At 45.3% G+C, this 71563-nt stretch overlaps 3 protein-coding genes across 3 annotated transcripts; 2 read left to right on the top strand and 1 right to left on the bottom strand.

The window, feature by feature from the left end:
• Positions 1-16006: 16006 nt before the first annotated feature.
• On the top strand, positions 16007-55442 carry btbd8 (BTB domain containing 8). Its single transcript, XM_030083470.1, is given in 21 exon segments — positions 16007-16072; positions 19233-19344; positions 23011-23193; positions 25904-26019; positions 28078-28116; positions 28220-28337; positions 28967-29056; positions 29191-29271; positions 29351-29447; positions 29739-29827; positions 32006-32108; positions 34289-34471; positions 35889-36044; positions 36831-36960; positions 37795-37856; positions 39383-39908; positions 41094-41178; positions 49526-49605; positions 49694-50332; positions 50335-51447; positions 54637-55442. Coding segments are annotated over 21 exon segments (4539 nt in total). The 5' UTR covers positions 16007-16035; the 3' UTR covers positions 55137-55442.
• A 2436-nt stretch (positions 55443-57878) lies between these two features.
• Positions 57879-59708, top strand: c23h1orf146 (chromosome 23 C1orf146 homolog). Its single transcript, XM_030083615.1, has 5 exons — positions 57879-57944; positions 58030-58126; positions 59093-59258; positions 59433-59511; positions 59601-59708. Exons 1-5 carry the CDS (start codon positions 57879-57881, stop codon positions 59706-59708), a joined length of 516 nt encoding a protein of 171 aa, XP_029939475.1.
• Positions 59709-59835: 127 nt separating this feature from the next.
• LOC115381862 (glomulin-like) lies at positions 59836-66429 on the bottom strand. Its single transcript, XM_030083489.1, has 18 exons — positions 66391-66429; positions 65683-65808; positions 64526-64639; positions 64339-64447; positions 62757-63006; positions 62590-62680; positions 62338-62504; positions 62157-62210; positions 62041-62071; positions 61862-61951; positions 61677-61718; positions 61526-61599; positions 61249-61333; positions 60684-60793; positions 60409-60472; positions 60184-60319; positions 60004-60098; positions 59836-59928 (listed from the first exon to the last, which is right to left on the bottom strand). Exons 1-18 carry the CDS (start codon positions 66427-66429, stop codon positions 59836-59838), a joined length of 1770 nt encoding a protein of 589 aa, XP_029939349.1.
• Positions 66430-71563: the final 5134 nt, after the last annotated feature.

The following is a 71563-nucleotide window of genomic DNA, read 5'->3' as shown; positions in this document are numbered from 1 at the left end:
CAGTCATGTCATATAGGTCTCTGAAGGCCTAAAACATAGTATTCAAGCTTCTTTACAACAAATTCATCCTTCTTTCAGAGTTTCAGCGATGTAAAAAGTCACTCTCGGAGTCCTTCAGAAGTTATTTAGATCCAACCGATTCAGCGGGGGCCACGGCAATGGAGCTGCAGTGCGGGAAGCTCCATTGCCGTGGCCCCTGCTGAATCGGTTGGATCTAAATAACTTCTGAAGGACTCCGAGCTGCACGATGTCTGTCTGAGTGAATAAATGAGCATGTACACACCTATAAATAATGTCCAGGTCTCAAAAAACCGGAGTTGCATGTACTACCTTTCCAAAATAAAAGCAAAAAAAATCCTTGATAAAAAAATCCCGTTTACAACAGAAAATGATGTAGAGTCATGAAAATGTATGTTTATGGAGTATCAAGGGGTCAGTCATGATTATAACAGCGTGTACTGCCTTTCCAAAATAAAAGCCCAAAATTCCTTCAAATTAAAAGACCAATTACAGCAGAAAATGAGGTCAAGTCATGAAAATGACTGTTTATGTACTGGCAAGGTTCCCAATGACCTGGACTTCAGTGCTAACAGCTAAATGTTAGTGTTTGAGAGATGCTAACAGCTATATGTCAGCGGATGAGAGATGCTAACACCTTCATGTTAGTGTATGATAGATGCTAATATCTACATGTTAATGGATGGGAGATGCTAATAACTCCATGTTAGTGGGTGACAGATGCTAACAGCAACATGTTAGCGGATGACAGATGCTAACAGCTACATGTTAGTGGATGGGAGATGCTAACAACTCCACGTTCGGTGACAGGGTGCTGGAAGTCTATGGAGGAGCAAGGTTCCCAGTGACCTGGACTTCGGTCATCAATGTACAAGGACGACCTCAGTCGGGCCACCTTGCCAGAGGGCGAGGTCCCGTCCAATGCCGCTTGCGGCTTTAATTAGGGACCGAGCCCGAGGGCGAGGTGGCCTCAACTGAGGCCACCTTGCCTGAGGGCAAGGCCTCTATTGTTCTTCGTTCGTTTCTTCTTATTATTATTATACTCCTGGCGTCTTTAAACGCTAATTTGACCCCCTAAACATGCACGAAAACTCACCAAATTTGGCAGCCAGATGCAGACTGCCAAAAAATTTTATAAAGTGGAAAAATTAACCCTGTAACCCAATTGGCTCTCTAGCGCCACCTAGAAATGTGAAAAAAGCCCACCGTAACTCGCAGGAATGTCGCAGAGAGATCAAACCAACTCTCATGCGTTCGTCTCCTTGAGATCTACAAAAAAGGATCTGATATTTTTATGCTAAAACCAACAGGAAATCCGCTATTTTGAGTTATATGTCAAATTTTGATGAAAATCAGCCGAAAATGACTCCTCCTTTAAAAATTATCTGTGCCGAGACCGCTTGTCGTGGAGACGTCAGAGCAGTGCCAAATAAAAGAGGACAAGTTTCTCTCACAAAGTTGTTAAAAACTTTTTCAAAAGTCTCAGGGTGTGGATTTTATTAACCCTTAAATTTTGAAGTCTGAAAACGCACTTGCAACACTACAATGGACAGTGCGACCCGCACGAATGTTGCAGAGAAATAAAATTGACATGGATGAATTCGTCTCATCGAGATCTACAATTTACCAAGAGACATACCTATACCTAAATCCAACAGGAAGTCCGCTATTTCCTGTCAAATCAAATGTGCCTGAAAATACTCCTTCACCCAAAACCAAGACATATGTACTTGTTTGTCCTTTCAGAATGTCGTACAGAGAAAAGAAACATATGCACGCGTTCGTCTCATCGAGATCTACAACTTTCTCACTCGTGCCTATGACCTAAATGCAACAGGAAGTCCGTCATTCACACTTTCTGCTCAAAATTTGCTCAAATTTTGCTCAAAAATCTCACCTTCTTCATCAATTAAGCCTCCCGTTTCAAAACTATAAGTCTGACTGCTCTGAAAAGCTCTACAGTGAAAGACAACTAAATTTCCTGTCACTTTCTGACATTGTTTGCTCACTTTGGTCCACGGAAATGCATTTCCCCAGCTGTTTTGACCAAAGAGAAACTGTGTGTCTGCCGAGTCACACTCTAACATCATGTGACCTACTTAAGCCATATATGGGCATAGCAGCTGCTCTGGGCTGATCTGAGAGCTGCTGTAAAACATTCTGCATGTTGTACCGGCTTTCCACAGTAGATGGCGCACCGTGACCACAAATCACACATGACTGAAGCAACAGTGCCCCTGCAGCAGCAAGCCACTGAGGAAGCAACACTTGAAACGCATTGGAATGATCTAAACAGATGTCACCCTGCAGAAATATCACCTGACACACACCATACACCTGAAATCAGTCTTTAAGTTGGTGGATAAATGATGGATGGCTGGATACGTGGATGCACAGACAGACAATGGGATGTATGGAATAACGCTACTCTGACACTCAAATGGATATATTGGTGTTTGACATAGTGGAGCAGACATGACTATCAAAATAAGAGCCTCACACCCCATATTTTTGCTAAATATGACATTTTTAACAAAGCACAGGGATAATTTCAAATGCAACAGTGTTAAAGGGCAACTCCGGTTTTTTTGATACCTGGACCTTATTTATAGGTGTGTGCCTGCTCATATACTCACTCAGACAAACATGGTGCAGCTTGGATTCCTTCAGAAGTAATTAAATCCAACCGATTCAGCGGGGGCCACGGCAATGGAGCTTCCCGCACTGCAATCCATTGCCGTGGCCCCTGCTGAATCAGATGATAGATGCTAACAGCTACATGTTAGTGGATGGGAGATGCTAACAGCTACATGTTAGCGGATGGGAGATGCTAACAGCTACATGTTAGCGGATGGGAGATGCTAACAGCTACATGTTAGCGGATGACAGATGCTAACAGCTACATGTTAGCGGGTGGGAGATGCTGACAGCTACATGTTAGCGGATGGGAGATGCTAACAACTACATGTTAGCACATGGAAGATGCTAACAGCTACATGCTAGCGGATGGGAGATGCTAACAACTACATGTTAGCGGATGGGAGATGCTAACAGCTACATGTTAGCAGATGGGAGATGCTAACACCTACATGCTAGCGGATGAGAGATGCTAACAGCTACATGTTAGCGGATGGAAGATGCTAACAGCTACATGCTAGCGGATGGGAGATGCTAACAGCTACATGCTAGCGGGTGAGAGATGCTAACAGCTACTTGCTAGCGGGTGAGAGATACGAGATGCTAACAGCTATATGCTAGCGGATGGAAGATGCTAACAGCTACATGCTAGCGAATGAGAGATGCTAACAGCTACATGTTAGCGGATGGAAGACGCTAACAGCTACATGCTAGCAGATGGGAGATGCTAACAGCTACATGTTAGCGGATGGGAGATGCTGACAGCTACATGTTAGCGGATGGGAGATGCTAACAGCTACATGTTAGCGGATGACAGATGCTAACAGCTACATGTTAGTGGGTGGGACATGCTAACAGCTACATGTTAGTGGACGGGAGATGCTAACAGCTACATGTTAGCGGATGGGAGATGCTAACAGCTACATGTTAGCGGATGACATATGCTAACAGCTACATGATAGCGGATGGGAGATGCTAACAGCTACATGATAGCGGATGGGAGATACTAACAGCTACATGTGAGCGGATGGGAGATGCTAACAGCTACATGTGAGTGGATGGGAGATGCTAACAGCTTCTTGCTAGCGGATGAGAGATGCTAACAGCTACTTGCTAGCGGATGAGAGATGCTAACAGCTACCTGTTAGCAGATGGGGGATGCTAACAGCTACATGTTAGCGGATGACAGATGCTAAAAGCTCCACGTCAGTGGATGGGGGATGCTAACAACTCCATGTTAGTGGGTGAGAAGGTGCTGGAAGTCTATGGAGGAGCAAGGTTCCCAGTGACTTGGACTTCGGTCATCAAGGTACGAGGACGACCTCAGTCGGGCCACCTTGCCAGAGGGCGAGGTCCCGTCCAATGCCGCTTGCGGCTTTAATTAGGGACCGAGCCCGAGGGCGAGGTGGCCTCAACTGAGGCCACCTTGCCTGAGGGCAAGGCCTCTATTGTTCTTCGTCCGTTTGTTTCTTATTATTTTACTGTCGCACTCGAGCACTAATTTGACCCCCTAAACATGCACGAAAACTCACCAAATTTGGCACGGACATCCGGACCGGTGGGCACTTGATATAATGAAAAAATTAACCCTATAACCTCATCTGCTCTCTAGCGCCACCTAGAAACAGTAAAATAGCCACAGCAACCATTAGGAATGTCGCAGAGAGACCAAATCGATGTGGATGCGTTCGTCTCCTCGAGATCTAAAAGTCTCTCATTGACAAAAATGTCCTAAACCCAACAGGAAGTCCACTATTTCCCTTTCAGTGTAAAATTTGGCAAAAAATGACTCCTCCTTTAAAAATTATCTGCTCCGAGACCGCTTGTCGTGGAGACGTCAGGTTGGTGCCAAATAAAAGAGGACAAGTGTCTCTCCCAAAGTTGTTAAAAACTTTTTCAAAAGTCTCAGGGTGTGGATTTTATTAACCCTTAAAGTTTGAAGTCTGAAAACGCACTTGCAACACTACAATGGACAGTGCGACCCGCACGAATGTCGCAGAGAAATAAAATTAACATGGATGAGTTCGTCTCATCGAGCTCTACAATTTACCAAGAGACATACCTATACCTAAATCCAACAGGAAGTCCGCTATTTCCTGTCAAATCAAATGTGCCTCAAAACACTTTTCACTCAAAAACCACTAATATGGACTGTTTCACCCTTCACAGTGTGGTACAGAGAAAAGAAACATATGCACGCGTTCGTCTCATCGAGATCTACAACTTTCTCACTCGTGCCTATGACCTAAATGCAACAGGAAGTCCGTCATTCACACTTTCTGCTCAAAATTTTGCTCAAATTTTGCTCAAAAACTCTCTCCTTCTTCATCAATTAAGCCTCCCGTTTCAAAACTATAAGTCTGACTGCTCTGAAAAGCTCTACAGTGAAAGACAACTAAATTTCCTATCACTTTCTGACATTGTTTGCTCACTTTGGTCCACGGAAATGCATTTCCCCAGCTGTTTTGACCAAAGAGAAACTGTGTGTCTGCCGAGTCACACTCTAACATCATGTGACCTACTTATGCCATATATGGGCATTGAGCCTCAGGGCTGATCTGAGAGCTGCTGTAAAACATTCTGCATGTTGTCCCTGCTTTCCACAGTAGATGGCGCTCCGTGACCATAAATCACACGAGTGATGGATTGCTGCTCAAACAGGCAAATGAATGTATGGAATCACACTCACATGGATATATTGGTGTTTGACATAGTGGAGCAGACATGACTATCAAAATCAGAGCCTCACACCCCATATTTTTGCAAAATATGACATTTTTAACAAAGCACAGGGATAATTTCAAATTCAACAGTGTTAAAGGGCAACTCCGGTTTTTTTGATACCTGGACCTTATTTATAGGTGTGTGCCTGCTCATATACTCACTCAGACAAACATGGTGCAGCTTGGATTCCTTCAGAAGTTATTTAAATCCAACCGATTCAGCGGGGGCCACGGCAATGGAGCTTCCCGCACTGCAATCCATTGCCGTGGCCCCTGCTGAATCAGATGACAGATGCTAACAGCTACATGTTAGCGGATGGGAGATGCTAACAGCTACATGTTAGCGGATGGGAGATGCTAACAGCTACATGTTAGCGGATGACAGATGCTAACAGCTACATGTTAGTGGGTGGGACATGCTAACAACTCCATGTTAGCGGATAGGAGATGCTGACAGCTACATGTTAGCGGATGGAAGATGCTAACAGCTACATGCTAGCAGATGGGAGATGCTAACAGCTACATGTTAGCGGATGGAAGATGCTAACAGCTACATGCTAGCGGATGGGAGATGCTAACAGCTACATGTTAGCGGATGGAAGATGCTAACAGCTACATGCTAGCACGTGAGAGATGCTAACAGCTACATGCTAGCGGGTGAGAGATGCTAACAGCTACATGCTAGCGGGTGAGAGATACGAGATGCTAACAGCTACATGCTAGCGGATGGAAGATGCTAACAGCTACATGCTAGCGGATGAGAGATGCTAACAGCTACATGTTAGCGGATGGAAGACGCTAACAGTTACATGCTAGCAGATGGGAGATGCTAACAGCTACATGTTAGCGGATGACAGATGCTAACAGCTACATGTTAGTGGGTGGGACATGCTAACAACTCCATGTCAGTGGATAGGAGATGCTAACAGCTACATGTTAGCGGATGGGAGATGCTAACAGCTACCTGTTAGCGGATGGGAAATGCTAACAGCTACATGTTAGCGGACGGGAGATGCTAACAGCTACATGTTAGCGGATGGGAGATGCTAACAGCTACATGTTAGCGGATGACATATGCTAACAGCTACATGATAGCGGATGGGAGATGCTAACAGCTACATGATAGTGGAAGGGAGATGCTAACAGCTGCATGTGAGCGGATGGGAGATGCTAACAGCTACATGTGAGTGGATGGGAGATGCTAACAGCTACTTGCTCACGGATGAGAGATGCTAACAGCTACTTGCTAGCGGATGAGAGATGCTAACAGCTACCTGTTAGCAGATGGGGGATGCTAACAGCTACATGTTAGCGGATGACAGATGCTAAAAGCTCCACGTCAGTGGATTGGGGATGCTAACAACTCCATGTTAGTGGGTGAGAAAGTGCTGGAAGTCTATGGAGGAGCAAGGTTCCCAGTGACCTGGACTTCGGTCATCAAGGTACGAGGACGACCTCAGTCGGGCCACCTTGCCAGAGGGCGAGGTCCCGTCCAATGCCGCTTGCGGCTTTAATTATTATTATTATCGTCACCACCTGTTTGACGGCAAATTTGACCCCCTAAACATGCATGAAAACTCACTAAATTTGACAGGCACATGCAGACTGGTGAAAAATTTGATAAAATGGAAAAATTAACCCCATATCTCCATCCGCTCTCTAGCGCCACCTAGAAATGTGAAAAAAGCCCACCGTAACTCGCAGGAATGTCGCAGAGAGATCAAACCAACTCTCATGCGTTCGTCTCCTTGAGATCTACAAAAAAGGATCTGATATTTTTATGCTAAAACCAACAGGAAATCCGCTATTTTGAGTTATATGTCAAATTTTGATGAAAATCAGCCGAAAATGACTCCTCCTTTAAAAATTATCTGTGCCGAGACCGCTTGTCGTGGAGACGTCAGAGCAGTGCCAAATAAAAGAGGACAAGTTTCTCTCACAAAGTTGTTAAAAACTTTTTCAAAAGTCTCAGGGTGTGGATTTTATTAACCCTTAAATTTTGAAGTCTGAAAACGCACTTGCAACACTACAATGGACAGTGCGACCCGCACGAATGTCGCAGAGAAATAAAATTGACATGGATGAATTCGTCTCATCGAGATCTACAATTTACCAAGAGACATACCTATACCTAAATCCAACAGGAAGTCCGCTATTTCCTGTCAAATCAAATGTGCCTGAAAATACTCCTCACCCCAAAACCAAGACAATGTATTGTTTGTCTTTCAGAATGTCGTACAGAGAAAAGAAACATATGCACGCGTTCGTCTCATCGAGATCTACAACTTTCTCACTCGTGCCTATGACCTAAATGCAACAGGAAGTCCGTCATTCACACTTTCTGCTCAAAATTTTGCTCAAATTTTGCTCAAAAATCTCACCTTCTTCATCAATTAAGCCTCCCGTTTCAAAACTATAAGTCTGACTGCTCTGAAAAGCTCTACAGTGAAAGACAACTAAATTGCCTATCACTTTCTGACATTGTTTGCTCACTTTGGTCCACGGAAATGCATTTCCCCAGCTGTTTTGACCAAAGAGAAACTGTGTGTCTGCCGAGTCACACTCTAACATCATGTGACCTACTTAAGCCATATATGGGCATAGGCTGATCTGGGACCAGCTGTAAAACATTCTGCATGTTGTACCTGCTTTTCACAGTAGATGGCGCTCCGTGACCACAAATCACACATGACTGAAGCAACAGTGCCCCTGCAGCAGCAAGCCACTGAGGAAGCAACACTTGAAACACATTGGAATGGTCTAAACAGCTGTCACCCTGCAGAAATATCACCTGACACACACCATACACCTGAAATCAGTCTTTAATAGGTGGATAAATGATGGATGGATGGATGAATGCATGGATAGATTGATGCACAGACAGACAATGGTATGGAATGATACTATCCTGACACTCAAATTGATATATTGGTGGAGCACACATGACTATCAAAATAAAAGCCTCAGACCCCCACAAACTAAAAGTCACATTTTTGCAGAAAATGACATTTTTAACAAAACAGCTTCATAATTTCGGGGTAAACAGTGTTAGTGGAAGCATGTACTATGTTTCCAAAATATTAGGTCAAAATTCCTTCAAAATAAAAGCCCATTTACAGCACAATGAGGTCAAGTCATGTAAATGGATGGTTGTGAAGGAGCAAGATGGATATATTGGTGTTTGCTAAAGTGGAGCACACACGATCAAAATAAAAGCCTCACACCCCTTCAAAATAAAAGTCACTTTTTTTAAAAAATGACATTTTTAACAAAACAGCTTCCTAATTTCAGGTTAAACAGTATTAGTGGAAGCATGTACTACGTTTCCAAAATACAAGGTCAAAATTCCTTCAAAATAAAAGCCCATTTACAACAGAAAATTAGGTCAAGTCTTGAAAATGGATGTTTGTTGAGGAGCAAGATGGATATATTGGTGTTTGTTAAAGTGGAGCACACATGACTATCAAAATAAAAGCCTCACACCCCTTCAAAATAAAAGTCACTTTTTAAAAAAAATGACATTTTTAACAAAGCAGCTTCATGATATCGATTTACACAGTGTTAGTGGAAGCATGTACTACGTTTCCAAAATATAAGGTCAAAATTCCTTCAAAATAAAAGCCCATTTACAACCAAATGAGATCAAGTCATGAAAATCGATGTTATTGAGGAGCAAGATGGATATATTGGTGTTTGCTAAACTGGAGCACACATGACTATCAAAATAAAAGCCTCACACCCCTTCAAAATAAAAGTCACATTTTTGCAAAAAATGACATTTTTAACAAAGCAGCTTCATAATTTCGGTTTACACATTGTTAGTGGAAGCATGTACTACGTTTCCAAAATGAAAGGCCAAAATCCCTTCAAAATAAAAGGCCATTTACAACAGGAAATGAGGTCAAGTCATGAAAATGGTTGTTTATGGAGGAGCAAGGTTCCCAGTGGCCTGGACTTCAGTCATCAAGGTACAAGGACGACCTCAGTCGGGCCACCTTGCCAGAGGGCGAGGTCCCGTCCAACGCCGCTTGCGGCTTTAATTAGGGACCGAGCCCGAGGGCGAGGTGGCCTCAACTGAGGCCACCTTGCCCGAGGGCAAGGACTCTATTGTTCTTCGTCCGTTTGTTTCTTATTATTATTATTTTACTGTCGCACTCGAGCACTAATTTGACCCCCTAAACATGCACAAAAACTCACCAAATTTGGCACGGACATCCGGACCGGTGGCCACTTGATATAATGAAAAAATTAACCCTATAACCTCATCTGCTCTCTAGCGCCACCTAGAAACAGTAAAATAGCCATCACGGCCCACAGGAATGTCGTAGAGAGATCAAATCACCGCTCACGCGTTCGTCTCCTTGAGATCTATAAATAACGACCTAGACCATTTTCACGTAAATGCAACAGGAAGTCCGCTATTTCCCTTTCAGTGTAAAATTTGGCAAAAAATGACTCCTCCTTTAAAAATTATCTGCTCCGAGACTACTTGTCGTAGAGACGTCAGAGTGGTGCCAAATAAAAGAGGACAAGCTTCTCTTCCGACGATGTTCAAAACTTTTTCAAAAGTCTCAGGGTGTGGATTTTATTAACCCTTAAATTTTGAAGTCTGAAAACGCACTTGCAACACTACAATGGACAGTGCGACCCGCACGAATGTCGCAGAGAAATAAAATCAACATGGATGAGTTCGTCTCATCGAGCTCTACAATTTACCAAGAGACATACCTATACCTAAAGTGAACAGGAAGTCCGCTATTTCCCTTTCAGTGTAAAATTTCAGAAAAAAAAAACTCCTGCGCTGCGGCCTGTGGGAATGTCTTAGAGATATCAAACCAATTCCTCAAGTGTTTGTATCATCAAGATCTAAAAATCATCCATTGACATGCATTACCTAAATCAAACAGGAAGTCCGCTATTTCCCTTTCAAAGTAAAAAACACTTCTCATGAAAACGTTATACCACTCAAGACCATTTGTTGTACAGATGTCAGAGTAGCGTGGCCTGATAGAGGACAAGTTTCTCTACAAACGATGTGCACAACTTTTTCAAAAGTCACACGGTGTGGATTTTATCAGCCCTTCAAAATAAAAGTCATATTTTTGAAAAAATGGCCGCTGTGGCCCGTAGGAATGTCGTAGAAAGATAAAACCAAAGGCTCACATATTCATCTCATTGAGATCTAAAAATCTCTCATTAACAACAACAACCTAATTCCAACAGGAAGTCCGCTATTTCCCTTTCAAAGTAAAAATCATTCTTCATTTAAAAATTATCTTGTCCGAGACCTTTTGTCATAGAGACATCAAAGTAATACGGCCTGAAAGAGGAGAAGCTTCTCTACAAACGATGTTTCAAACTTTGTCAAAAGTCACACGGTGTGGATTTTATATGCCCTTCAAAATAAAAGTCACATTTTTGGAAAAAATGGCCGCTGCAGCCCGTAGGAATGTCGTAGAGAGATAAAACCAATTGCTCATGTGTTCATCTCATCGAGATCTAAAAATCACCCATTGACACCAATAACCTAAATCCAACAGGAAGTCCACTACTGACCATATATGGGCATGCAGTGCAGTCGACAGCAGCTGTCATTAAAGGGTACATATGATGCTATTTTTCAGTCATGTCATATAGGTCTCTGAAGGCCAAAAACATAGTATTCAACCTTCTTTACAACAAATTCATCCTTCTTTCAGAGTTTCAGTGATGTAAGAAGTCACTCTCGGAGCTTCAGTGCGGGAAGCTCCATTGCCGTGGCCCCCACTGAATCGGTTGGATCTAAATAACTTCTGAAGGACTCCAAGCTGCATGATGTTTGTCTGAGTGAATAAATGAGCAGGCACACACCTATAAATAATGTCCAGGTGTCAAAAAACCAAATAAAAGCAAACAATTCATTCCAAAGAAAAGCCCAATTACAACAAAAAATGAGGTCAAGTCATGAAAATGAATGTTTATGTAGTGGCAAGGTTCCCAATGACTGAGACTTCAGTGCTAACAGCTACATGTTAGCGGATGAGACATGCTAACAGCTACATGTCAGCGGATGAGAGATGCTAACACCTTCAGGTTAGTGGAAGACAGATGCTAATATCTACATGTTAATGGATTGGAGATGCTAATAACTCCATGTTAGTGGGTGACAGATGCTAACAGCTACATGTTAGTGGATGGGAGATGCTAACAACTCCATGTTCGGTGACAGGGTGCTGGAAGTCTATGGAGGAGCAAGGTTCCCAGTGACCTGGGCTTCGGTCATCAATGTACAAGGACGACCTCAGTGGGGCCACCTTGCCAGAGGGCGAGGTCCCGTCCAATGCCGCTTGCGGCTTTAATTATTATTATTATTTTACTGTCGCGCTCGAGCATTAATTTGACCCCCTAAACATGCATGAAAACTCATCAAATTTGACACGCACATCTGGAACGGTGGTACCTTTGATAAAATGAAAAAATTAACCCCATAACCCCATTCGCTCTCTAGCGCCACCTAGAAACAGTAAAATAGCCATCACGGCCCACAGGAATGTCGTAGAGAGATCAAATCACCACTCACGCGTTCGTCTCCTCGAGATCTATAAATAACGACCTTGCTAATTTTCACGTAAATACAACAGGAAGTCCGCTATTTCTCTTTCAGTGTAAAATTTGGCGAAAAATGACTCCTCCTTTAAAAATTATCTGCTCCGAGACTGCTTGTCGTAGAGACGTCAGGTTGGTGCCAAATAAAAGAGGACAAGCTTCTCTTCCGACGATGTTCAAAACTTTTTCAAAAGTCTCAGGGTGTGGATTTTATTAACCCTTAAAGTTTGAAGTCTGAAAACGCACTTGCAACACTACAATGGACAGTGCGACCCGCACGAATGTCGCAGAGAAATAAAATCAACATGGATGAGTTCGTCTCATCGCGCTCTACAATTTACCAAGAGACATACCTATACCTAAATCCAACAGGAAGTCCGTTATTTCCTGTCAAATCAAATGTGCCTCAAAACACTTTTCACTCAAAAACCACTAATATGGACTGTTTCACCCTTCACAGTGTGGTACAGAGAAAAGAAACATATGCACGCGTTCGTCTCATCGAGATCTACAACTTTCTCACTCGTGCCTATGACCTAAATGCAACAGGAAGTCCGTCATTCACACTTTCTGCTCAAAATTTTGCTCAAATTTTGCTCAAAAATCTCACTTTCTTCATCAATTAAGCCTCCCGTTTCAAAACTATAAGTCTGACTGCTCTGAAAAGCTCTACAGTGAAAGACAACTAAATTTCCTATCACTTTCTGACATTGTTTGCTCACTTTGGTCCACGGAAATGCATTTCCCCAGCTGTTTTGACCAAAGAGAAACTGTGTGTCTGCTGAGTCACACTCAAACATCATGTGACCTACTTAAGCCATATATGGGCATAGCAGCTGGCCCGACTGATCTGGGACCAGCTGTAAAACATTCTGCATGTTGTACCTGCTTTCCACAGTAGATGGCGCACCGTGACCACAAATCACACATGACTGAAGCAACAGTGCCCCTGCAGCAGCAAGCCACTGAGGAAGCAACACTTGAAACGCATTGGAATGATCTAAACAGATGTCACCCTGCAGAAATATCACCTGACACACACCATACACCTGAAATCAGTCTTTAAGTTGGTGGATAAATGATGGATGGCTGGATACGTGGATGCACAGACAGACAATGGGATGTATGGAATAACGCTACTCTGACACTCAAATGGATATATTGGTGTTTGACATAGTGGAGCAGACATGACTATCAAAATAAGAGCCTCACACCCCATATTTTTGCAAAATATGACATTTTTAACAAAGCACAGGGATAATTTCAAATTCAACAGTGTTAAAGGGCAACTCCAGTTTTTTTGATACCTGGACCTTATTTATAGGTGTGTGCCTGCTCATATACTCACTCAGACAAACATGGTGCATCTTGGATTCCTTCAGAAGTTATTTAAATCCAACCGATTCAGCGGGGGCCACGGCAATGGAGCTTCCCGCACTGCAATCCATTGTCGTGGCCCCTGCTGAATCAGATGACAGATGCTAACAGCTACATGTTAGTGGATGGGAGATGCTAACAACTCCATGTTAGCGGATGGGAGATGCTAACAGCTACATGCTAGCGGATGAGAGATGCTAACAGCTACATGTTAGCGGATGCAAGATGCTAACAGCTACATGCTAGCGGATGGGAGGTGCTAACAGCTACATGTTAGCGGATGGGAGATGCTAACAGCTACATGTTAGCGGATGGAAGATGCTAACAGCTACATGCTAGCGGGTGAGAGATGCTAACAGCTATATGCTAGCGGATGGAAGATGCTAACAGCTACATGTGAGCGGATGAGAGATGCTAGCAGCTACATGTCAGCGGATGGAAGATGCTAACAGCTACATGCTAGCAGATGGGAGATGCTAACAGCTACATGTTAGCGGATGGGAGATGCTAACAGCTACATGCTAGCGGATGAGAGATGCTAACAGCTACATGTTAGCAAATGGAAGATGCTAACAGCTACATGCTAGCGGGTGAGAGATGCTAACAGCTACATGCTAGCGGATGGAAGATGCTAACAGCTACATGTTAGCGGATGGGAGATGCTAACAGCTACATGTTAGCGGATGACAGATGCTAACAGCTACATGTTAGTGGGTGGGACATGCTAACAACTCCATGTCAGTGGATAGGAGATGCCAACAGCTACCTGTTAGCGGATGGGAGATGCTAACAGCTACCTGTTAGCGATTGGGAGATGCTAACAGCTACATGTTAGCGGATGACAGATGCTAACAGCTACATGTGAGCGGACGGGAGATGCTAACAGCTACATGCTAGCGGATGAGATATGCTAACAGCTACATGTTAGCGGATGGGAGATGCTAACAGCTACTTGCTAGCGGATGAGAGATGCTAACAGCTACCTGTTAGCAGATGGGGGATGCTAACAGCTACATGTTAGCGGATGACAGATGCTAAAAGCTCCACGTCAGTGGATGGGGGATGCTAACAACTCCATGTTAGTGGTTGAGAGGGTGCTGGAAGTCTATGGAGGAGCAAGGTTCCCAGTGACCTGGACTTCGGTCATCAAGGTACGAGGACGACCTCAGTCGGGCCACCTTGCCAGAGGGCGAGGTCCCGTCCAATGCCGCTTGCGGCTTTAATTTTTATTTGCAGTCGTGATATGCAGGTCCTCTACGATCCAGCAGGGGGAGCTGCGCCCCTACTGCTTCCCGTGGCCTCCACCATCTCCATCTCACAGAATGAACTAATCTCGCACCCCTGCTGCACACTTTGTTTTCCTCAAGTCGATCAGTGTGCTTGAACATTACAGGGGAAAGTGAAAATAACGGTCGATAGACTGAAAATGAAAAATACAGCCCTTTATAATCATGAGGTTACACCTGGGCAGGTAATCAGTCCATCACAGGAAACATGTAGCAGACAGACAGATCAGTCATAATTAATTGGCTCAGAGCATGTTTTAAAATATAACGGAAAATGGCCCACGCCTGAAATTTTCAATTGACTTTATAGGTACAACACTGGTCAGGACTCATGAAACTTACCTTTTCAACAAAACAAAGCTAATCATAGAAAACTGAATGGGGGATCAGTGTAAAAAGGTGGGCTACCCCTTATTTAAAGAGGTTACTTTGCCTGAAATACTTTTTTTTTAATTATTATGATTGCCATCGTCATCGTTTTTGCTGTGAGAGGAAACAGCAGCAGAGCAAAACCATGCAGACAACCTCCAGACTGCCCCACTGCATCACTATGCAGCAATATCACTGCATCTTTGTGTATTCATGAAATGAACAGCAGGTACACTCTTCCCTGCTGTGCAGGAGCACTCTTCCCATGCCGACACGTAAACTGTCTTTACATTACAATACTGCTCAAAGCCACCAAAAGTGGAACTTTTTGACCCCATTTACAAGACATTTCAAGTGAAAATGCATAATCCTTGCATTTAGTTTCAAAAGATTTTCACTTTACTACAGTAATATTTTGAAAATGATGTGCATTTCCACGTCTCTGTGTGTGGACTGGGAGTGTCCAACAAACGGAATCCTAAAAGGCCGGCACCCTGCGTGTTTTTGCTCTCCCCCTGCTGCAGCGGCCTCAACCTCATGTGGATGTCAACCTCAGGCCTGTAGAAAAGCTCAACCAGGAGCCCCTCTTTGCAATCAGCTGAGGAGAGATGCAAAACATGATGAAGGGTCACAGCCCCCCTAGGACTGGAGTTTGATTCGTTCAGGTCTCTCTGCTTCAGCACACCTCAAATCTGACATCGGTGTCTTATCAAACTTGCAAAAAGAAAATTAAAAAAGAATCTGCCCATTAATGAGCACTCATTGCAACTAGATGTGCTACAACTTTCAGAGAACTTACTCACAGTATCTATGGCCCTCGCGGCCACTCCTGAACGGAGCAGCAGAAACACAAATTTAGAAGGTGTTTGTAAATTCCGAGCACATTGGCAGGTCCCTGAAAGCATCGCGGGTCGGTCTTCGCGGTCACGCCCCTCCTGTCGCACTGCGCACGCGCAGTGTCTTCCGCGTTGTGCGCACGCCCCCGCCTCCGCCTGCCTGCAAAGCGTCCCACCGGCAGGTCAGACGCGCTGTGCGTCGACATGTCAACAACAGTCGTGGACAGTGGACCAGCTCAACGTAAGTTCACTCCGCAGGGCCGCGTTGTTCACCCTCTGACGACAGCAGAGTGATGTATGGCTTTCACTCCGACCCGGGGAGGTGAAAAGCGCCGGACGATAACTTAGTTTGGAGCGTTAGCGGGAGCATGTTGAGAAGCAAGTGAGAGATGGGAGGGACTGCTTGTTATCTTAGCTCGTGCAGACACACTGTAATTATCCACGGGGGTGGGTATGCTCCCCCCTACAACCCTCTGCTTACTTCTTATTTTATATTCTTTCACCTAATCGAGTCATTTGGTTCTAGTGTGGCTTCTTCTTTCCTAATTTTCATTTAATTCACTGAACAACCGTGAAACAGCGCCTCTCTGCATTATAATGGTGTCGGAACGCAAATCAACGAGTGTGGCGGTAAGTGGTACTGCAGACGAAAGGTTCTTTTTTTTTATCCTAAACCTGGATTCCAACTAAAATCCCCTGAACTTCATGAAAGCGCAGTATTATTGGTGGAGAAGCTTTGACCAGCCTTATAAGAAAAAGTCATACCCAAAAATGCAACACAACACTTGCACGTTCACAAATTCTTCATTGCAGGTGCACTGCAGGTGAATATAAGACGATATTTTTTCCAGAAATGGTATTCTCAAAAATGGGGTCGTGCCTGTGAGCTGTACTGCCTCTGCTTCATGCAGTGGCTCCGCCCCCCGTTAGGGGGAGCTAGTGAGCTGGACAGCGTGTCAGCCTGCAGCAGTGTGAGAAGAGGACTGAGCAGTGTGGCTGCTGTTGGTTTTTCTAAGGTTAATTTCAGACAGCGCATCGAAAATATCTGCCTGTAAGTACTCAAATATATTTAGTTGCCGTTCAGGATGGAGGTGAAACTGATACTTGAGAGTTTGTCAGTTTGTTTTGAAGTTTCAACGCAGATGCTAATTCCGTTAGCATGTTAATGGCGTTTCCATTAATGGTTAGCATTGAGCTAGCGGCTTTGATTTTAAATACTGACTGGTTTAGTTGTCATGCAGTGATGTATGTTGTGATCCATCTTGTGTATTTGTTCACTTCTATGTTTGTCTGGTTTGTTTCAGTTTTACAGTGCCTCAGAAGAAAGTAATAAAAGCTCAGACCAGCTGAAATCTGCTGCTTTCTCTCTGAAGAACTGTTCTCTACAGGCCAAACTGAACCCAACATTCAGGAGGCTGAATTATTAATGTTCATGAACTGAATAGAACTTGAATTTGATGGTCATAAAGTTATTTACATCATTAATGCAGTTATTGAACCTTTGAGGCTACTTAATTGTTGCTTATTTTGAGAAAGAGAATATATTTTTTTTATTTAAGACTGCAGTAATATGTTTGTTTGTTTGTTTATTTTGTTTCGAGCTGAATTTCATTCAGTGCTCAGCAGTAAGCAAAAATTACATTACAATAAACAAAAATCATTACAATCAATACAACACAATACAATAACAAAACACATTTATATTAGCTCGAAAAGGAGTGGGATGAAGTAACACTTATCTCCCACCCCTCTTTACTTTAGCTCTTTAACTCAAGATATTACAACCTTCATTATTACACAATTGTGATCACAGTACAGTTAATAACACTTCCTTTTTTATAAACAAAAATCATTCTCCTTAATATATTTTTCTAAAAGTAATTTCTTTAAGTTTCTTTTTAAAGGTGCATTAAGGAGTTTTACAACCTTAAAAATACTTATTTTCCACCATAAATATGTTACACATTTTTAATGCTGTGTACAATGTGCCCTGACATATTCATTACCAGTACCTCTAACAGCGCTAAACTGTCTCTTGAAAGTCACAGTGCCGGTCCGGCACCAGAGTTTTTTTGGGGAGAATTTGAGAGGAATGACGTAATGCGCGCTCCGGCTGGTTAGGTTTCATTTTGTCCGCCATTACTCCGCCAGATGCTTAGTGAGCAACAACTGAGCAGGATCTTCCAGGAAGTCAGAACAGACTGGCTTCTAGCACTGCCACAGCTCCACACAGACTCCACCAGGGAAAAGACACTTGAATCTTACTTGAGCGCTACTAAACGAGCGAAGACGGAGTCCCCCTCTTCCGTGCACGCGAGCCACAGGCACGAGTTTTTCACTAAGCTGTGTTATGCCCAAGGCCTGCAGGGGGCGCTGTTTCGCATAAAACGTGCAAACTCCTTAAGGCACCTTTAAATAACTTCATATTTGGACATTCCTTGAGCTGCCTTGCCAGGTTGTTCCACAATTTTACCCCTTGAACTGAAGGACAAAGTCTTTTCCGTTTATTATTCGCCCATCTAACTTTAAAATTCTGTGTATGACGTAAATTATACCCTACTCCTACTCTTTTAGAAAATAAACGTTGAATGTTATGTATGTAAATATGTTTTTAATCCTAAAGGCATAATGGACAATGTTTTAGCCAATGAATGGCGTGATGATAGTGTCAACTATTGGTCCTCCGACATGTCAATCACGCTGAAGAAATGCTTGCGTCACGCCGTCAAGCGCGCTCGTAGGATGGTCTGGCGTGCGTTTTCAAAAAGCGAGTAACAGACATTTGGCTTCGACTTTTTCGAGAAAATCGTCCACTATACCTTTAAATCACGCGAAATGTTATCACTGTTTTGAGTTTTTCAGTTTAGAATAATTGTACAATAAAAAGTTCTTTTATGAGTAACCTTATTGTCTTCAACATATTTTTATTTTCACAAAATGATAATTGAAAAATAGGGGTTCTCTTATAATCAGAGTCGTCTCATATTCAGGCCAATATGGTACTACTTCAAATCGCAGAGTAAAAAATGTGAACTGGTGCCTCCCATCTATAAATCTTCCAGTACCCTAATGCATTAATTTAGAGTGGAATTAACTTTTATTTGGATTTAAAGACAAATTAAAAAGTCCCATTTAAATGCTCTGAATGGTTCACCAGGTAGTGGCTTGTTCTGGATGTGGGAGACATGACGGTGTGTGTGTGTGTGTGTGTGTGTGTGTGTGTGTGTGTGTGTGTGTGTGTGTGTGTGTGTGTGTGTGTGTGTGTGTGTGTGTGTGTGTGTGTGTGTGTGTGTGTGTGTGTGTGTGTGTGTGTGTGTGTGTGTGTGTGTGTGTGTGTGTGTGTGTGTGTGTGTATATATATATACTGTATATTATATAGTGTGTGTGTGTGTGTGTTTCAGAGACAGAGAAGGAGATGTCATATGATGACTTCCGACGGTATTCCCAAGAGTGCCATCACAAAGAGCAGCTCCATAGAAGCTTGTCGTCTGCTCTGGCTGCAGATCTCTCCAGGTAAAATGCTCCAAATTTCACGTTCTGTCTAAAGTGGCCAAGTTGAAAAGTTGAACCGTGACCCTCATGGGTCACGAGTAGGCGCGAAACTCACCTCACTTTTGTCCGTGTGAGGCTTCCATAACGCACGATACGAACTGTTATTCTGAGCGCGCACATCGCACATGCTTCCTTCTGAAAGGCGGCGATTTGTACGGCCTGCAGAAAAATCATGAACAACAGAACAACCGTTCTGTCTGCGTTCCGTCTACAGAACGGAGTCACCGCAGCGTCTGCCTCTGCAGACCAGTGGAGGAGGTTGCCAGATCTGTCGATCTAGTCCGCAAAAAAATCTGAAACTCGTAGAAAGCTGCCCAAACCTCCATCTTGGTTGAAAATGCACGTTAAAACCGTATTTGTATGATTAAAAAAAACGTCATAAACACATAATCATTTAATCAACCCATCCAACGTGTTCAGAAAACAAGCTTGCTTTGGCGGAAACCCCACCCAACCTGGCAACACAAAGCTGCTCCGGTCAGAGCTGTTTTGTTTTGAGAACAGCATGACGTGCGCCGTGGTTTGGAAAGGGAGATCCCGCCTAAATGCGCTGACTTGTAAACGGGGGAACTCTCTGTCTGTTACAGCATGTAAACGGGGTTTTCCTGATGTTTCAGAAACCAGATATTGACCTGAACCCGAATTTTAGCTGCATGCATACGAGGGGGTACCCAAAAGTTCCCGGAATTTGGTCATAAAATACTAATAATAATGAGTTTGGACTTCTGGCCGTCAGATGTGCTGCAGGTAAGCCTCGTGCATATCTGTGAGAAATCTGAGCTCCCAGAGTGACCCTGACGCCTGTCAGGTGCTATTTATAGTAACAGAGTGCAGCGGCAGTCTGCGCTTTTTCCAAAATGGCGACATTGACTGGGAAGCCAGAGCAGCGCGCAAACATTAAATTCTGCTTCTTGCTGGAAAAACAGCAGCAGAAACACTCAGCTTGTTGCAGCAAGCCTACAAGGATGCTGCTCTGGGGAAGACTCAGGTCCATGAGTGGTCCGGGGGTTTGAGAAGGGCCAGATGTCGGCGCGTCAGGTCCGCTCAGCCGTGAAAACAATGCTGAGCTGCTTCTTGGCTGTCCAGGGTCTCGTGCACAGCGAGTCCGTCCCTCCAGGTCAGACTGTAAACCAGGACTACTACAGGAAGTCCTCAGACGGCTCCGTGAGGATGTGAGGAGGAAGCAGAGCGTCGTGGCGGAGTGGAGCCGGTTGATCCACCACCACAGAGCGCCAGCGGACACGGCGCTGCGCCTCACGCAGTTTCTGGAGAAGAATGAGATGAATCTCCTCTCCCATCCGCCTGATTCTCCAGATGAAGCCTCCAGTGACTTTTTCTTGTTCCCCAAGTTGAAGAAGGAGCTGAAGGGACAGCGGTTTGCAGATGTGGAGGAGGGGACAGAAAAAACCGTAGCCGGTCCCAAATGACACAATTACGCACGGGTCTGACGACGCATTGGTGAAGTGGGAGACACGGCTGGAGCGCTGCATTAATGCAGATGGAGATTATTTTGAAGGCGACGGTGATGTTTTATTTTGAAATGTCAGAAATAAAAAGTTACAGTCAAATTCCGGGAACTTTTGGGTACCCCCTCGTACGTAGTCACTGAGTGCTGTTAACAGACCGTTTTATTCTTCACACTTCCTGTGAGGGCAGCACCTTCTAAAGGAGCCTGTTGGCAAGACACAGGACATAGGACACATAAAGCACAATGTGTATGTTTGCCTTGATTTTGGCTCCTGAAGATGTTGATACTGTTGAAAAATAAAGAATGATCGACCCCTGGACCTGCGAATAAAAAGAACTGAGAAACTGTGAGCAGGCTGGCGTCCTTCAAGCTGCTGTCAGTGAGCTGCGAACCGTGGGATTTTTTGTTACTGCACTTGGAGACACATTCAAAGTTTTGTAATTTTGTGTAGCGACTGATCTTCAGTTCTTCATGTAATGATGAGCTGTCATTTCTCTTTCCTTGGCTCATTGGTTCCAGCTATATTATGAATTCTAAACATTGTCAAATAGTTCTGTCAGCTGTGCACCAACCTGACTTCTGAACAGCCCAGCCCCTTTAAAGGAATACTCCGAAGATTTTGGACCCACGCCCTATCCCCATCATTTACACTGTGAGATAAGCTCATAATTACCTTTTTTGTGTCCGTTCATCCAGTGCCTGGCTAACAGCTGTTAGCATTGTAGTTAGCTTAGCTCAACTACGGCAGGTGAAGAGGAGACAGAGCCAGACTGAGAAAGTGGACAAAATCCTCCTTCCAGTGGTCCAGGGGACGGCGTATTAGCACGTGAAGTAAATCTGAATGGTTATAAAACATTTTCAAAAGCTTTTTTTTCTTTTCAATCCCTTAAAATAATGTTTTGATACACAGACCTGCGCATGCGCAGTGCTCTGCGGAAGGATATACCGGAGCACAGCAGTAGAAGCGTAGACTCAGCCGCTGTGCGCCGGTATATCCTTCCGTGGAGCGCTATGCTTGTGCAGGTCTGTGTGTATCAGAACGCTATTTTAAGGGATTGAAAAGAAAACACATCTTTTAAAAAGTTTTATAACCATTCGGATTTACTTTGCGTGCTAATACGCCGTCCCCTGGACCGCTGGAAGGAGGATTTTGTCCACTTTCTCAGTCTGGTTCTGTTTCCTCTTCACCTGCTGTAGTTGAGCTAAGCTAACTACGATGCTAACAGCTGTTAGCCAGGCACTGGACGAACAGACACAAAAAAGGTATTTATGAGCTTATCTCACTCTGTAACTGATCGGGATAGGGCGTGGGTCCAAAATCTTCGGAGTATTCTTTTAAAGGGGCTGTATCATGCATTTTTAGCTCGTCCAAACCCCAGCTTTGGCATTAACATGGTAATAGTTTATTTTTGGAGCTAAGGAAAAGTCATTTTGTGTGAATTAAAAGACTTTCTGGGGCTAATTCTGAAACCCGGAGGAGAAAACGCTCTGTTTCACTGAAAGTCCCGCCTCTCCCCCTGTGGACTTTGACTGACAGCGAACTTCAACCAATCAGAGCTTCAAAACAAATACGTCATTCGTTAGCGTCTGTAAGGGTTAGCTTTAGTTCTTTAGCTCTAGCTTCTCTACACGCAGAGACACACGAAAACGTCTTTTCCTGTGAGAAACTCACCAAGAGCAGACTCTTCAGACTCTTCAGACCCTTCAGACTCTTCAGACCGTTCAGACTCTTCAGACCGTTCAGACTCTTCAGACCCTTCAGACCCTTCAGACTCTTCAGACCCTTCAGACTCCTCAGACCCTTCAGACCCTTCAGACTCCTCAGACCCTTCAGACTCCTCAGACCCTTCAGACTCCTCAGACCCTTCAGACTCCTCAGACCCTTCAGACTCCTCAGACCCTTCAGACCCTCCACAGACCCTTCAGACCCTCCAGACTCTTCAGACCCTCCAGACTCTTCAGACCCTTCAGACTCTTGCTCTTGCTTGATTGTTGCTTTCAGACGATGGTTAAAGTTTATCTCCGTAATCAGAGATACAAAAAGCAGCAACGCTGACTTGATGGATCAGTGATGTCCGGCGTCCTTGCACATCTCCCAAACAAATGTCGAAAGTCAGATGAAGCCGTTTTTTGGATGAGTTGCTGCTGTGTCTCCTCAGGCTGCTGCAGGAGGGGCTGATGGGGGATGCTCTTCTGCATGCTGAAGAGGGAACAGCTGGAGCGCATGTGGCTGTGCTGCTCGCCAGAGTCCCTCACATCGTTCCCAAACCGAGAACCGACGATCCCGTCGTCATGATCAGGATGACGGAGTTCAAGCTGCCTGAACTCAGGGATTACCTCAGGTCTGTGCCCACTCTGACACAAACTGGGAATCACTGTCTGAAGTGTGAAACATTTAAATACTTATCCACATTTTCTTTTTCTTTCTTTTAAGCCAATATTTTTATCTTTAAATTATCCCAAATAAAGCAAGAATGAGTGTCTCCTCTTTCACTTATGTCTTAAAAACTACCACAACAAAAAGGAATGTTTCCGTTCCTTGTAAGATTTAGAGGCCTTATTTGTGTTTTTTGCACAGGAGAAATATATTTTTGAGAGAGGCTACCATGTTGTGAGGTGTTATTTGTTTTAACATCAAATGCTTAACTTTCAGCAGAAAAATATTTTAAAGAACTGTATGCTTTATAAAACTTTTTTGTTATGGAGTATCTTTGGGTGTTTTTTTTTTAATTATTATTTCAGTGTTAAAATGAAGAAGACACCTGCACATATGTTTATAGTTCACTGTAATCACAGCGATGAGCTGTGCTTTTTTTGTTTTGTTTTTTGTTTTTTAAGACGCCTCAAATAATCTCTAACGGGAGGGGAAAAATCCAGTGTGGCCGCCGGGGGGCAGTATTGTCACGTGTCCCAATTCGCTGCAGTTACATTGCTGTAGATATAAAGTGATGGAGGAGAGTCAGTGTGACAGGAAGTGGTGTCACGCTGGAACACACAAAGGCTGCATTGGTGCAATATTCTGCACATCACTCATGTTTACTATAAAGACTTTTTTTTTTAACGAAAAATCATGTCTGCCAATGTATCTACAATATAGGCTGTAGCATAGGCTGTTTTTAATATGATGGCACAGTATAATTGAAAATATAATTATATGTGCACTCAATTTTTACAATGTTTAGTGTTATATTGTGTTTATTCAGCCTGCAAAGGTTGCTTCAGCAGCATTAAAGGAGAAACCAGTGAATTTGAAACAGAAAGGAGGAGAATATAAACAAATCCCGTAAAATTAGTCATTAAAAGGAAACATAGCAGTATTTGGATGCAGTTTTCTGAGAGCGACAAAAATATCTTTTTTGAGTTCGGCCATATGAAAGCTCCTGACTCCCAGCTGTGCCAGGAAATAGTGGAGCGACTTCGCCACTGATGGGCTCGACTTCTCCGTCGGCCCCTCTTCTAGAGATCACCTGGCTTGGATGGATGCAGCGGAAGTGAAGCGCCTACCGGTTGATGGGAAAATGTTAATGTGTGCATGCTGCTTGTATTCGTGTGTGTGAGTGGTAGCTCTAAATAGTGCCCTGAACGACCCCCATAGTTCATTGCAGATCAGTGATCATAACGGAGAGCTGTGTTTCTCCCTTTTGAACACGGACAGCTGCAGTTGTTTTGAACTGAAGCAAAAGGAAAAGTAGATGATATTCCAGTCAGCCGATGCAGACGAAGCGATGCTCCGGTCACCATCTCTTACGATGTGCAGGACCTTGATTTTTCACCGGTGGAAAGCATTTGAACGTTAGTCGGTCTTGGCGATGCGTTTCCATGTCTTGCAGGATGTAGGTGGCTGAAGGGAACATGGTGCTCGTGCATAAGAGCAGTTTGATGTGTGAGTTGACGGGGATGGCTGTGAGGGTAATTGGTGTGAAACAATAAGAATCCATGAAGAATCGGCTCAAACGGTTAAATCTTGGAACTGGAAATGTCTTTAGACTGTACCCACCCTTTGTTTTCACAATGTGAATCTCTCCCTTCAGGACTTAAAATCATTTATTCCAGCCTCCATTAAGCTGTTGATCAGTGCTTTAAAAAAACAAAAACAGACCCAGTGAACTAGAAAGGAGTGTCATGTACACTCATGCACTTGGTACGAAGCGCTCTTTCAATGGCTCGTTGTCTCTGTGATAGGTATGTGATGTTTTTGATTTCCCACATTGCTGGTTTTAGTACTGTAATTGTCTTTATCTTATTCTTTGAAGCAACGAGAACTTGTGCTGATGACAGTCTTTATTCACTCTGTCTTTTAATAAGTCACTGTGTATAAAGTACATCAAACATTTACAAATCTAGAACAGACATTCATATGGACAGAACACAGAGTTGCACTGTTGTTACAGTGACTGTCAACTCTAAAGCCACCAAGTCCAGGAGAATTTGGACTGGAACCAGAACCAGGAGAATCTGGACAGTCACAAAGATGGAACCCGCGACAACTGAGTCTGAGCATTTTCAAAAAGTTCTTCCTATGTAGTTGTATAAATGGAGTCTGAGTGGAACCAGTGTGTGGTGTGTGTGTGTGTGTGTGTGTGTTAACGGTTCGTACAGGGACTGCACCATCAGATCATGTTGAATAGCTCCTTATGTTCCAGCAATGTTTTGATGTGTTTGAGGTCTGTCCATATAACAGTTCTCTCTCTCTCTCTCTCTCTCTCTCTCTCTCTCTCTCTCTCTCTCTCCCCCCCCCCCCCCCCCCCGCCGTGTGTTTCTGTGGTTTTCATACACTTTGTGAGCTCGGCTGACTTCTACAGAACAGGCATACATCTAGGGCATTTAGGATTGTGAAATTAAATACGCTGTCCAGGAGAGCATGACTGGAACTCCAGTCCGTACTGTATGGTCTTTAGTCCTCCTTCAGTCCTCAGGCCTCACTGGGTTACTTGACGCTACAGAGACTTCGCCAGGCAGAAACGGTTAAAACTGTGTCACACAAGTCACAGTGAGACTTCCCTTTAAATGAAAAGACTGACTTCTAATTAACTTCATGTCTTCCTTCCGTAGGCACGTGTACACAGCGTATCCGAGCCTGCACGGCGTCAAGTTCTCTCCAGGAGAGGGCGCTCCTCGCCACAGCGGACTGCCCCATCCCGGGCCATCGCGCTTCTCCGGTGGCTCAGGTGAACCCGCCCGTCTCCCTCCTCCTGTGAAGGGTTTATTCCAGGTCGCCTCTCTGCTGCCCTCCTCCCTTCACTTTCCTCACATCACTTTATCTCTGCTGTTATCCACTTAACAGCTAATCGCTTTGGAATCCCCGTTGTGCTCGCTTCCAATTAAAAGACAGCCGTGTTGCAGACAATTCGTGATTCAGCTCGATTTTTTTAAGCAGTATTTTTAGTGGAGCTGTAAAACCACAGCTGCTTCTGTCTTTGCTCGTGCTCAAATATGTGGTGAAGCACTTCTCCCCACCCCTGCTCCCCTTCAAGCGGGGAGTAAAACAGGATCATGAAAGATAAATAATCATTGGGAAAAACATACAGAGATCCAACAAACCAGTTATTCAGCCAGTTAAAATCATCGAAATGTCCTGATATTGTAGATTATAGTCTGCTGTACTTTGTGTGTAAAGCATAGAAAGCACTTGACACAGCAATGTTTTCATTTGTAATAAAGAGAAAGGAACTGGAGCTGAAAAGGACCAGGGGTCTTCACAAAGCTGAATTTAGAACCAAAGTTTACATTTTACTTTTTATTCCACTGTAATTCCAAATAAAGCCTAATTCCGCTGTGAAATAACCACGTAAACGCCTGAAAACTTTTTTCAGGATTAAGTTTAAATCTGAATAGACCGGCGGGTTTATTCTCCTATAGATGCCAAATGATATGCTAATCAGGCACTTTAATCTGGTCGTTCTGCGCATGCTCCGCCGTGATGACGCAATATTCCAAGATGGCGGCTTGTATGGAGAAGATTTAACGGCAGGTTTAGAAGAATTGGATATAATGAAACGGGTGGACGGGCGCTTAAAAACGCGGACATTTTCAAAGCAGTAGTGTCAGTCAATCAAGAAAAAGGCGAGAAAATCTTTGTTTACTTCCGGGAGACATCAGTACGTCACTGTTGCCCCGTCCAATCAGAACACTTCACTGACCCCAGAGTGAGAGGAGTTGATCTTTTGTTCTTCCCATGTAAACATAACGCTCATGAATATATTTATGAATTACTTAATTCAGATTGAACCAATTCTGAATTAAAAACACCATGTAACCGCAGCGTTGTTTCAGTGAAAGGTATCCTAGACAAGGACGCAAAAGAAGGTAACTCATAGCTCAACGTGGATAAAATCCAGGTTCTTACTAAAACACTATCACTGACATAAAAGCAAACCGCTCCGACTGCAGTTTGTTTTGAACTAATTTCTTTGTTTTCTTTTTTTTCCCCATGAATGAAATAAACTAAACTCAGAAGGCCTTACTTGGAAGAACTCCACTAACAGAGGTCTTTAGTGTAAATATCCAATTTAAATGTAAAACTGTATTTGGAAGATTTACTGTTAGACACGTGAACACATTTTGTTCTTGTTAATAACTTGAGCAGTGCTTTAATAACAGCTTTAAAAGAATTGGATATAACAGAGCAGATGGATGGAGGCAGAACAATGAGGGATTTTTCAAAGCTGCAGCATCAAAGTTATTCCTGAAAGAGGAAAAATCGCCGCCAAAATGCTTTGTTTACTGCCGGGAGACATTGCGACGTCTCGGCCGCCCCCTGTCCAATCAGAACGCTTCATAGTCCCCAGCGTTGGAGAGGATTTATTCTTTTGTTTTTCCCATGTAAACACTAAGCTCACGAATATGATTCAGAATTTCTCAATTTGAAATAAACCAATTCTGAATTAAAAACGCTATGTAACTACAATCACTGCATTTTTATTGTATATTTCGGGGTGTATTGCACATTCAATTCAGTTCAGCTTGTTTATATGGTGTTGGGTACAACATTCTTTTCTTGGCACTGAGGAAAAAAAACAATTCAAGGTATATTGTATTATTATTGCTCATTCAAGACATTTTGTGTTATGTTGCCATTCAGTGTGTGTTATTAGATGTTGTACATTTTTGCTTATCAACTTCAATATCTTTAGCTGCTTTATTCTTGCCTGTTTTCTATATTTTATCCATATAGTTTTGTCTTTGTTCTGTATTTTTATTCTGACTGATATTTGTCGACGCTGCAGGAGAGCAGGCGAGAGGCCATGCTGGTTCCACGCTGTCTTGTAAGTCAGAAGAATTGACAGTAAAGCTGACTTTGACCCTGAGTACGTTGAGATGGCTGTGCTTGCCTTCTGGGCTCAGTCCTCCCTTCTCCCACCTGTGTAGACGCTGCTGCTCTACAGTCCGCCTCTGGACTCGGATTCGACTTGCTGGCTCTCTACTGGCGGAACGAGGAATGCGACTTCATCATACAAGTAGAAGACCAGGCGTTCCCCTGCCACAAGTACGACCGCCCCAGGCATCGTCGTTTGGCTCTTTGTTCTCCAGATATCTGGACCACGGCAGGCTTCGTGGCCGTGGCCAGCATCCGCACATCGCGGTCACACTCTGGAGAGGGCGCACCTGCGTAGTTGACTCACAGGAGGGTGGAGCAGCAGTGGATGGTCATTCACGGTGGAGGAGACGCTGGTAGTAGTAGTTGTAGTAGCAGCAGATAACCATGGAGACGGGTTCCTCCCACACGGCTGCTGCTGCTGCTGGGACTGAATATTATCACTTTGCATGGGCATCAGTTGATCTGAGCACTGTAGAAATGTTGGATTAAGTAAGTTAAGATGACTTTATAGTATCAGGCCAAACACAGCAAATCCTGAAGATGCAGGATACGCACAAGACACTTGAGTATCTGAGAAATATGAAAATGCTGGGTGGATTATAAATGATTGGCCCAGACTGTGTGTACTGGAGGATCAAGCATTCACTATAACGAAGGTGGTGAAATGTTGCGGCTGAATGGGAGGGAACTTTTTTTTGCTCTTGTTAGGAAAGGAATTCAGTGAAAATCTGAAGTACAAGAGGAAACCACATGGTGGACCTGAAGCCCCACTTGCTGTTTGTTTTTTTTGTTTCCAGGGCCATCCTGTGGGCCCGGTCCCAGTACTTCAGAGCCTTGCTGAGCGGCAGTTGGAAAGAGAGCATCAAGCAATCCATTACTCTGCAAGGGTAAGTCTGGCACAGCAGCAGCGAGTGCCGTCCATCAGTGGTACTACTCAGCACATGCTGCATTCAATATTCCTCGCATGTTCTAGGTTCACCTGGGTGCATTACTCATGCAGAACTTGTATTGAACCTTTCAGCTTCAGCCCAGATGTAACGAAAATTGTCCTGCTGTTCATGTACGGTGCCATCATAGACCTGCCAGAAGGAGCCAGCGCCAGGTGCGGTATGGACGCCAAGCGAAGCTCAGGGTCCGGAAAGGTGAAACGGAACTGACTTGTCTGGTCTTGCCCCTCACAGTGAGGTGCTGTTGGCGGCGGACATGCTCGGCGTCGACAGCTTGAAGGACGTGGTGGAGCTGGTTCTCACCCGGGATTACTGCCACTTCTTCCCCAAGGTCAGGGCCTCGGAGGAAACCGGTCCGCCCCTTTTCAGGGTCTTTATCTGAAAGTGAAGCTGCTGAGCATTTACTGGTTTCTTCAGCAGTAGCAGTCATAAGTCCTGTCCTGGTCTTGTGGCATGCTGCTCGTTGGTAGCAGTGATCTCTGCACCGTCTAATCTTCTATGGCAGCAGAACGTGCAGCTTTTCTGATGCCAGCTCTACTTCCTCTTCTCTCGTGGTGTGATTGCACAATGCAACTGTTGAACAAATTCCTGAATCTCGTGCTCCTCTCCTCTGCCATTGCAGCCGTTGGGAGAGGTGAAGAGAACAATTCCCGAGTGCCTCTCCATCTCGCAGACGTTTGGCCTCAGAAATCTCCACATGCGCTGCAAGAGGTGAGTTATTTACCGTGGAGACTCTTCCGACTTCAGCATCTCCCACTTCAGCTTAGAAAGGACATTGTATCCATCAGGTAGTTGGAAACTTCTCAGCGTTTCAGGCAGCTGTCATCGAGAAAGCTACTTGTCACTTCAGCGAGTTACCTTCCTGCCAGAAAATAAAACCTTCACTTTTTTGCACTCTGCACCGCAGCATCTTGTTGCTAGGTAACCAGATTTGCGTTTTCATACTTCTGTTCATAAGCAGGGGTTAGGATGCAGATGTATCTTGATTAATAAAAAGCACTGCTCTCTTGAGTGAGTGGCTCTGGATCGGCATGCTTCCACATTCATAACATTGTTGCTTTTTGACCCTTCGATGTCGACTCTTCCTGTCATTGTAAGCAGACTTGGATTGTTCACCCTCTAGTAGGGAACGTGAGCCAGTTTAGACCGTGGTGAGACTGGCTGGTTTGACCCTGCTGATGAGGTGCTGCAGCAGTCATCCTCCTACTGAAGAAGAGCAGCACATTCAGGGACTTTAATTAAGGGAAGAAGGGAGAGAGGGAGCAAGAGGAGAAGGGAAATGGTGGCTGGACAAAGAATTACGTTTAGTGAAGCCTGTGAGAGAAAAATGTTTTCATGTTATTTATGCCTGTACTTTAACTTTTGATACTTAACTTCATTTTATATCATGTGTTTTAAGACTTTTTTATTAAGTAATTATTTTTATATTGCAGGTAACTTTCACTTTTACCAACGTAGATTTCAAGCAAAGTATCTGTTCAAGTATGATGTTCATACTTGAACATACTTTATATACTTTATACAACACCAGTTCTATGTAAATGCATGTTTATTGTTGTTGCCACACTCCAGAACAAAATCAAATGCTGTCCAGAATAATCTCCACAGAACCTTAAAACCTTCTGCAGGCCCAGAAAATAGGCAGGAAGGACATTCTGACCTGAATGGAACATCATTTTGTAATAATGTACCAGCTACATTTCCACTTTTCCAAACATTTTTCAACCCAGACTGGTTGAGCTCATGGATGAATAAGAGACTCATAAGCACATCGTTCTAAAGCTGGTCATACTGGAAACAAAGGGTGGCATTGAACACTGAAGCGAACCAGTGGAGAAGTGTGAATGTAGGTCAGGGGACTTGAGCCATGAAAACGGCGCTTCTCATTGGAAGTGGCGAGAGTGGAAGCGTCCCTTTGCCGTGTTGTCTGCTGAGCGTGATGAGTCAGGAGGCGGTAGCGTGGAGCCAGGCTGCGCCGCTGCCCGTGCAGCAGGGCCTCGCTCCGTCGCATCGCGGCTCCCTCAAGCGGCGCCGTGTCGACCGCCGGTCGACGGCCCCGGGGCTTCACTGCAGAGACGTGGACTCGTTTACTCCCATTCGCTACGTGTCCGTCAGCGCTCATGGGAGAGAAATATCACTCTGCACGAGTGAGTCTTCAATCGGAGAACAAGGAGCTCTTTTCAGGAAAAAGGATATCAAACTACATCTAAAAATAAACCGCAAACCACAAATAGCAGCAAACAACAAGGCATCCTCTAGTGAACGTTGTCACATTGCAGACCAGAAATAAATGTGCCACGGATCAGCCTGTTCATCTGCTCTTCTGAGAGAGACACTCGGCCTCTCCGTGAGCCTGCATGTGCCTCTCTTAAAGTCCAGTCGGAGTCCTGGCCTGGCGCTCTTCCATGGTACAGCCTCACACCAGCTGCAGGTTTATGTGAACTGTTGGACCCCGTTCACATGGCGTTCCAGGTGAAAACTTGCAGTTTGGTTTCAGATAGGTTTCAGGTGTATGCCACATTTTGAAAATGATGCACGTTTACACGGAAAGAGTCGGAATGCTGGACATGATCTAGTTGGCATGGCGTTTCAGGTGTCTCAGATTTAGGACCATGCAGGTTTGAGGTGTCTCCTAACTAGGACTGTGTGATAGATATTCTTCACCATATCCTTTAAAATCTTTTTTTTTTTTTTAAATGCTGTTGAAAAAATGTTTCTATGACATCTATAGATAGAAAATATTTATCTTTAAACATTTTCAGAGACTAATTTAAACTCCAGCTTAGAGGCAGTAGTTCTCTCTGTTGGCAGCAGTCTGCTGTGACTTTGCTTTAATTTCTGTTATTTTAATGACAAATGTGCTGAAGTGATGAAAACCTGTGTTTTCAGGTGGGTGGCAGAACACTTTGTGAAGGTGTGGAGCGAGCGGAGCTTTGCCTTCCTGCCTGTGGAGCTTCAGCAGACCTGCTTCAGGGCTGTGACTGAGAGCCTAGTGAGTCCCTCTCTTCCACCCAGACAGCGTCTGCAGCTCGGCTGGACTTCTGTCACGGCACCAGTATCATCAACCTGTTCACCAGTGTTTATCCACAGGACGGAAATTCAAGCATGATCTAATCAAAGAGGGCCTTTATTAAATTCTCAGTTATTAAAGATGGGGTCATTTCGGACTGTGATGTGAATGCAGACAGATGGGGAGTGATCCAGGCTGCTAATTGATAATTGAGTCCTGGGCCTGTGTTTTCTCTCTCCCAGGAGAAATGGGAGGTCTGCACGATTGTGGCCGATATAATTATTTTTGGTTAAAGGTGCTGTAGGCAGGATTCTGCTAGTCAGTGCAAATTTTTCTGTGTTTTCTTTGGATTAAATGTTAGAATATCCATTGATAATCCTTTAGGAGTGTAGCATAATTGCACTACCGCGAGGGCGCAGCGTTTCCATCTGTCTCTGTTCTGAGCTGAAAAGGATTCTCGACAGCTCCAGGTATTTTTAACCAATCAGAAGAGCCCCTGAGGCTCTAACCTGATTGGTCGAGGGGCGGCGCTTCATCCTTCATCACGATTGGTTGTACCCTAATTAGGGGTGGGCGATATGGCCTAAAATTTATGTCACGGTATAATTTGAAACTTACATGGTAGACGGTGTAGCGCACGATAAAAGCCAAAATTTCCGCAGGAATTTTCTAGTTTGACATATGAATTTCAGCATAACAATCTTTTAACGGTTACCATGGTTACCATAGCACATGGTGAAACAAGGAAGCAGGAAGTGGCTTTTAAACTATTAAATAACATAAGTCAAGTTACTTTGAACCCAAACCATGTCCAGATTACAGATCAGGGGTCGGCTACTTGATTTGGCATCTGGACAATTTTTTTTGACTGATCCCGTTCGTCGTCGGTGGCTAACAGCTAAGCTAACCGCTGACTGAGGCACCAGTGGCGTCTATCATCAGGCTACTTTTAAAAAGTGTCCCTGAAGGCAGCAGGAGCTGCAGGGCTCAGGTTGTTCTCTGAATCAGAGGGTTTCAGGTGTTTCACAGGTAAAGAAGGCGGTTCAGGAGGAGCTGGACGCTGACAGGTTAGCGGACGGTGTTACTGCCTCCGTGAAGCAGCTGCCTCAGATTCTCAGAATCATCTGGCGGGCAGATATTGTTCGGCCGGCGGGCCGCCAGTTACAGATCACTGTTACAGATGTTGCACCAATCTTTTTCAGGAGCTCTTCCTCTGTCTGTTCTCCGCTCGCTGCCATCGCTGTTGTTGTGTACTACTTCTTCTGGGAACGGGCATCTAAAAAGTTGCATTACTGCCACCTAGTGGACGTAATGAGCTATCGCGGTTGGGCGGTATGACCAAAATCCCTATCGTGAGCCAAATTTATATTGCATACGTTTATACCGTTTATATCGCCCACCCCTAACCCTAATGAGCACAACTTGTAGTTATGGTATTGCATTGAAAACTCACCTCGGAATCAGACATCGTTGCAAAAGCTGTCCTGCTCGTCATTGTAAAGCCGTTGAGTGTTTGAGTGTTTTGATACTGGCAGGCATTGTGTCGCGTTCGTGCGCACGTTCTTGTGGGAGGGGCTTAAATTGCGTAAGGGTGTGATTTCAGAGAAAACAGGACAGGTGGGGCCGTGCTGGGTTTCAAATCGCCATCTTAGATGGGTCGAATCGCCATCTTACTTAGGTAATCTTGCCTACGGCACCTTTAACGTTGACACGATTTGGAATCACAATTACTGAAAACATTTGTGGAAAACATATTTTATTGCCCTCGAAATTAAGTAAGTTCATACAAAATTGAGAGCCCAGGTATGCGGTTAATTCACCGGAGTGTTTCCTAAAGACAAAATACACAAACCATCACAGGCAATTAAACAAAGAGGCATGAGTGCTTTATGACTTGATTGGGACTGATTGAACTGTTAAACGTCATCCTTACGGTGCACATTCATGTTCTGCATATTCAGAATGACAGATTCTTTTTTCTTGTCATTGAGACAGAATTATTTCTTTTCTGGTACAAGATATCAAAAGCACAACAATCATGGACCAAGAACTACAGCGTGCGACACTGTAGAAGTTTAGATATGAAGGATTTGCTGCTAATGGGCTTTAACTGTCTTCTCCCATAGAGTGAGTTTCTCTAGCTGACAGATGTTTTCCCTCAGACTGTGCAGAACGCGGTGACCGTGCTCTGCCACAGCGAGCAGTTGATTTGCAGCCTTCCTGGAGTCAAGTGGGCCCAGAGGGTGATGGAGCTGGCCACGGCGCTGCAGGAGGAGTGTCTGCAGTTCGTCGTCCACAACTTCCGCCAGGTCATCCGCACACCACCCTTCCAAGACTTTCGCATCGTAAGTTCGAATCATGGTGACGTTCGTGCCAGTGAGCTCTGGACTCCGAGGCAGCACACATGTCCCGGTTGATTAAAAGTACTTGGATTTACTGTTTTGAAAGAATCAGGCCCCTTTTGCATTCCCTTGCGTTCCACTGTGGGCGTCGGTCTACACGACAGCACTGGAAACATCTGTTAAGGTGGAACCGCTTGAGAATATTCTAACTCTGTCGTCATGTAAACAGAACAATGATTTCCTCCAAAGGACCATGACTCCCAGTCCAGATCCTCCTGGTCCTGGTTCTAGTCCAGATTCTCCTGGACTTGGTAGTTTTAGAGTCAACAGACACTGTAATCACAATCCAACTTGGTGTTCTGTCCATATGAATGTCTGAGTTCTCCAGCGTTGATGCTGTCAGCGTTTCGCTCTGTGTGGTTTCATTTCAAATACCGCTGCGTTTACTAGTTAACATAAAACTACATTACTTTCAGTATTTCAGTTTCCATGTAAGTGGACATTGTTCATTCAAAACATTTCTGTGTAATCGTGAACCTTCCCTGAAGCAACACCCCCCCATCCCCCATCCCCCCCCCCCCCCCCCCCCCCCCCCCCCCCCCCCCCCCCCCCCCAAAAAAAAAAAAAAAAGCGTTTTCACAAGAGACCTGGCATAACTGGGCCTCAGTCAGCATACTGTGCTTGGGCACTTTGAGATTGATTTCTTTCTGGTTAGAGGGTCGGATTGGGCCGTGTACATGAACACTGAACAAAGTCAAGACTGTGCCAGTTTACATATACCAAGATGTGACCCAATTTATTTCAGAGCATCAATCCCATAATGCTTGGCACTGTGGCATTTGTGCGTGATCATGAAATCCCACCCCCAGCTTTACCGAGCAGACCGGCAATATCTGAAATGTAATTAACCAGAGTCATGGTGTGGATGCTGATTTACACAGCAGACACACTGCTGGCATGATGCCATGTGCTTGTGTACTTATACTACGATCAGGTCAAAACTGTGGACTTCACCACCCCATCTGACCAAAGCTTCAATCTGATGGTGCAAATGTGATCGGATTGAAGTGTTTATATGGTACAGATTTAATCTGATTCATTTTGGTCCATGTAACCACAGCTAATGAGGCCGGACGCCTCAGCTGGTCGAATCCCACTCAGAAAAGAACTGAAGGGTTCTTAAAGCCTTCTTCACAGAATCAGTGTGTGTTCCATTCAGCCCATTAACCTATCCGTCATCCAGCAACCAATCCAGATAACGTCGCAAGAAATGCACCTGTGCCGAGTTTAGAGTCATCCTAAATCTGGTTTGGTTTCAGGATTCCCTTCACTCTTCCCCCAAAGCCCTGCGGCCCCAGATTACTGCGGCGGTCTCCAGAAACGCCGCTGCTCGTCTCCATGATGTTTTTTGTTGTTGCAGAGAGAGGAGTTGACCACCGAGCCACTGTTGCTGAGGAAGCTGTGTTCAGCCGTTGCTGAAGGAGTGACTGTAGATAACTGCTGCGACCTCTTTGCCGCTGTTGACTTCCTGGAGGAGACAATCGACCAAGAGCAGCAAGAGCCCACAGGAAACGAGGTAATCGAAGGAATTCGCTGTTCACCTGGCTTTCGAATAATTATAAAATTTGGACATTTCCAGATTTTCTGGGAAATGTGTAATTATTTCTATTTAAGGAAATTAAAAAAAAAGAGTTTTTTGTAATTAGAGCCCAGAAGTTGTTGGCCAAACTAATTTCCTGTCATATGTGTGAAGATGTACCGCTGAAGTCCCAGTAAACCTCTGAAGATGGATCTCCATCAGCCTCATCCTGTTGTGTGACAGGGTTAGTTGAAACAGGAGAAGCAGTGCGTAGCAGAGCCAGATGAGCTGGGGATGTGACTTCCAGGAGAAAGTGACCTCGCTGCACCAGTTAAAGCCCATTACCCCTGTAAATACTGTACAGTGTGGCAGGATGGATTAGGAGCAGGGAGACTGTGACGGCTGCCAGCAGCCTTCGCTAATCTGGCCGGTGTATCTGCCGGTGAACAGTGTGTGTGTGTGTGCGCGCGCGTGTGCGAGTGGAAGGGGGAAGGGGGAAGTGATAGCTCCTCCCCATTCTTCCAGCCCCCATTTTTATATCCAGCCGTGGAAAGCAGAGTATGGGCATCAGCCACTGACATCAGAGGCGTGGACGCCCCCCTCCTCCTCCGTGAAGGAGCCCAGTGGATTCTGCAAAGGAGACCGAGTACGGGAGGAGGAGGAGGAGGAGGGAGGAAGGGGTATTTGTTGCCATGGTGAAAAGGTTCTTCAAGCAGCTGCTGATTCGCCCGTGCTCTAGCGCACCCCTCATCCATTCTTCTCCTGGCTCTGTGCTGCTGTCAGCCATTCAGGCGAGAGATCTGCGGGCTGCGCGGCCGCCTCTGGACCTTCCTGGCTCAGTCGCTCTACGCCATTCGCAGCACGACGGGATGGAAGACTCTGTCGCCCAGGCACAAGGAGAAAGTCTTGGCGGGTAATGATAGAATAATTCTCTGTGCTGACTGAAAAAAATCATGCTGCAGTGTGTTTGATAGTTTTTTTTTTGTTTTTTTTTTAATGTTTAACCCAGCCTGGTCTTGAAACGGCGGCTCTGCATATTGAGCAGTGAGCCAAGCCCTCGGCTGATTTGCTGCTTCCCGACTCCCGTTGTGCACGGCAGCCTGGTCAACACTAGCCCGTTTATTGTCTCGTTCAGAGCGGCAGATCTTTACGTTTGACCCGCCTGTGGCAGCGGCGCTCACGCCAACATGGTCAGATGCACCAGATGCGCCATGCTTGTTTCTAAATCGGTGGGAGTGAAAGGCTGGCATCCCTTCTTCTTTTTTTTTTTTGTCTTAAAGAGTATCTGCAAAGTGGGATTCATATGCTGCCTCTTTTGGCTTCAGTAATGTGTTGAAATGCACCACATGAATAATTCATGCCGCTGGTATCGGTGCATGCCTTTTTTTGCCAGTGTAACGAGACTCCAGCTCCTACATGGAGTCAACATAAGAAATGATTTAGACAGATTTTTTGGTTTGTATTTGGCTCAGAAAAATGAGCGAAGAAGCGTCAGGAATGTGCTCACACGTTGTTTTCAGTGTTGCTCCCCAGACACGTCTGACTTGTCAATCCACTGGTTTACTGTTTGTTTACTCACAGGAAAGGGCAAGGGGTGTAAACAAAGGGTGTAGGAAACAGGGATTTATGAATGGAAACAGTGCCTGCTCTGGCCCAGATAGCCAAGAACCCAGACAGCGTTGTGAAAGCTAGATTTTAATCATTCCTTCACTTTCTGCGCTAATCTTTTTTTGTCTGACTTCAACAGAGGCTATTGATGAAGGTGACGGCCGAAAACTCCACAAGAAACCCGTACTGACAAGCTCCAAGGTATGAAACACTGATCACGCTTTCAGGAGTTGCTCTATTTAAAACTGGTGGATAGACCCAGATCTTGGACTTGGCCTGTGATGCATGCTAACTGGGCTGTGAGAGACGTCCACATGAAGCCGGTCCTCCAGGGAACCAGCAGCACGGCTTCAGTGTGCCGATGTGCGGCTCAGATAAGCTCTGAGTGATCCAGACGGGGGTTGCCAAGATATTAGGCGTTATCGGTTTAGAGCGATGGAGGTCACTCGGATCCCTCGGGATGCCGCTCGTCACTGTCTTGGACTGTTTTCGGTCACTGGTTTCCAGCCTGAGGTCCAGGACGGCGTCACACTAGCAGCCAGCTAGCGGCTAGCTGCCATCGACTGAGAAACATTTAGGTCCTGTTTACCGGACCTTTCAAGTGAAGCCGCATCATTTTTGGATTTTCATTCAAGAAGACACTCGCATTTTCAGAATACATTTTGAAAACGATGTCCGTTTACACAGCGGCAGCAGTAGAAATGCTGAATGCGATTTAGCTAGTATGCCAGGCCACAAGTTGGCGCTGTTGGTTATTTTATTTATTTGTTTTTTTTTTTTTTTGTTTTTTTTTTTATTAAATGAAGTCACACACATGCTGCAGAGAGGAACATGTTCTAAACACGAGCAATGGGAGAACAAGGACACTCGTATGAACAGAACAAGTCTGTAAAGTTGATACGGTGACGGTCAACTCTAGAACTACCAGGACCAGGAGAATCTGGACTGGGACCAGGACCAGGACCAGGTGGACTGAGAGTCACGACACTCTGCTGAGCTTGAGCAGAGAACGGGATCCCGGACCCTCTGTGAGGCGCGAGAGCGAACCACTGCTCCACCATGCGGCTCCTTGGCACTTTGTCAACAACCAAAAATCTGTTTTTGGGCTCACACACCACTTGCACACAGATCACCTGCTCCTGAGGGGCTGCAGCGCCGTCCAGACTAGACTTGTTCTGGTTTAGGGTAAAACAGAATGCAAAGTCATAGCTGTAACAGTATATTTACCATTTTCCACTCATTGTCAGATCAGAATTGCTGGATTTCAAAATAAATGTTGCAATCCATCCGAGATAATCCAATTTGTTTTTATTTTATTTTTTACCTCTCCTAAATTATCAGTTTTGCCAAGATAATTTAATCGCTTGATGAAGTTCAGTTTGTATTAACTGTTGTCTGTATGTGCATTACTCAACGTATGCAGCTGTAATATCTGACAGACAATCAGGATGCGACTTGTGATATGTCTGCGCTGCATTCGTTAATTTAGTTTCTTCTGCTTTTATTGTTTTGGCAGTTTCCTGCTAGTGGCGTCGTTTCACAGGCTGTGTCGTTTGTTGACTCAGTTTGTTTTTCAGTTTGTTTGGCTTCTAACTTATGTCCCATTGCCACCGTGTTTGATGTCATAATGACATAAAGAAGGAAATGCATATATATACATGCATACATCTTTCCAGATGAGGACTCCGGTGCGTTTCTGACGGTTGTTTGTGTTTTCTTCCCTGCAGCTGAGCCTCGCAGCATGCCCGTCGGCTGCGTCTGACGCTCTTCCTTTGCGAAGGAATCCGAGGCTGGCTCTAACGACAAGCTCCTCCTCCCGTGGTGCCACGTCGGCCATGAAGTCCAACGGCCTGAAGATGGCCAACAAGCCAGGCGACGGCCCCGCCCCGAAGTCAAAGCCCCCAAAGAAACCGGGAGAGAAGGCCGCGGCGCCGAAAACGGCCCCGGCGGGCGTGCCGGTGGTGAACGGCACCGGGGCGGCGAGGGCCAGGCGGGACGTGGCCGGCACCAACGGCCCCAGAGGCTTTCACGTGGCAAAGGAGCCAGAGAAGAAGCCAAACCCAGGGGCGAGGCCCAAAACGTGTCCGCCGAGCGGTACGTCCTCCAGCCAGACGACGGGAACCAAGAGCCAGAGGCCTCCCTTCAGAAAGGCTCACAACGGCGCCGGCGCCACCCAGCCGCTGCCCGGCACCTCCCTCAAGTCACGCAGCCCTTCGCCGGACGGCGGCGCCGGCGACGCCCACAACCTCACAGGTTCAGTGTTTTTATCAATGAATTTACTGTTCAGTGGTGGAGCCAACACACACACACACACACACACACACACACACACTCTGGCAGCTTCTTGTACGAATCCGGATCTGGGCGGAGGCTCTGAGAGCCTGTCGGTGTGTAACTGAGCGGCGGCGTGGCGGAGGTGGACCCGTGCAGCTGTCCCCCATGGGGACGGTGGTGGCGACCGTCCACTGGAAGCTATTGTTTGACTGGCGTTCCAGAGGCGTGGTAATCCCAGCCGGCGTCGGCTCGCAGCTCGTGGGCCTCAGCTGTCCCCGTCCTGCCGCCGGGAGTGTGGCGTGATTCCCGTCCTCCACCCCAGCGGTGACTTCATGTCTGTAACGTGAGCTCCCCCGGCTCCGCGCCGCCGCCGCCGCCGCCCCACGCACCGTTCGCCTCAAGCAAATGAAACGCACCGGTCTTTGTAAGCAAAGTGGCGCTACATTGGAAATCTTAACAATCTAAGTGAACATGCAAGAAAGTGAATTTTAAGTTTAAAGGTTGCAGCAGTGAGTCGTGGCCTCTGGTGATTGGAATTGGAGTAAGGCCTTGTATACAGGACATTTCAAGTGAAAGCACATTTTTTTTTTGCATCTGTGTTTGAGAAAAGTTTCACGTTTGTGCAGCAACTTTTTTGACATTTATACGGAAACGGCAAATACTGACATTCCTATGGACAGACCAGCAAGTCGCCTTGCCGTTCCGATGACTGTCCACCCTAAAACCAGCAGGACCAGGAGAACCTGGACCGGGAGTCATGACACTGTGGAGGTCACCGTTACTATAGCCGCTGTGTTGCACATGCAGTGGTGTGTCCGTCCTCTGCACGGTGATGCGCCCAAGCATTCCTGGAAATCTGGGTTTTTGTCAAAAAGTTGGGTTTTCAGGAGCTCCGACCAACCGTCGCCATGTAAATCAGCTCCCAGAACACGAAGCCTTTCATTTGATATGAAAACTTGGTGTAAATGGGGCCTAATAATCAGCTATTATTTCCACTCGAAGGTGCAAAATTAGTTTCATGCACAGTCCATGACAGCGATCAAGACCAGATCTCCAAATTGTGAAGTTACTGGGACTGTACGCTTTGGCATCCATTTACATGAGCGAGCCTTGAGCTTTTTCGTTCTTGGAGTTAGACATGACAATTATTTTTGCATTTTTCAGGCGCGAGACCAAAGCAGGGAAAGCCCTCAGTCAAACCGCTGGCGGCCAAACCTGCGCCGAGGCCCGACGGCAAAGTCGCCAGAGGGTAAGTTTACTCCTCCCTCACACAGATGTTGCACAGCAAAAATACTTCTGACGTGATTTTTGAAATGTCCAACAGTCGAGTGAGCGCTGAAGTTGATAATTTACTGCAAACCATGATTAAAGGACCACAGCAGACTCTGCGGTGAGAGTGAAGGCCAGTCGGGTAATCATACTTTACAAACCCCCTCGGGGAGTTCCTTTTCTCCGCACCGACCCTTCAGTCTGCAGCCACATTACGACGCTCCGGGGAGCTGGTGGGGTCAAAGGTCTTGCTCAGGGATCCACAGTGGTGACCTCTAGGCTCCTCCTATGTGACCTTGTCACTGCTGCTGGAGCCATAGAAGCAGCCGTGTAGGACACGCTGACAAGCCTGCCGTTTGTCCTTCAGATGTATTAAAAATGTCTGTTTTGAAGTTGGCATCGTCCAAACTCAAGCCGTGCTGGGAGTGCATGAATATTTAATGAGCTCTTCAGAAAGCAAGCGTTGTGAGTTGTCCAGTAAATAGCTCCCAGCCTAAATAAACATCTCTTCTTTGCATTGCTAGATTGGCCTCCTTTTTCAAAACACAGATTCAACCCATGGAGCTTACAAATGCTGTCTTCCAGCCGGTCACAGCAAAACATCTAACTGCACTGGCTCGGCCATGGAAACCCTCCATGACGCTCTCTGCACGCTGTTCTGGAGCTCACCTGACGTCACGTGGACTTTGGAGGTCTGCAGCTGTTGACTCTGAGGAAAGTTTGTCCCTCTTGGTGCTCTGTGAGCCTCGGCTTCCACTGAGCTGCTCTGTGGTTTCAGGTGGCGGCTCAGTTCCTCTTGTTTTCCAGTGTCTTCCACTTTAATCCAGTGCTACTAGCAGTTGACTGAGGAGTGTTTAGTAGGGACAGAATTTCTCAGCTGGACTTAATGCACAGGTGGCGTCTGAGCTCCTGAGACACACGCAGCCTTTCACTGTTTGTAGAAATAGTCTTCATGGCAGGGTGTTTTCTTTTAGACACCTGTGGACATGGAAGTTATTGGAATACCTAAATTCCATGAGTTGAGTCACTGAGCAAATACTGTCGGCAGTATAGTGCAGATCTGAGACTTAAAACAAATGTGATGATCTTTCAGTTCACTAAAGTAAATAGGATGAGGTTTTCTTCATGAAACATCCAGTGCAGTAGCAGCTGGTGGTAAATTTATAAGGTGGAGCGCTTCACCGTTCTTCAGTTTCAGTGCGTTTATAAACCGGATGGCGATGGGTGACCTTGAATCCACCCCAAACCGCAGCCGTAAAGCAGCGCTGGCTGGTTTAATTTCTTTTTTTTTTTTTTTTTTTTTTTTTTGTCTCCACCAAATGCCTGTGTTGTTTTCTGTTTTGTCCCTTATGTTTTTTTTGTCCTAAGTCTTCCTGTCCTTGACATTTTAGTCGAGGTGAATTGTGGCTTTACATGAGCTCCCACGAAATTTCGTTGTGTGCAATGACAATAAAGTCTATTCTATTCTATGTCATTCATTTATATTGGTGGAATTGCTACTGAAACCCGCCTCCTCGGGGTGGTGTTTGCAGCGCTCCAAGCTGTTTTTCTGCTCTTTTATTGATTATTTATGGGAAATGAATCGCATACGTAGCTGGTGTGTTTCCCGTTTGTGCGTTGCGGGGGTGTGTGCACTGCAGTGCCCTCTCTTGGCCAGCCACCACTGATAGAGACATCCCACTGACTGTAGAAGACATCATCCCAGAATTCTATATTTCTCAGTTGCATCAAGGAAGCTGCTTCAGATTTTTTTTCCTTCTTTTTTTGGATCAGTATCTTCACGTTTGTGGCTCCTCTCACATTGCTTATGCTTTCGGGGTGGCTACGATTCGTGGGACGTTGCTAGAGTTCTTGCCTTGTGTCACTTCTCCAACGTTGAACACAAACTCCCAGCCGCCTGCAGACCCTCACTGAGGAGCCCTCCTCCGAGTATTTACTCTGCCGTGTTGAAATGCTGCTTCAGTCACACACACTGTAGGTTAGATAATAAGAGGCTCCAGTTGCGCTGACCTGGAGATGAAAATGAGGCTGCAGGTCAAAGGGGTTGTGGTCACATGGGCCCTCCTCTTCCTGCCATGCTGTACCACTTCCTGTTTCGCTTGGCAGCGGTGTGCAGGCTCGCCGCTGCTCTTCTCGTTCCTGTCTTGTCTGTGGGAATCTTCACAGCTGGAACTGCAGTGATTCATGGGTAGTTATTCGTGGCTTGTTCTGCACAAGAGGCCATTTCACCTGTCCTCGCCAGAGCCTCTTTTTTAACAGTTTGAATTCGTTCAGTCGCCTAGCTTAGCATCACCATGGGCTTTTCTGTTCTCATCCCTCCTGCCTCTCGAGCTAGGTGTGTGTTCGATGTGCTCCGTACTGCTGGGCCTCCAGCGGTGATAATGTTTGTATTAAGAGCAGCAGTTTGTTAGCTCTGGGGGCGGAGCTCAGAGTATAGCATAAGCGAAGCTCTGGCTGAACTGATGGAGGTCAGGAAGGAGGTTCTTGTGTGTGTGCGCCGTTTTTGGTTTCTGGGAGAAACCTGTCCCGGTCCTCCCCGGTGATGACGGTAGACACTGGACCCTGGCCTCGGCGGTCTGGTCGGTGGCTCAGGCCTCCGCTCTGTTAGCTGTTAGCAGTCCTGGGCTAACAGGCTGTGGACCTGCAGTCCGGGAGCAGCCAGGCCTCTGTCCTGCTGAAGACGAGAAGGGTAAAGGAGAAGGACAGAGAGCACTCGGTGGACAGGAACGTTCTCTGGGAGGACTGACCGATCAAAGAACTCTGTCGTGAACTGTGAAAGCCCAGGGAAAAAAAATAACTACTGACATAAACAAATGGATTATCAATAAACACAAATCAAGTACACCAACATACAAACTACACATAGAAATAAATGCCCTTTAACTTGTGCATAACCTTGTATATATTCTGTTATTTATACAGATTAACTTGGCTGTTTGTCTATTATTAACCTTAATTCAACTGTATCCACAGAACTACCGCAGACAGTTCTTCCACCAATAGTACTGTACTTTGGGGGATTGTAACCAAAATTTAAGCGTGCAACATAAATAGTAATCTGCTGTTTAGATGACACTGATCATCTTGTCCTATGACAAGTTTGTCTTAAAGGGGCTGTATCCTGCTCTTTTAGCTCGTCCAAACCCCAGCTTTGGCATTAACATGGTAATAGTTTATTTTTGGCGCTAAGGAAAAGTCATTTTGTGTGAAATAAAAGATTTTCTGGGGCTAATTCTGAAACCCGGAAGAGAAAACGCTCTGTTTCACTGAAAATCCCGCCTCTCCCCCTGTGGACTTTGACTGACAGCTACTTCAACCAATCAGCGCTTCAAAACAAATACGCTAGCTAGCTTTAGCTCTTTAGCTCTAGCTTCTCTACACACAAAGAAACGTGAAAACGTCTTTTCCTGTTAGAAACTCACCAAGACCAGACCCTTCAGACCCTTCAGACCCTTCAGACCCCTCAGACCCCTCAGACCCCTCAGACCCTCCAGACCCTCCAGACCCTCCAGACCCTCCAGACCCTCCAGACCCTCCAGACCCTTCAGACCCTTCAGACCCTCCAGACCCTCCAGACCCTCCAGACCCTCCAGACCCTTCAGACCCTTCAGACTCTTGCTCTTGCTTGACTGTTGCTTTCAGACGATGGTCAAAGTTTATCCTCGAAATTGGAGTTACAAAAAGCAGCAACACTGATTGCCGAGGGCCTGGGGGAGGGGGGCTCAGGGGAGACATCTTCACCGTGTGACGTGAACGTAGGAAACAGAGAGTTTTCACGGCGCAGGAGGGGCTGCCTCTCTGAGCAGCACAAACACCAGGAAAGCTCAAACATGCAGGTACGAAGGAAAAAACGCTTTGGGGAGTTTGAGGTGGGAACATAACTATATAACAAGGTTAAAACATAAAAAAGTGAATTTTGCATGATACAGCCCCTTTAAAGACAAAGTCTGGATGAGTTGTAATGCTTTCTGCGAGTCTGGAATAGAATTTAAAATCCTTACCAGACGCTGAAACTACAGCTGTTAGTCCCACAGGATCCAGGAGAACGCTTGGTTCTCAGAGTGCTGGCCTGCTGAAGGTTCCTAGGTTCTCCACTCCACCCGGGCTCTTTTTGAAACCAACATCAGTGCCCCCTGCTGGGATTTCCCTGGAATTACAGCTTTTCCATAGCATTGACTTCACTTTTCACCAGCAAAGATTGGCTCTTACACTGGAAAAAGGAACTAGTTGAACCAACTTAATTGAATTGTTTCTTTTGGGAACACCTAAACGAATTAACTTATTTGGGATTTAAGTTAATGAGTTCGATTATCACAGATGTTTCAGTCACATGGACTTAATATTTCAATTTGACTCAAATCAACATTTTGCAATTACAACAATTCAACTTCAAGTTTTCAGTTTTTGCAGCTCAATAATTATCTGAAATGCTGATCTTTTTTCACTAAATACTTTGGTTTCAGGGAAGATACTCTTTGTAGTAAACATAAAGGGGCTGTGTCATGCAAAATTCACTTTTTGTATGTTTTAACCTTGTTATATAGTTATGTTCTCACCAAAAACACCCCAAAGCATTTTTTCCTTCGTGCCTGTGTGTTTGAGCTTTCCTCCTTGTTGTGCTGCTCAGAGAGGCAGCCCCTCCCACCGTGAAAACGCTCTGTTTCCCACGTTCAAGTCACACGGTGAAGATGGCTCCCCTGAGCCCCCCTCCTGCAGGCCCTCGGCAATCAGCGTTGCTGATTTTTGTAACTCCGATTACGGAGATAAACTTTAACCATCGTCTGAAAGCAACAGTCAAGCAAGAGCAAGAGTCTGAAGGGTCTGAAGGGTCTGGAGGGTCTGAAGGGTCTGGAGGGTCTGGAGGGTCTGGAGGGTCTGAAGGGTCTGGAGGGTCTGAAGGGTCTGGAGGGTCTGAAGGGTCTGAAGGGTCTGAAGGGTCTGAAGGGTCTGCGCTTGGTGAGTTTCTCACAGGAAAAGACGTTTTCGCGTGTATTTCCGTGTAGAGAAGCTAGAGCTAAAGAGCTAAAGCTAACCCTTAGAGACGCTAACGAAGCTCTGATTGGTTGAAGTAGCTGTCAGTCAAAGTCCACAGGGGGAGAGGCGGGATTTTCAGTGAAACAGAGCGTTTTCTCTTCCGGGTTTCAGAATTAGCCCCAGAAAATCTTTTATTTCACACAAAATGACTTTTCCTTAGCGCCAAAAATAAACTAATACCATGTTAATGCCATTTCTAGGGTTTGGACGAGCTAAAAAAGCAGGATACAGCCCCTTTAAAGTTAAATTTTTGTTTGTTTCATGACTGAAATTACTGAATGAAATTGTTTCATTATTCTGAAATTCTTTAAAGTTGACTATGCATGTGTATGTATACACACACAATCTGTTTTCTTTTCCCTTTATTGAACAAATGTCAAACTGGTGCAAAATGGTGCAAAAATAGTATTATGCAAATATGCCAAAAAATCTCAACAGTGTTCTCACAACTTTTAAAATTGCGAAGTGTACAAACGCATCTTTAACAAGCTGTAGCCAGTAAACATTAAACACCTGAACAGTAAAACTGAACAATGACGATTAAACACTATGAACATTTCTTTCATTTTAAAAGAAAAAAACACACTGTCGCACATTCAGAACACATGAACACTAAAATGAAAGATTTCCCTAAAAATAGAAGGAAATATGACTGAAGAAAACAACTTCTGCCAAAACACATTCCAGCGTAAATGTAATTTCAAATTGCAGGAAAATCTGTCAAGTCTCTTAAAGTGTAAAGAAAAAGAAGGCAGAGAATTTGAAATAAAGCTTTTAAATGTGAAATGTCGAGGACAAGCTGAGGCAACTGGGGTCAGGTCCTGCAACAGCTCTCTGCACTCAGTGGCGCTGCCGACGTCCTCAGGTGGCTGCTGCAGCCCTCCCCTCCTGCTAACAATACACACCGCCATGGCGAGCTGCTCCCGGTCCCTCTGAGGCTGGTCTGTTCCAGGTCCGGGTCCCTCTGAGGCTGGTCTGTTCCAGGTCCGGGTCCCTCTGAGGCTGGTCTGCTCCAGGTCCGGGTCCCTCTGAGGCTGGTCTGCTCCAGGTCCGGGTCCCTCTGAGGCTGGTCTGCTCCAGGTCCGGGTCCCTCTGGGTCTGGTCTGCTCCAGGTCCGGGTCCCTCCAGAGTCCTGAAGTGGGGCACAGGGCACAAAGGCCTCACTTCCTGCAGTGATTAAGTGTTTGGACGATGTTCCAGTATGTGTTCTGTTGTGCTGGGCTCTTTCCTGGTTGCGTGCGTCACACACCCTGGCCTGCAGCGACAGGTGCATTAATCTGACCATGTGACAGGTGGGATGTTGACTATAGTCATTATATTGCGATGCAGGCCTGTACGATTCTGCGCCAACGCAGTGACAAAACATGGTGGATGGTGTTGTATTGAAGGGTGTTTACAGTCACAGGAAATGACAGGAGTTTCTTTGGAGCATTTGAGTGGAGTCATCCCACGGAGGGCTTGTTCCCTTCGTTGTCCTGTTGTCGCCCTCAGAGCCACGTTGGCGACAGAAAGTGATTACCCGTTTCCTTTATGTTGCAGATTGGCCGATTAGCCTGATGCACTGGTGCGTTGTTATGCTGTCGCCGTATGAGTCGTTCTGGGCAGTCGTGCGGGCTCAGTCTGTAGTGATTTGTTTTTGCCGGACGGTGTCAGATGATCTACGGCGACGCTTCCTTTCTATTTTTATGCAATTCTAGCAGTGGGATTGAGAAGTGATGGGTTTTGGAGGACAGACATTCAGAATATCTGATGCTTAGTGCATCGCTTGTCACTGATCTATTGATAACTAATATCACATAATTGTCAACCTAAACCTAATATAGTTCCTATTAAACTTAAAGAGAACTGCTGAAAATTTAAGAAACAACAAGTACACTGCACTGTATCGTTTTGTCTTTTTTTACTCGTATAAATGCTTTTGTCATTTTCTGAAATAGAGTTCATATTTATCTGACTTTCACTTCGTCACTGTGTGTGAGTTGATTGAGAGGAAAAAACAATTTAATCCGTTTTGGAATGAGGCTGCAACATAGCAAAATGTGGAGAAAGTGAAGAGGGTTTGAACACTTTGTGGATGTTGTCTGACTGCAGTTCTTCTTCCAGAATGCTGCTGCCTGAACCCAGAACATTTCTTAAACGAACAGTCGTTTTCCACTTGGAACGTTCCCCAAAACTCTGATCACCCAGTCTCTTTGACAAGATGCACCGACATGCAAATAACTGTTGGAACTTACTAGATCATCCTCGATGAGGTCCTCTACGTCTTCTTTCAGGAAGATGAGGGCTTTCAGCTCGCATGCCCTCCCAAGATCAACGTCCAGAGTCTAGAGCAGGGGTGTTCAACCTGCGGGTCTGGAGCCACATGTGGCTCTTCAGTCCCTCTGTAGTGGCTCCATGAAGCTTCACCACATGATACATGAATAAACATTTAGCTTATTTTTACTACTGTCCCACACCACAGTACAGTTCAGAATGATCAGTCCATCTCGGTTCAAAAGGGATTCAGGAAAGGTACATAGAATTGGGAAAAATAGCTCGAACTACAAGAAATGGGGGGAAAAAAATGAAAGAACGGTTTAAAAAAAACCTGAAATGTGTAGAATTTCTAAAGAAGAAAATTAAATATGGTTGAAAAAAAACACAAAACAGCTAAAAAGAGATCAAATGGTTAAAAAGGCTAAAAGGTCAAAAATGTCAACAAAAATCTGTTAAAATCAGGTACAAAATAAGTCAAAAGTAAGAGAATGTTCTCCGTTCTCAGCTGTACTTTAAACTTCATGAATGCATCATAAGACCTAGGTTTCCTCTGCGCCTCAGCGGCGATGGGAAACGTAGTCCTGTATCTCTGCTAAGCTGTCTGAGCAGATGAACGTAGCGGCTCAGCTGCAGGTGGAAGAAGGTGGAGGAGGCGGAGTTATCGTGACGTCAGACGCAGCGATGTGACTGATGCGGCTTCACTCCAATGAGAATAGCAGGTTGCATGGGCGCCGAGGAAACAACTTATCTCAGCTGTCTTCACTAAAGTAGAAATCTGACTGAACTTCAGTCAGAACTTTAATTGCTACTACAAAACACTTTAAAGAGTGTGGTTTTCCTCTGTGGAAGTGCCTGGAAATGACGTTCTGTTTGGTGGTATCTGAGCCACCAGTAGCACCAGCGCTGATAAACAGTCCTGATTTCCCTTCCCTGCAGCCTCTCCGTACAAATCGTTTTTGCAGTGATGTGAACCAGAGCTGTTGATTACGTATTTATGGCTCTACATTTTTTTTGTCCCTGTTTCTCACAACTTACAGTACGAACAAATCCGTGACGCCTTCTGGGGGAGTGGCAGGGAGGTCAGACCTCAAGACCAGGACCAGTACTGACATTCATGGTGAGATGATTAATGTCTGCTTAATAATCCACCACCAACTTCCTGCTCAGTACTGACGCGCTGCTCTACTTCTTTTTTGGTTTATTAGTGCTGAAATCGACTTCTTTGGTGAAAAAGCCAACAGTCGCTCGGAAAAATGGCAAAGATTCAGCTGATAAAACGGACAGTGAAACTTTAAAAAAGACGATAAAATCCACTGCTGCCAAGCCTGGATCCAAGCTGAAAAGCAACACGGAATTATCTACAGACAAAGCCTCTTCGAAAGCTAAAGCCTCCACTGCTTCCAAGAAAACGGACAGCTGCAAAGGTGTGGAGAACGATTCTGATTGTAGGTCTGGGACGTCCGCTGACGCCCCAAATGAGACGTCCATTCCTGAGCCAGCCGACCTCCCTGCAGCGGACACTGAGCACCTGGTGAGCCGAACCGGCACAGACCCAGAGAAGCCGGAGTCGGCCCCTGAGCATCCCGGAGCTCAGGCAGAGGGTAGTGGACATGCGGAACCTGAGACGACTCCTCACCCCGTAGCTAGCAGTGACCCCAGAGCTGTTTCTGCCCAGGTCGAAGCCAGCAGAGACGCCGAAGGAGGCAAAGCGAAGCAGCCTCAAAGTGCCGTCGTCCATTCTCACGTCGGCGCAGGACAGGCCCGCAAAATCAGTTCGCCGAGTTCGCCCAGATGCGCCGACGGGCCCGTGGAAACCCCCGGCGGCACGGAAGGCGTCGACACCCCGTGGAGGACTCGTGGAGCGGCGTCCAGCAGCAGGTCAGCCCCGAGTCCGAGACCGGCAGCACGCACACCACCTCCTCGGACGACATCAAGCCGCGCTCGGAGGACTACGACGCCGGGGGCTCCCAGGACGACGACTGCTCCAACGACCGCGGCGTCTCCAAGTGCGGCACCATGCGCTGCCCTGACTTCCTGGGCCGCAGCAGCAGCGACACCAGCACCCCGGAAGAGCTGAAGATGTACGAGGCGGGGGCAGGGCTGAGGGTGGAGGTCCGCCTCCGGGGCAAAGAGGCAGAGACCACCAGCGAGGAGGAGGCGGCGAGGCAGCGGCCCCGGTCCTGGCTGCGACGGGACGAGGCTCCGGCGGGCGACGGGCGCTCAGCAGCTGAGGAGACCGAGAAGAACGTTCCCGAACCCCAGCTCTTCTCCTCGCAGGAGGAGGAGGAGGAGGAGGAAGACGAAGAGGAGACGGAAGACGAGAGGTCCGAAGTGGAGGTGATTCCGGGAGAAGCGCCGCCTCCGCCGCCAACCGATCCCTCGCCGCATTTCCAGGGCATCGTGAACCTGGCGTTCGACGACGGCGTGGACCAGGACAACGACCAGCCCGACTACCAGTCCACGTCCAACTTCCGCCGGTCGGTGCTGCTCTCCGTGGACGAGTGCGAGGAGCTGGGCTCAGAGGAGGGCGGCGTGCAGACCCCTCCGCAGCACCCAGACGACGCCTCGACTCCCTGCGAGGTTTTTGAGTGTGACTCCACCGCGTCCCGCGACCGGCCGAACCACGTCTCGCGCCGCCCCGGGGACGACACGCACGAGAATCACAAGACCGACGACGAGGATGACGACAAGTCTGTTTTCCTCACGGAGGTCCAGCAGCCCGTCGGCGAGGACAGCAATCACGTCCAGGTGGAGGAAGAGAAGTCCGACTGCACCCCGCCCGACCCTGAGACCAGAGACCTGCCCCCCCACGAGCGCCCGTGCCACCTGGACCTGAGACACACCGAGCTGTACGATGGAAAGACGAGCAAGAACCCCACGAAGGCGGATTCCCGTGTGGACGGGAATGAGCCCCAGCTGTCGGATCAGGCGCCTTCGCACGCTGCTCAGGAGCCAGCAGGTAACGTATAACCTGTCCCTGTTTACATGGGACTCTTAGTTCCTCTGTAAATCCCATTAAAACCTAGTTCTGCCCTAAAATGACCACCTAAACGCCTGAAAACTTCATCCAGAATTAACTTTGAATCTGAATAGACCAGCCGGTTTATTCTCCTTGTGGAGCCAAATGATATGTAAATGAGGCGACTTCGCTCTGCTCCGCCAGAGTGACGCAATGTTCCAAGATGGCGGCCCGCAGTCTGTAGTTCGACTCGTACAGAGACGATTTATTTCACGGCAGAAGAATTGGATATAATTAAACGAGCGGATAGACGGGCGCTGGACAATGTAGACATTTTCAAAGCTGTACCGTCAAAGTTAATCCAGAAAGAGAACAGAGCACTGTTTACTTCCTGGAGACGTCAGTACATCACAGCCAATCAGAATGCTGCACGGACCCCGGCGTCAGAGAGGGTTTAATCCTTCGTTTTTCCCATGAAAACACGACGCTCATGAAGTACTGAATACAGAATAAACCAATTCTGAATTAAAAACGCCATGTAGCCACACTCTGGAGTCTTCCTCGATCCCCAAACCCGTTTACCTCCCTGAACCCATCAGCAAAGGTTAGTTCCTGCAAGATCCCTCTTCCTTTACTCATTTTCCTCAATCTAACCGGTTTCCAACACATTCCTGACTCCACTTCTTTAAAAAAAGGATATTGCTGAACACACTAGTTTTATATGACTACATACAAACTGCAGTTCAAATTGAAATTGATCCATTCCATCACAGCGTACACCTGAACTTGGAACCTCGATATCCTTTTGAGCATGAAAATTGGTCTGTTTTTGATAAAGAATCCTGATTGTACATTTTGAATAAGGAGACTACCTTCCAGTCAGAGGCATTTCAGACAGCCTGTCTCGGCTTACACACACACACACACACACACACACACACACACACACACACAGAAGCAGGATAAAGTAGTGTGTGTGTGTGTCGCTCGACTATGCTTTGTCCAAAACAAGCTGCCTTGTCACGAGGCCTGTGACGAAGGTATTTCAATGCACTTTTGTGTACAAACAGATTTTTTTGATAATTTGCTTCTTTTCTTTTCTGCAGTGGAGGAGTCTGTGGCTGTTGGAAGCGATAGATTTGACAAAACCTGATTCAAACAAAAGATTGTTACCTATTGAAACCTTTCCTCTGCATCTCCTTTGTTTTCTCTTCCTTTGTATTTAGGAATGTACTTGAATTTGGTTTATTTTGTCTTTTTTTGATTTGCACTGCATGCATGCTGTTATTAAATACCTTGTCATTCCCTTAAAGCGATACTTCAACATTTTGGCAAATTGGCCCGTTTAGCGCAATTCATTAGTCATTTCGAACAGTATACTTACTTTTTTTGTGAGGGCGAGCTGTTGTTTATTCAGAGGTGAGTCGGGGAAGGTTTTCAGGACGGACACAATGGAAGTGGATGGTATTTTGGTTCCCCCTTGTCAAACTCATCAAATACACAATCCAACAACCCCAAAACACTTTGGTGGGCAAATTATAATCCGCACATTCACTACGCTGTGAAGTATTAATGCAAAATTACGAGATTGAGTTGTTGATGCGAAGATTGCTAAGACGGAACTACTTGTCTGGGCGTAGTGATTTCGAAAGAAAAAGTAGTTCCCAGTATTTGCTTCAGTGTCGTAACGCTACAATATTTTTTGTTGGTGTTCCACAGCGTAGTGAATGTGTGGATTATAATTTGCCCACCAAAGTGTTTTGGGGTTGTTGGATTGTGTATTTGATGAGTTTGACGAGGGGGAACCAAAATACCGTCCACTTCCATTGTGTCCGTCCCGAAAACCTTCCCCGACTCACTTCTGAATAAACAACAGCTCGCCCTCACAAAAAAAGTAAGTATGCTGTTCGAAATGACTAATGAATTGCGCTAAACGGGCCAATTTGCCAAAATGTTGAAGTATCGCTTTAAGCCACCTTTTTTTGTTTGTTTTTTTTGTTTGTTTTCATTGCTTCCTGTCATGCAGAGTAGACTTGTGTCTAGATAGTTGTCCATCCCTGAGAAAAGCAGTGTTTTTCTGTCAAAGACCTTTCGTTGACTAGTTTTCGTGTAGTGTCAGTAGCACCCACTGTGAAGTATGTTCTGTGTACAGAGCTGCTAAAATGGTTTTGCCATGTCTCTCTTTTTTAACTACACTGTAAACCTGAAAAGATACTATGAATAAAAGTATGGAATTAAAACGCTGCCTCATGCTTGAAGTAAAGTAAGTGTTCTTTAACTCATCAACTCATTCAGTTATTGTGACTTAAAAGTTTAAAAAATGAGGTATATTAACATTTAATTTGCTAATACTAAAAAAAAAATGCAGGAAGCCACATTTGGTTGCATCAGCATTCAGAGAAATATCATACTAAATGAATTAGATAAGACAAAATGGGGAAAAAAAATTTAAATTGCCCTCTGTGAATTTTTCGCTGCTGTTGTTTCAGAGCATCCTGACTGCTGCATGCTTTGATATCATAGCCCACTACACCCAACACGTTAGATGTCAGAAACATCTGGTAATGCTCGAAGAAGTTTCAGTATTTTAAATACAGAGTTCTGTAACTTTAATGTTGTGCTTCATTTATTTAGTTTGTATAATGCAAGTCAGTCATAATGTGAGTTTAATTCACTCAAGAACAATGAGTGACCGTGTTGCACAAGCCTTTGTTAAAAGTTTGCATTGATTAGTGAACATTCAGATTTACAGTGTACCATCCTCAGAAAAAGAAGTCGTGCTGCTCCATTACCGCAGGACTCTCCCTGTGTGAAGTTCACTGGTGCTGGCAATGCATGGCTGCTTTGTTTGAACATGTGGATAAAGAGATGCATTCCTAAACTTACCCATCTGTACGTTTCCTTCAAAGCAACTGCCCGCCCCTTGACGCACATACTGGAGGCGGTGGCTGCATTTTGGACCACTGATTGTAAAACTGAAAATGTCAAAAGCGACTAAAACGTGACCAGCCTCCTTCCGTGTTGTCCTCTCTGGACATCACTCTTTATCATGGGGGGGACAGTTGCATTAAGGGTAAATTTTCAGGTATCTGTGATTTATTTTTCTAAGTAGGAGTGGTTTTTGAAAGAAAAAAAAAAGTGGCGAAGTGATTCAGATTGTCATTTTGCAGTATTGTCAATTGTTTTTAGGGGACAATGGTTGTGACAGATTGGATCAAAGCTGCAAACATGACCGTCGACCGTCCAAAGCCCTCTCTCCCATTTACGAGATGGACGTGGGAGAAGCCTTCGAGTGCTGCTCAGACAGGGAGCGCCACGCCAAACGGCCAGAGGAGGAGCGACAGCGGCGGGACGACGTGGACCAGAGCAGCCGGTTCGCCGAGCGGGACTGGAGCCTGCTCCGGCAGCTCCTCTCGGACCACGAGTCCAACCTGGGCGTCATCAACCCCGTGCCGGAGGAGCTCAACTTGGCCCAGTACCTCATCAAGCAGACGCTGTCCCTGTCGCGCGATTGCCTGGACTCGCAGGCCTTCCTGTCCCCGGAGAAGGAGACCTTCAAGCGCTGGGCGGAGCTCATCTCGCCCATGGACGACTCGTCCACCAGCATCACTGTGACCAGCTTCTCTCCGGAGGACGCTGCGTCTCCACAGGGGGAGTGGACCATCGTGGAGCTGGAGACACACCACTGAGGACACTTTAACCACCTTCCGTTTCAACCCGTCTCATTATCCTTATTTATAATCTCACCTTGTCCCTCAATGTCGTGTCCCTCTTCCGGGACTCTACCAAAACTGTGGACTTGGCAGCAGTTGGTGTTCCTCGCCTCACTTTATGAGTCGCTTGTCGACACAAAGGAGCCGTTACGCATGATATTTTTGTATGTTTTACCGGTTCACTTGATGTTGCTGTGAAAGCTGCAGAAGATAAAAAAGATTCGGCAAAAACAAAACAAAAATCAGTCTCTGAATCTTTTTTTCCCCCCTCCTTTCCCAAGACAGTCCTCTGGTAATACGACTGAAGTTTCTAAAAGACGACGTTGGCCTTCTGGCTTCAATTTTCTGTCATATTGAAAATAAAGATTTGTGTTTCTGAAAAAAGGAAACAAACCTCTTCTTAGCTTTTCTTTTCACTGCCTGATGCAGAAGGAACAAGCATGTTTCTTCATGAACCCATGGTCACTGTTAGGATTAAGGGGAACTCATCACTTGTCAGGCTGGGTTGTTCAATATAGTTGTTTGTGATTAAAACTAATATTTGAATTGTGTTCTCTATTGTTGTAATGACATTAATTGGAACTAGGGCTATCAAAAGATTAATTTTCTTAATCACAGAATTTCCATGGTGTATAATTTTTTCTGATCGCCATGACTTCACAAGATTACAAGGTGGCATAGAACTGACAGAATGGCTGAAGTTAAATTAACTGTTGAATTTGCACCATTGCCACCTCCTGGAGGAACTGATTTCTGCCAGAGTGTGTCAGTCGGGAATCAAATGAACATAAAACATTTACTTTTTGGACTTAAATTGTTTAATAGTTTAAAGTACAAATGCTCTCAGTGTACTCACCATAAAGCTGAACAATTCATATTTGAAAAACACAGTGTGGTTTTTATTCTAAACACCATTTGTTAAAAATGAACTTTTGCAAAAAAAACAATCTTCAAATGTAAAGCGATTTACTGTTGAACACATTCACCCAAAAGCCATCACAGAGGGGCCAAAGATTCACCAGGGGTCGTGAAGCCCTCCTGATTTCAAAGCATTTTTTATTTTCATCTATGTTGCAATACTACTCAGAGTAAGAGTTTACATTAGAAGTGCATAATTTAGTATTGTCAGATCAGGTTTTATTTGTATAAACTATAACCAAAAAGTAACCACAGTGCTTTACAACAAAGCCATAAAACAGAACATAAAACACACATTTTGAAGGTGCCTCAGAGCTGCAGGTTATTTACAGCTTCCAGACGTGCATAAAATACAACCAACAAAACAAGAGCACCTAGAAAAACAAGACTGCCCCAGTCAGAGTTCAGCGCGTTCTAAAACAGTGGGGCTTCACCATCGATTGCAGGTGGGTCTGTCAAGAAAAAGGCTTGGAAACCACTGGTCTACTGGAGTAAGGATGCTCAAGTGCCGGGTTGTGACCGCAAAGTGGGTCCAAAGTGCTGCACTGTCTACAGTCTCACTATTAGCTCCCCCAACACTTCTTCCATGAGCAGAGCAGAGGAAGGAAAAGGGTTGTGAGCTGGCAACTCGCTGGGGGTCGCTTCCTCTGATTCACCACAAAGCATCGGCTCGCTGGAGTTCAGCACGCCACCGGGGCTTTATGGGCCGATACACAACACGCCACAAAGCAACAATGAAAAGACACAACGCAACAAAAAGCCACTATGACAAGTTGTCACAATACAACAACATAAAGTCACAACGGAAATGGAGAACAACTTTGGTTTCCGGGGGACGATATTTTCTGACGGACTACTTTGATTGCTGGAGAGTTAAATGAAATGTAATTGAAAGTTTGCTGCTTGATGATTCCACTAATGTGTTTTCAAAAATCAGCAATATTGGTCATCTTGCTGGACTAGTTAAAACATTAAATATCTGCACCGCTGTCACTCGTTTGGTTCCGTCAAAAAATATTGTCCCCCGCGCCGGAACCAAAAACCTGTCCTGCCGACCACTGCCAGGATAATTTCATGAAATGTAAGTAAATTTAATTTTGATTAATGTAATTTTAATATTTTATTGCCAGTATTACAGAAACAATGAAAGCAAAACATAGACGATGTAATACTAATAACTTCAAGAATTTCTTGAAGAAATGATCCCTCACTTTGCATTGTAAACAAGTCCATTAACTACAGTATTTTCACTGAACACAGACAATATTTATTAAGTTTCATCATTATACACCCCAATTATGAAGAAGGACAGTGCACTTCACCGCGGAAATAAAGCAAATACAACCAGATCTCAGGCACTTAAGCTAACGTAGAGGGCATTAAGATGACATACCTCTGCTGACCTAACATTAACAAAGCCTGTTCTCCACTTCCCGTTGTGGCTTCTTGTTGTTGTGTTGTAACTTTTCGTTGTTGTATTGTGTTTTCTCATTGTTGTGTTGTGACTTTTTGGTGCATTGAGGCTTTTTTTTGTGTTGTGACTCCTGGGCCACCATACTTGGAGCAAGGAGACGCACAGGCTGCACCAGAGTAGAACCTACTTTCAGTCGAAATATCCATGAGTCTTCGACAACACCAGGAGAGGGCGACAGATTTGTCATTTTTTGAAGGATATAGACCCAGCCACTAAATCAGAAACACTGCATGCTGCATCCTCCATCACCTGTGGGGTTGTTGTTGTTGTTGTTGTTGTTGTTGTTGTTGTTGTAGAAGGGGCTCAGTAAGTTGAACTGTCAGACTATGGCTGCTCTCTCAGTGAGACCACCTCCATGGAAAACGAACATTATCATCAGCTCCACCTTGCAGGTAAGAATGGGAGCGAGGATTGTATGAGTGGCTTGAATGGCGATCTTTTCAAATGATGTGTGACTTTAAGTGTTTGTTAATCCAGGAGCATGAAATTAGCGGTATGCTGACAGCTGGGCAGCAGCACAGACTGAGATTATCAGACAGCATCCAGCCTGGAGTCATCATTTTCCCTCAGTCAGGTCTGTCTGCGCTCCAAAACACGCTCCGCAGCTTCCCCACAGCTCCCTGATTCCATCCCACTACGACAGATGTGATCCTCCGGGCGCCCATACCAGGTCCATCAGAGAAGATGGCAAAATATGAACCAGAAACCCCAGCTGCTGCTGAGAACTGCTGAAATCCATGGATTTAGAAAAATATATACAGCTGAGCCACAGTTTGTGGAAATTAGAGGCATAAGGAAGGAGCAGTATTCTATGGAAAAGCAAATCCCCCAACAACAGATATTAACATCATCTACTTGTAGTGTTCTTATTAATGTAAACATCAGATTACTATTGCAGTAATCACCAACATTATCACATGTCTGCTTGATGTTGTGCAGTTCTGTTGCCAACATTTAAAGCATCAGTGGCCTATGTGGTGATAGTGAAGCCAATGTTCTGATGAAATGGTAAGAAAACAATCCCTCCCACCCATCATTCTTAATCATGCTGAGAAAGCTACATTTAACACCAGCAAATTAAAAAGACTTTAATTAGGATGACAAAAGTGTCCAGCTGGCAGAGTATTCCTAAACTTGTTCCCTGCATAAATTTGAGATGGTGTGTGTGTGTGTGCGTGTGTGTTCTTGTATTTCTATCCTTGTCGGGGCCAAATGTCCCCACAAGGATAGCAAAACGTGGAACGACGTGCCTTGTGGGGACCTTTTTCCGGTCCTAAGTAGGAGAAACAGTGTTTTCTTGACCATGTTGTTGTTACTGAAAAAAGTAAAAGTGCAAAAACATTTCTTTAGGGTTAGGCTTTGTTGTGGTGTGGGTTAGGGTTAGGGTAAGGGTCAGGGTTAGGGGCTAGACATGAATGGGAGTCAATGGACGGTCCCCACAAGGATAGAAATACAAGACTGTGCGTGTGTGTGTGTGTGTGTGTGTGTGTGTGTGTGTGTGCGTGCGTGCGTGCGTGCGTGTGTGTGTGCGTGTGTGTAGGTACGGCATTTCTGCTGGTTGAAGCTCCGGTCCTCCCAGACAGGGAATCTGAGCTCATTGGGTTGATTGAGAAGTTTGTGCAGATTCACCGTAACCACTTCGTTGTCCTCCGCACACCTGTCGATGGAAACGCAGGTCCAGACGCCCTGACGCTGATTCAGACCAGGTAACGTCTGCAGGAGCCCTGACCTTCAGCACTGGGTACAGTCGCTGCCTCTCTAAAATGTCTGAAGTGCATGCTGATGTGCATCAGCTTGTCTATAGGCTTCTGAATGAAGCAGAACAGGCCAGATTATCAATGAACGTGAGATTTAATGGAACTCTGCACCTTCCCTTTCAGATTCTTTGGCAGCAATTTGAAGGTCCTGCCGGTACAGAGCAACGCTGAAGTCGTCAGAGGAATTCTGAAGATAGCCAAGGTAGCAATACTGTCTCTTCACACACTTGTTTAAATTCCTGGACCAAGTTCGATGTGCCATGTTTTGACCACCGGCTTGTTTATTTGCAGGCCACCAGTAAACCATACGTGGACCTTCTGCAGAGACACATGTCCCTGGCCGTGGCTCACATTATTGAGACCAGTAATGTGTGGGAGGTGCACAGAGACGCCGTCTGAAGCTGCGGCTCGCCGTCCAGCTCCTTTTCACCCATTTCAGCGGTTTCTAGGTTCTAAAACATAAGCTATCGTTCTGATTTTGTCAAGATGTGCTTTATTTAAATGTGAAGTGGAAAAACACGGCCGCTCAGTTGAGTTTGGCCTTTTCTTCTGTGATCTCCTCGATGCGAATGACGAGACTCTCCATCAGGTCAAAGGTCACCAGTGCACACTGCAACACCTGAGAAGCAGGAGGGGGGTCAGCTTGATGTGTAGACACATCCGCAGGCTAAACCTGGCCTGGACTGGACTGTACCTGGTGCTGGACCTCTGGAGGCATGTTGGACACTTGCTCCTGCGTCACACTTAAGCTTTTCACTAATCTGCTGGATCGAGCCGCATCTCTGGATTCTGGTGGGAACCCGCAGACCTTATGTCAATAAACCATATCAAATGTGCGTCCGAGTGTTTCTCATACTTGCCAGCTGATGGATACCTTTGGCTTTTTGCTTGCGGTCCTCCCTCAGTGCCTTGAGTTCGGCAGAGTAGTAGGACCTGGACATGCTGATGCACACGCGCAGCATTATCAGGTATTGGTCTTTGACCCTGATCAGCTCGTCCCACACAGCCGTCTGTCAGTAGGAAGGGGAGGGTGTGAGTTTCGTACATCCATCCATAGGAAGCGCGATGCGAACGTACGCGTGGAATACTTCTGACTCACGTCTCGCCTCAGTTCTTTGTCCCTGATCAGCAGAAACCGTAGAAGATTCAAACTCTCCATGATCCTGGATAAACACAGACAGCATTTCTCAAAGCATTTCTGTGAAAACATTCAGACTTGAGAGTATATCTGATTGATAGCTAGCTCGCCAAGCATCAGTCCAGCCTCTGAAATTCAATCTCTTAATGAGCGTCTCAGACGGCATCGACTCCAGTGGCACAACAGTGATGTCCAGTGAGGATGGCGGCTCTTCATCAGGCCAGGAAGCCACTCACCTGTCCATGTTGCTGAGCAGATCTGTCTCTGGACCTTGAGGCAAACACAGAACCAGTCTGAGCAGAGAGAGGAGGTCAGTTCCCAGGAAGCAGTCTCCGGAGTGTTCCAGCTGGAAGAGAGTCTGGTCATGAGACCTGGATCACACCCAGAGTGTTTTCTTCAGCCGTTCTCATTCTCCACACTCCATTTACTCAGCGAAGTTTTAGAAACATTGTCCGTTTGCGCAGCAAAAACAACATGCAGTTTTCATGTCAGACCACTAGTGGGTGCTGTTGTTTTATTTATTTTTTAATGAAACTGAACATTACCAGTGGAGAACATCGAGAAGCAGACACTCTCACAGTGGAGAACACAGAGAACACACTCTAACATTAACAGTGGAGAACTCAGACATTCATATGGACAGAACACCATGTCGGATTGTTGTTAAGGTGACGAAAAACTCTAAAACTACCAAGTCCAGGAGTATCTGGACTGGAACCAGGACCAGAACCAGGAGAATGTGGACTGGGATTTATTGTCCGTCTACTGAGCAATGAAGTGTTTTTTTTTTCTTCTTCTCACCTTCATGGAACGTTCTACTTGGTTCCTGATGTTCTTCACAATGACACTTTCCAGCCCGACGTGTTTGCTGGTTTTCAACATGCACCTGCAAAAAAAAACAAAAAAAAAAAACCAAGGAATTTTTCATGTACTTGATTCACATAGAAAATTACAAAACTCCAGTAAAAAAACATTGGAATTACATAATTTTATTTTTTAAAATTCAACTAAATATATACTAGATATTTCTAATGAGCTTTAAAAAAAGAAAGCTTTCCATTTTTCCAGAATTTCTTACCTGAAAAATTTGTGTTTTGCTTCAGCATCTAATTTGTGGATGAACAGCTGGAAGACACGCAGTCCTGATGTTCTCTGGAAAAGCAGCAAACGCAGTGGAGATCAACTGGTGAAACCAGCAGATGAGTCTGGTGTCATCGATGAGGACTTACCAGGTGTTGCATGGGGCAGTCCGTGAGAAGAAGCCGCAGGTTCTGTGAATATTGCAGAATGACTCAGTGGCTAGCAGGTCAGGAAATGTTCCTGTCTGGTCACGCTAAAGGACTGTTTTCTTGGTGACATGGTCTTTCATTGTGATAGAGGTGTTGTTCTGCATTTAACCGGTGAAGCGGTTTACCTGTGGGACGCTGTAGAAGCTGCTCAGAGCCAGCAGACTCACTGGAAGACTGTGGTCCGGCACCTTCTCCAGACTCCTCTCAAGCAGTGCCTGAATAGACCAGGGTAAGCTCAGTCCCTCAGAGACACCCGCTCCGCCCTGCCGCTTCCACACTGACACCTCTGCATGTCCCTCCTTACCAGTCCTTTTTGCAGATGGGACTCCTTTTTGCTGTTCAGAAAAAAAAGCAATAAAAACAACGTAAGATGATTTACGAGCCGGTCATCTGACAGCGACGGCTGAAGGGACGTCATACCTGCTGGTCAGTTCATCGACGTGCTCCATGTTGCACTGCAGAACAAACACAGGACTGGAAGAGCGGGAAGAGGTCACGGTTAAGGGTCAGGTGTGTGTGTGTGTGTGTGTGTGTGTGTGTGTGTGTGTGTGTGTGTGTGTGTGTGTGTGTGTGTGTGTGTGTGTGAGGGTTCTCATCTGACCTGAACACAGCTGGGAAGCTCTCTATGGTGATGAGCTGGACGAACAGCAGGTAGGCCAGACTCGCCCTGGCCTGCCTGGACTGGCTGTGGTCCAGCAGCGAGTCTGTCCTGACCCTGCTGAAGAAGAGGAGGCCTGAACACGGCTCCCTGATGGCGGGCAGAGTGACCTGCAGGGCGCACACACACACACAGCTGGGTCTGAAACGGCTTCCAGTGTGTGAGGGGAAGGAGGCAGCAGGACAGAGATTTTACCATTATCTCCACCGCAAAGAGCCACAGAGGTGACTTCCTGCCCGGATGCAGCGTGGCCCCGAGCAGAGGCTCTCTCAGGCTCCTCATGCAGCTGATTCAGGATGAAGAGCTTAACAAGGTTTGGATTTCCCAACTCTGATCATTTCTACAGACACTTATTCACTCACAACTTCACAAGTTCCATCCTCAGTTCCTCGTCTTCGGCCGTGAGTCCACCCTTGCCGCCTCTCTCTTTGACCTGCTCTACGAAGGGCCTGACGAAGGCGGCCAAGGCGCCGCAGCAGCGGCAGAGGCCGTAGCCGTCCTCCTGCTCCTGCTGCAGGGTGTAGGGCACCGGCAGCCGGGACAGCTGCCTCTGCAGAGCCGCCAGCACCAGGCCCAGGCTGGCTGCACGCTCCTCCTGCAGCTGCTGCAGCACTGGGCCAGCACACACACACACACACACACACACACACACACACACACACACACACACACACACAAAGAAGGAGGAACAGCAGAGGGAGCCATGCACCAGCTTTATGAGTCCACTGCACTGGCTGAACAGACACATAGTTCCCGATTTTTTTTCTAAAAATAATTAATTGTAACTCTGACAACAGTTAATTGCAATTAATCATATCATTTGTGAACTTAAAAATCAACACACAAAATCATCAATTTAATGCCGGAAAATGTCTTTATCTGAATCTTTTCACTGAGGTGGAGCAGTTCCTCATCAGAAAACACTCATTAATGTGGGATTTGAACCATGCAGCTTGTTAAAGCTGAGTTGCTCAAGGGAAGGCCAGCCCCAGTTTCTCTCTGGGTGTTGAACAGTCCAGAATATCAACGGAGGAGAAACTATGACGTCTCAGTGACAGGAAAATTACTTTTCTCTCCTGTTTCCTCTCTTTGAGCCAATTTCTAACTCTAACCCAATTCTAATTCTGCAATTAATCTCAATTTTAGAAATTCCTCATTGACAGCTCTACAATGATTAATCAGGATTAAAGTGATTAGAACTGACTGCACTAGCTTTAAGTCAATAAATAAAGCAGTCTGCATTTTATTTTTGTTTCAATGTTTGTTGCTTGTTGAATAAATTATTTAACAGAAATTGTTAAATGATGAAAACTGCTGAAACGCCAGATGTAAATAATCTTCTGTAATTCCTGGCTGACTGGAAAGCAGCGACCGTCTGTCTGTAGCTGTGTTTGAACAGTGGAGGAGGTTACTGTCTCTTTTACCTGCCACACTGTTCACTGATCAGGAGGACTTCACTTTCAACCGTCCTGTAAGAATACTTCGCTTTGATTTTGTTTTTACATTGGACACTTATGGGATTTAATTTAATTTAATTTAATTTAATTTAATTTAATTTAATTTAATTTAATTTTATTTAATTTTATTTAATTTTATTTAATTTTATTTTATTTTATTGAACCAGTTGTGTGACAATAAATCTTGATGGTGTTTTCTTCCTTTTAGCTGTATCATGCAAACCACAAAACTAGATTTTAACTGAATCTGTTGACATTAAAACCATAGCGAGCTCTAGGGTTCATACTGATGTCTGTCCTCACTCCGTCGTTGACCCCAGGCTGACATTATTATTTTATGATTCACATGACAAGTCCAAGCCACAAATACTCTGAAATGAGAAGATTTCACTGAAAAGAACAGATTTTATCCTCGTCCGTCAGACTCGTGGTGTTTTGCTGTTCAGGCTCCAGCGTGGCCAGCCTGGAGACGGCAGAGTGTCTTTACCTGTCTGCAGGTGAGGCATCAGGGCTAAGACGGTCTCAGAAATGACTCCAGCGTGGACGCCTTCGATCAGCTGCAGAGAGCTGTGCAGCAGGTCGGGAGGCCTGCAGGTCTGCACACACACTGGTTCAGCTCTCCAGGAGGACACACACTCCGTCACACGGATAAACAGCCGTCATGCTGAACCCACCCTGGTCAGATGGAGGATGGCGGCCTGGCACCGATCCACACTCTTCTTCTCCTTTTTAGCCACTTCGTTGACGAGAGGCTCCAGGAGGAGGAAACCCATGGACTTCACAATGCCCTGATCAGGAGCAGAGACACACCCAGAGAGAAGGTTCTGCTGAAAGAACCCTCACGTTTTCTACAACAGACAAACAAATCATGAGGGAGCCTCCTGGTCCTCTCATTCTTCATGCATCAATACATCCTCTACTGTGTGGAGCTGCGGGAGATCAGCCGTTCTCTTCCTTTCTTCAGACATGTTTGCTTTTTAAAACACTCTACATTTTATATTTGACTCAGTCTTCGACTTCTCCATCACTGAAGCAGTAATCTTTCTCACGGTGAAATGCAGTTAACTGCCGGTGGTTTCCCACAGCCAACTGCAGCTCAACGTCAGGTTTTTCAAATATCAGCCGCGCTCTGATGGAGAACAAGATCACGGAAATGTATTTAACCTTTATTTAACCAGGAAGTTAAAAAATCCCCTGACACTGAAATCTCTATGATGAGGGCGACCTGCTGAGAGGTCCAGCAAGTTTAAAACCAGCCGGGGTTGAATTTAAAACGCTCAGGTTTAAGATGGTCAAGGTATCCAAACGTGACACAACTTCCGGTAGATTGAATCTCCACTGAGTGAAAGCGCTGCATTGTCTCTAAACAGTACAACAGGAGGATGTGACTTTGGTGAAGCGGTTTCGGGGCTGTCAGAAGATCCGGGTTTGGGCGCTGTGATCAAGTCCGTTCCTCAGCAGCATCCCTGAGTCGTGTTACCTCCGAGCAGCTCGCTGAAAAACCAGCTGTGTTCACAATCAATGGCTGCTGAGAGTGTTTGATGAGGAGGGATGCAGGCTTTAAGTGTGGGCTACACCTGGAGGACAGAGATGTGGGACGGACAAGGGCACTTAGAGGAGTGTGGTGTGAGCGAGAGTCCTCAGTGGAGCGAGAAATCCAGCTCCACGTCCGCCCGTCCTCCCTCCGCGGCTCGGGGTCAAGAGGCCGGCGGGCTTCTGGTTCATGACTGCATCTTAATGTGCAGCAGAGCCGGACTGACAGATGAACACCTTCCATCTGCCGACACCTCGCCTCTGCCAGCCGCCGCCGCCGCCACAGCAGGACACTTACCTGGTTTTTCTCATCCTGAAGAAAAGTCAGCAGGCGATCAGTGTCCCCTTCAGCCAGGCAGGCCGACCCCAGATTCCTGAAGTGCTGGTAGTCCTCAGACCGCAGGTCGTCTTCCGGGGTGTGGCGCTAAACACAGCAGGAAGCAGGGGGGAAGACACGGTGAAGACAGGATCCACCTGGACACGTCTCCTGGTGGATCCTCTCCACGCGGAAGCGCTCGGCTGGGAATTGAACCTGTAACAGTCTCACTGTGAGCCAAGAGCACCAACCACTGCTACAGCACCACGCTGGAGTGAAGTGCTCCAGTGAAAACCCGTCCCCATGCATCCAGGCAGAGGACAGGCCGTCTTAATTCTGTCTGCTCTGAGTGAGAAGACAACCAGCGGGCGCTTTCCCGTCATGTTCTTCAGACAATAAAGAAATCAGAAAAAGGCTTTTTCGAACCAGAGATGATTTCTGGATGTAATTAAACCGTTTTGAGCAGAACTGCTCAGCAGCTTTTCAGGCCGGTGCCAGAGAGTGGCGGACGTCCACAAGAAGTGACTTCTGTAAAGGACGGGAGAGTCTGAGGAGGTCTGGTCTCTATACTTTATGTCTTTACCGGTGCAGAGACGTTCACCGCTGGTTAAACCACAGCAGCTTTATTTTGCACCATCATGAGTCTGACTGCCTCAGCTACTCAAAGAATACAAAACCTTGTTGACTTACCCATCTCTGGATTAACTCTTTCACCTGAGTTTTATTCATCCTACAGATCCCCACACGTCTGACAGGCTGTCCAGTCCACCGGGGTTGTTTTGTTTCGTCTGCGGCTACACGCTCGGGCGCCGGCAGCACTACTACAATCAGGATATGGAGAGATTCAGCCTGCCAGGTAAACCTCTTAGCTCTCTTGTGCTTGCAGTGTAAGAGGATTAAGCCGCCGCGCTCCGACCTGCTCACAGAAAGGGTGGAAGCGTCTGGAAGGGTCTCAGTGAGTTAAACCCACGTTATCGTCCCGTATCGTGTTTCATCTGCACCGCTGTTCAGAGACGGCATGACGAAAGGCCTAACGGGCCGATTCTGTCTCCAGCATCTCAGAATATCTCACTTTAACTGGCCATTCTGGGGTAACAAGTCCGATTCATTGAGGTCTGGGAAAGAAGCCAAAAAACTACTAATAAACCAAAAATGAACCAAGAAAACCTTCTTCTGTCTCCATGCATCGATGGACTGGAGCTGCAGATCCAACCTCTGTCATCTATATGCTGAGGATGATATGCTCGGCATTTAATCGAATTAATAAGCTCACCGAATGAGTGACGGTGCAGGAGAAACCAAAGGGACGCACAAACAGCCAACATATGACATACACCACATTTTCACTGAAAATAACAGAAGCAACCAGAGCTGCTTCTGCATTAGTCTGCTAGGAGTGAAACTGTGGAACAAACTGTGTAAATTAAACAAATATCAGTCATGTCAGGTTAAAAGACATATGCTCTTGTAGGATAGAGTATGCAACAGTAACTGATGATTTATGTGTTTGTGGGCAATGTTACTCTGATGAAACTAGTGGGAGAATTTGTCATTTAATATAATACTGTTGACGTTTGAAGTTAAATTAAGAGAAACTATTAGTAACCATGAAAGGGGTGGGATTAAATGTGTTTTGCTTCTTCCTACTCTGTTTCATTCATGTAAATACAGATTAGCAATAGTTAATCAATACATCATCTTTTCTGCATTAATTTAATTTATTTACATTTTTGTTCTTTTTATTCGTGTTTTTTTACATTTTCAAAATAAATATCAAATCATACAAGAATAGTTTTCACCACAACAAACCCTGAGGCAGAAAAAAGTCTCAAATAGTCTCAACGTACAACACTAACACATTCACACACCAGTAGATGCGGCTGCCATGCAAGGCACTCGGTTCGTCCACTGAGTTCAGGGTTCAGTATCTTGCCCATGGACACTTCGACATGCAGACAGGAGGAGACAGGAATCGAACTCACAGCATGCCGATCGTGGGATGACGGCGCTCCCCACTGAATTATCAGAAAACGTTCCAAGAACTGAAATCATTTGAGGCGCCACCACGCGCTGTTTTCACACGTTCAATTTCTGAGTCCGTCTTCCATCCAGTTTGGGGAAATCATAGCGGCTCGGTGTGTTCACACTGAACGGCCTGAACTCAGCAGCTCCAGGCCAAAGCTCTGAAACCAGCAGAAGCGCTGCTGCATGACTCCGAGAGTGATTTAATGAAAGACGGTCGACTGTCATTGTGATTTTGTCAGTAAATCTGCTTATGACACCAGACTTTCTGTATTGTTTAAAGAAGAAGTCTGTTGTCCAGGGATTAAGAATGCTTTCCCCTAATTGCTTACTGAGAACATATTGCTCCACTGTGTAAACACAAAGGCCGCTGAGGCCTCAGTCCTCCTCCCCCCGGCCCTTTATGTGTCTTTGTGCGTATGTGTGTGATACAACTGGAGTCCAATCAGTCACTTCCTGCCGAAGGAGACGCTGAAGTCCTGATTTGAGACGAACGGGTGATTGGTCGAGAGTCGTGTTTGAACGGTGGGATTTTGCCGACATCTGCCGCTCAGGGTTTCTCTTTGTATTGCCTGGCGATGAAAGCCTCAGACAAAAAAAAAGCCACTAAAGTCAATAGAGTGCAGACACACTCCGTGTGTGTCCCTGGTTTTAATTGGAGGCTGACGAGGTTTTGTTTCAGCAGGACAAATTACACTTTGGAAGGTGAACGCTGTGACTTTGATGAGCTGACATCTGTTTGTAAAAAAGACAAAGAAAACCAAACACTTGACTTTGTGTTCAGTTCGAAGGTCCATCTGCGTTTAATGTTGTCAAGTTCACCTGAAATCAGTCATTTTCACTGCAGCTCCTGCAGGCTTCACTGACATTATCTAATGCTTCTGCAATGCACTGACAATATGAAGCAAAAGAAAACATGTCAGGTGGGAGAAAAGCATTGCTATAATGCTATAATAATAATATAACGGATTGGAATAAAAGCCTGTTTAACGTACTGTTAATTTATGTACATTTTAAACTATTTTAGCTTGTATTGATATTAAACAATAATTAATTGATAAGTTATGTAATTCATTACATTCAGATGGATAATACGAATAAGAACAGTGTTTTCTGGCAGCAGTTACTGCTCTCCAGCTCAGGGGGGCGCTGTTTGTCCTGACTGGAGAATGAATCTTTGCTGTTTGGAGTCCTCAAACAGCAGGAGATGTTCAGATTTGGTCAGATTATATTCTCACTCCATCACTGTGATCATTAAAAATTAAATCCCCCGAAAAACCTGCTCGCTTCCAGTCATTACTAAAAAAAAAACTAAAAAAGCATCAAGTTATTATTTATGAAGACTGAAAACAGTAAATCATTTTACTTCTCATTAAAAAGACACAGGGACAAACACTGATACACCACGCTAACATACTGCACTATACTCCATTTTAGATATATTTAATTCTTGTTCAGTAATGTTTATTTAAAGGACAGCACTTAAAACATGAGCATTTCTACTATTGCTGTCATAATAATACGAATAATAATAATACTACTAATAATAATAATAGTAACAATAATGATTATAATACTACTACTACTACTAATAATAATAATAATAATAATAACAATAATAATAATAATAATAATAATAATAATAATAATAATAATAATAATAATAATAATAATAATTTGGTATTATTATTATAATAATTATAATTATTCTAATCTATTCTAATAAAATAAAAATAAGTCCTGTTAAGGTGAGATTAATTTTTGACCCTCTCCAGTGACTTTTAATGTATGAAGAGGTGAAGGTGAGCTTCAGCGTTGTTAAGCTGAAGGTTCTGGCTCATTGAGAGGTGGACCTGTTCACAGTGTGCTCCTGGATCTGGCCCTTCAGACAGCACTGGGACCTCAGGAAGACCAGAGACCGGTTCCTTCCCTGCTCGGCCATCTCCGGTCGCTGCCGGCCTCTCAGCGTGGCGCGGTGCCACCGGGGTGAAACGTGACACACACTCTGCATCTTCACACACACTCTCCTGTAACAAGTGGATTTATTTGGGTGACTGAACCAACGTATCCATTTCCAAGAAGGATTATTCTGCGTCAGATCAGGTGGAGATGCCTCATGACAGTGTGTGTGTGTGTGTGTGTGTGTGTGTGTGTGTGTGTGTGTGTGTGTGTGTTATCAAGACATGTGGAGAGCGATTGGCTGTGTTCGGGCCGTCAGGTCACTGATATCACATTTCCATCTATATTTAATTTGCTGGACACAACAACACAGTCCCTCCAGCTCCACTGGAGTGTTCCAGCACCGTGCTAATTCCTTAAAAACACACTCCCTCACACACACTGAAGTCTGAAGGTGAGCGGTGTGTGTTTGTGTGCGTTGGTGAAGGAATAAGCGGGACTGTATCATTGCAGCGCCGCAGCCGATTCCTGCAGTATTCATGGAGCAGTCTAGTGTACAAACAGGCGGCGGTCCTGGGAGAGCGCCGGAGACCAGGCCTCTTTATTTTCTCCTTTCCATTCCAGATCTCCTTGGTGACCTCTTAGTGAGCAAGAGCTTTCTAAGTGAACTATTTATCCAGTTTGCTTCCCCCGGAGGCCTCGGCAGACTGCTTCCAGCTCTCCTGTCTGCCCCCCAAACCTCTCCAGACCCTGCTGCGCTTGTCAGGAAAAAGCGGCCATGTTTGGGCTTCTCCCAGGGGCCTCGGCTGCACCGCTCTCTCCAAGCAGCCGCTCTGAATTTGATCTGAAGCTTTTCTCTTCACATATATACAGGCCAGATTTGGTCTGGTGACTGCTGCTCCACAGGATTTCAACTTACTTTGTGATGTTTAAAAAAAAACTGAAATCTTTGGGAGGAGAACATCTGAAACAACTCCATGAAATTACACACATCAGCGGCTTTTATTCAGGTTTCCTGCAGGGAACGCACACTGCACACACCTCAGGGCTGACTGATGGTAATTTGATATTAACACTGATTCTAATTCTAATATGCACATAAAGATCTGTGAGATCTGACCACATACAGTGTAAATCGTGCGAACCATCATCATCCTCATCATCATAGAATAAGAATAAGGAAATATAGAATATAGTTTAAAATATATAATACAGTGTACATACCCAATACAATGCTCTAACACTATCATCTCTTGCATTTGTTCACATTGTTTCTTTTATTTGTATTTTTCTGTGTTTTATCTTAGTGAAATGTAGATATTTAAAGATGTTTTGTATTAAAATAGAATTGCATTTTTCTCGTAGAATTCAAGTCGTTGTATTTTGAGTCCGCTCTGGGACAGTTTCTTTTCCTTTTTGTTTATTTCCACCGTATTAAACAAGGTATTGCTCATCATTCACATATTGGTATGAAATAAAACAGAGGAGTTAGCAATTTGTCTGATTTAACGCTTCAGGATTTCTTTCGTATTATTATATATTGGTGTATTTAAACAATAAAAAAAGTAAAACATGTCTGAATGCTACAGTTGATCTGTAGATGTATTGTTAATAAGTAGAGAAAAAGAAAATCAGAAGAAAAGAGCTAGAGGAAGCTGACAGGGATGCTGCAGAAAGTTCATTATAGTGGAATAGTTAAGATCAGCTTTGCCAGTTCAGAGAGACACAGAGGGACGTCAGGAGACATGTCTTCCTGAAGACAAACACCGTGGAAGATAAGTCACCATGTAGGGAATGATTGCACCGTGAAAGAAAACACAAAGAAAAAAGACAAAATTCAAAACGTTCAGGAATTAATTAAAACTACAGAGTAAAGTCAAAATGTGAAAGGAAGAGTTAATATGGCAAAAAAAAAAAAAAAAAAAAAAATGAAAGGAATTGT

Source organism: Salarias fasciatus, chromosome 23, assembly GCF_902148845.1.
Source record: "Salarias fasciatus chromosome 23, fSalaFa1.1, whole genome shotgun sequence".
NCBI classification, from domain to species: domain Eukaryota; kingdom Metazoa; phylum Chordata; class Actinopteri; order Blenniiformes; family Blenniidae; genus Salarias; species Salarias fasciatus.
Note: the sequence above shows the minus strand (reverse complement) of the source record. Positions and strands in the feature narration are given on the sequence as shown.

Excerpts from the sequence above, each read along its gene's own strand:
- LOC115381862 (XM_030083489.1), bottom strand. The coding sequence starts at position 66,429 with ATGAATAAAACTCAGGTGAAAGAGTTAATCCAGAGATGG. Across the intron at positions 64,448-64,525 it reads CCATCCTCCATCTGACCAGG|ACCTGCAGGCCTCCCGACCT; the intron begins GTGGGTTCAGCA and ends GTGTGTGTGCAG. Across the intron at positions 61,719-61,861 it reads GCTTCTACAGCGTCCCACAG|AACCTGCGGCTTCTTCTCAC; the intron begins GTAAACCGCTTC and ends CAATATTCACAG.
- c23h1orf146 (XM_030083615.1), top strand. The coding sequence starts at position 57,879 with ATGGCTGCTCTCTCAGTGAGACCACCTCCATGGAAAACGAACATTATC. Across the intron at positions 57,945-58,029 it reads TCATCAGCTCCACCTTGCAG|GAGCATGAAATTAGCGGTAT; the intron begins GTAAGAATGGGA and ends TTGTTAATCCAG. Across the intron at positions 58,127-59,092 it reads CATCATTTTCCCTCAGTCAG|GTACGGCATTTCTGCTGGTT; the intron begins GTCTGTCTGCGC and ends GCGTGTGTGTAG.